The 71,277-nt window shown below is 41.7% G+C and overlaps 3 protein-coding genes and 3 long non-coding RNA genes across 9 annotated transcripts in view; 3 read left to right on the top strand and 3 right to left on the bottom strand.

Annotated features, from left to right (window-relative positions):
• LOC115548172 (uncharacterized) overlaps positions 1 to 384 on the top strand; it is a 1,527-nt gene extending 1,143 nt beyond the window's left edge. The window contains exons 2-3 of the long non-coding RNA XR_003977533.1: positions 1 to 21; positions 142 to 384. The exon at positions 1 to 21 is cut by the window's left edge and continues 350 nt beyond it. This is a non-coding gene — a long non-coding RNA (uncharacterized LOC115548172). The remainder of the gene's footprint in view (positions 22 to 141) is intronic.
• Positions 385 to 24,715: 24,331 nt separating this feature from the next.
• LOC115549029 (uncharacterized) lies at positions 24,716 to 25,229 on the bottom strand. The gene is made up of 2 exons (XR_003977687.1): positions 25,106 to 25,229; positions 24,716 to 24,748 (listed from the first exon to the last, which is right to left on the bottom strand). It is a non-coding gene; the product is annotated as an uncharacterized LOC115549029 (long non-coding RNA).
• A 5,685-nt stretch (positions 25,230 to 30,914) lies between these two features.
• Positions 30,915 to 55,511, top strand: LOC115549001 (uncharacterized). Its single transcript, XM_030363971.1, has 8 exons — positions 30,915 to 31,283; positions 51,770 to 51,976; positions 52,194 to 52,432; positions 52,529 to 52,629; positions 52,756 to 52,916; positions 54,530 to 54,724; positions 55,033 to 55,119; positions 55,221 to 55,511. The coding sequence occupies exons 1-8, from the start codon at positions 31,151 to 31,153 to the stop codon at positions 55,487 to 55,489; spliced, it is 1,392 nt and encodes a 463-aa protein (XP_030219831.1). The 5' UTR covers positions 30,915 to 31,150; the 3' UTR covers positions 55,490 to 55,511.
• LOC115548999 (uncharacterized) lies at positions 35,086 to 42,213 on the bottom strand. 3 transcript variants are annotated; one of them, XR_003977679.1, is made up of 10 exons: positions 40,071 to 42,213; positions 39,728 to 39,862; positions 38,932 to 39,066; positions 37,802 to 37,870; positions 37,332 to 37,426; positions 37,020 to 37,143; positions 36,809 to 36,929; positions 36,493 to 36,610; positions 36,154 to 36,227; positions 35,086 to 35,284 (listed from the first exon to the last, which is right to left on the bottom strand). XR_003977679.1 is itself a non-coding variant. In XM_030363966.1 (9 exons), the coding sequence occupies exons 1-9, from the start codon at positions 41,754 to 41,756 to the stop codon at positions 35,174 to 35,176; spliced, it is 2,547 nt and encodes an 848-aa protein (XP_030219826.1). In that variant the 5' UTR covers positions 41,757 to 42,213; the 3' UTR covers positions 35,086 to 35,173. The 3 variants fall into 3 exon arrangements, 2 of the variants coding, with proteins under 2 accessions (XP_030219826.1, XP_030219827.1); XM_030363966.1 differs by lacking the exon at positions 36,809 to 36,929; XM_030363967.1 differs by lacking the exon at positions 36,809 to 36,929 and having other exon boundaries at positions 39,728 to 42,213.
• A 49-nt stretch (positions 55,512 to 55,560) lies between the features above and the next one.
• On the top strand, positions 55,561 to 56,819 carry LOC115549002 (uncharacterized). Its single transcript, XR_003977680.1, has 3 exons — positions 55,561 to 55,680; positions 56,458 to 56,598; positions 56,765 to 56,819. It is a non-coding gene; the product is annotated as an uncharacterized LOC115549002 (long non-coding RNA).
• Positions 56,820 to 58,922: 2,103 nt separating this feature from the next.
• On the bottom strand, positions 58,923 to 67,574 carry LOC115549000 (uncharacterized). Of its 2 annotated transcripts, XM_030363968.1 has the most exons (6): positions 67,176 to 67,574; positions 66,923 to 67,056; positions 66,187 to 66,334; positions 65,835 to 66,083; positions 65,452 to 65,722; positions 58,923 to 59,249 (listed from the first exon to the last, which is right to left on the bottom strand). In XM_030363968.1, exons 1-6 carry the CDS (start codon positions 67,568 to 67,570, stop codon positions 59,049 to 59,051), a joined length of 1,398 nt encoding a protein of 465 aa, XP_030219828.1. In that variant the 5' UTR covers positions 67,571 to 67,574; the 3' UTR covers positions 58,923 to 59,048. The 2 variants fall into 2 exon arrangements, with proteins under 2 accessions (XP_030219828.1, XP_030219830.1); XM_030363970.1 differs by lacking the exon at positions 65,835 to 66,083.
• Positions 67,575 to 71,277: the final 3,703 nt, after the last annotated feature.

The following is a 71,277-nucleotide window of genomic DNA, read 5'->3' as shown; positions in this document are numbered from 1 at the left end:
GACCCCATGGTTATCCTCATGGTGAGGGTGATGTGGTTTCATGAATTTCACTAACTGCCATTCAAACATGTTTCATGAGATATTAGCTGAACATTTCTAAAGAAAATGACTTCTAACAACTGACTTGCATTGTTTCTTTAGGAGATGGTTGAGCCCTACACCCAAGCACCCACGACAGCAGCCAGCACCCCAGTACACCCTACCACATCAATCATACGAAGGAGGTCCAAAACAGTGGCAGAACTCCTGGCTGAGGAGGCCCTTCAGGAGCAGAGGCGCCATGAAGAGAGTGAGGCCAAGACGGATCGCTTTCTGGATCTCTTTGAGAGGATGGTCAACAAATTATAATTATTGATTTTTGTTGTTCCTATGTTTTTTATTCTTGCTATTTATTAATTTATGCTATTTATTATTCCTATTTATTATTGTTATATATATTTCTATTTATTAATTTATGCTATTTATTATTCCTATTTATTATTGTTATATATATTTATATTTATTGCTATTTATTAATTTGTTATTTATTATTGCTATTTATTATTGTTATATATATTTCTATTTATTAATTTATTATTCCTATTTATTATTGTTACATATATTTCTATTTATTGCTATTTATTAATTTATGCTATTTATTATTCCTATTTATTATTGTTATATATATTTCTAATTTTAAAGTTACTTGTTGAAGAATTAAATATTCTTGTTTACAAAAGTTTTTTCTATGTGTGATAAATGCTACAAGAAGCTGATAGTTTTAAAACATTTATCAATCAGTTTTAAAACAACTATCAATCAACAAATAAATAACACAGTATGAACATAATCATCAGGATAAACTTGTAAGGGAACATAAACCAACAGGTAACTGTAGAAAAACTATTTACAAGTGATAATTAAGTGTATAAAAACCAACTGTTATGTGAGGCAACGCAACGTATGCTGGATCTGAAACATGCCTACTCGTGGCCTCTGTTGATATAGCAGTCAGCTGTCCGCAGTCAGCGACGATGAAGCCACGTAACGGAGGGGCGTCCCATTTCTTAGGGGAACGTTTTACCCCTCTGTATTTAGGGGCAAGGGGAAGGGGTAGGGGCTAGAAATGGGATTGGGCCTAAATCTAAATAGAAAATGATTCCAAGATATTATGTACACATTTGAAACATTTCTTATAGCTTGTACTAAATCTAAATAGAAAATGATTCCAAGATATTATGTACACATTTGAAACATTTCTTATAGCTTGTACTAAATCTAAATAGAAAATGATTCCAAGATATTATGTACACATTTAAATAATTCTTATAGCTCATACTAAATCTAAATAAAAAATGATTCCAAGATATTATGTACACATTTAAAAAAATCTTAAAGTTTATAAATATCTCTGCATCTGGCTTCACCTAACAAAAACCTTAAGAACACTAGTATGTTAGGGTATGTTTTTAGCATATGTTTTAGGCTAGCTTTTGTTATAGGCCTACCTCTCATTGGGGAGACATACTGGGCGCTAGCAGGGTCAAGATCTCCGGTGCTATCTCCTGGCTATAATCTCCCTGCTCCATATTGCTAGATGTCACCCTCTCCTTCACATGGCGCCCCAGGAAGCCCATGATGGCCATATACTTCCACCTCTTGAAAGAGGTGGCACCGGCCCCACTTTTCTTTCTGTCCCTCTCTGCCTTCCTCTCCCTCAAATATTTATCACGCAAGTATTTCCACTATTGGGGGGCACTTCAGCTGTTGATACAAGATTATGTCTCTACAATTAGCAATTCACACAACCTACAAGGTTAATATCAATCCTACCTATCAGTAACGTTAATACTAACTGCCAAGTTAACGTTAATACTAACTGCCAAGTAAACGTTAATACTAACTGCCAAGTACGGGTGGCAGTTTGTACCTAACAGCTAATAGTTAAATGCGATAATATCATTAATAAACATGATAATAATATAAAAAATTAATCAATAATTCTCACCTGTAACGCCCAGCATTGCTGAAATGTCTCGCCAGGCTTGGTTGCGCTTTGTTTGGTCGTGATACGCCTTTAACGTGAGGTCGTACAGGACCGGACACTCACTCACAGCTGTTATCAAGCTTTCGTCCGACATGTTTCAGTTTGTGTTCCGTTGATACTTTTAGCCTTGCCTCCTCCTCGATTTTGATTGGTCGTTCAAAAAAAGCGCCGATGACGTGGAGCGCTTTTCTTCAAAAGTTAAAATGTTTTCAACTGGGGCGCGCGTCTAAAAGCGCGAGGCGCGTGGAGCGTTTAACCGCCCCGGGCGGCTTTTTAAAAGGTGCGCTGCTTGGGCGTCCTGCCATAGAGAATGCAATGCAGACAGGCGCTCCGCCTTTTAAAAACGCTTTTGGTGGACACGGGCCCTTACGCGCGTTAGAGACGTTGAAAATCTGCATTTTTGCATAGGGAACCATTGGTTTAGGCGCGTAAATGCGTTTTACGCACCCAACGGAACAACGCGCGGAGTTCAATTTTTTTTACTTTTGACGCGCCTGCGCGTGACGCTTAGCCGCGATAGCCAATCCGCATTGAGCGTGACCCGATGTCACTAGCAGAGAGACGGAGGACGCACAGAAGCAGAAAGAACATGGACGACCAAGTCATCGTTTCAGTGTGTGCTGAAATGATGAGGAGGTGGTGAAACTCACCCAGCTGTGAGCGCCCACGGAGGATGTCATGCACTAGAGTTTAGATTCTCTGCCCGAGCCCGAGCCGACCCACGGGCCGGGTCGGGCCGATATTTCCCACCACTATCCTCGGGCCGGGCCTTTGATCGAGAGTTTGTGTTATTGTTTTTTTAATCATTGCTTTATAGGCCTAATCTGAAGAGAAATCTATGCCATAAACAGAAATATTATAGGCCTTTATTACTCGGGTCTTCTCAATGGCGTGGAACGCTCCGTTCACTTGCATGGGTAGTAGTCCGGTGACTTGTCAACCCCAGCGTCTTCGGTTGCTAAGCGACGTCAACGTCTTTGGCGGACTATTTCAATGCGGACTATTACACTACGAATGCTGGTAACGAATAAATTGTAAAAAGACACCATGTGAAGTTTTATTTATATCCTAGTTGCTACCACTATTTCCCCATTAATGGTATAATATAGCAGGTCTAGAATAGGATTCAGAGGGCTTCAGTGCAATATTTGAACCGTGTGATGCTGTTGCGTTAAGTTGAACTGTTTTGTGTCTCTTGACTGGCGCTGGCCAGTCAAGAGAGTTTGCTGAGGCACCATCGACTAAGGCACAAAAGAGGAGCTCATTTGCCCTGTGTATACAGTAACTGTGCATGTACCTTCAAAACATCAAGTGCCTTAAAGTCACACCTAACTAGATCCCATCCCCAAACGGCCGAAAGACAAGAGAAATTGACATTTTTTTGCGACTTGTGTGAATTTAGAGAAATCGGAGTCTGCATATTTCACTCATCTTGGACATCATTTAAAAAATCAAGAGACTGTATGTTGCCCCTTTTTGGGGTGTGGGTTTAAAACGAACAAATTTAAAACCTTTAGTTCACACAGAAGTAGAAAAAACAAGCTACAATTACATGTGTCTAAAAGTTCTAAACAGAAAATAGTTGAAGAACTCAATGATATTCTGCATTTTTCTTCATCTCATTCTCTTCGAAGAATCAAAGATGTGCTTACTGAACATGGTATTGAAGTAGATGACCGCGTTGTACAAGAGATTAATGATGCAGCATTCAAAACAAATCCATTAATTTTAAGTACAGAAGGAAAAGGTGTATTGTCCACTGATCATAGGAGAAATCTTTATTTTAAGGAGCACTTTTCTTTAATTGAGCCAACCAAATATACGTAAAGAAGAACCCATAAAAACTCATTTGTTTATGTTTCGATCATTAGTGTTCTTGAGAAGTTGTTGAGACAGGCAGATGTTTTAGATAAGTTGGTATTGTATCAAGAAGAAACCCCAGGTCAATTCAGGTCATTTCTAGACGGCCAGTACTTCAAAGAAAATCATCTTCTGGGGGAGCAAGAAGCAAGCATTTCTATAGGACTCTACATAGATGACTTAGATATATGTAATCCTTTGGGGACATCTAGAAAAATCCATAAGATCACTGCTGTCTATTGGGTTTTGCTCAATTTACCAGGCAAGTTTCGTTCTACGCTCCCCTTATTCAAGGCAAGGCAAGGCAAGGCAACTTTATTTATATAGCACTTTTCATACACAAGGCAGACTCAAAGTGCTTCACATATAAACATTGTCATACAATAAAATAAAATAATAGATAAGTAAAAGAAAAACATATGCAAAGAAATGGTTAATATAGAAAAAGGCATTTTAGTATTAAAATAGAAAATAAAGGCAAAGTTAAAAAAAGCTTTTTAGAAAGTGCAATGTATTTAAGATTTTAGCAGAAAGCTATAGCAAACATAAAAGTCTTCAGTCTTGTTTTAAAGGTGCTCAGAGTTGGGGCAAGTCTTAAATCCTCTGGGAGTTTATTCCAGCTATTTGTTGCATAGTAACTAAATCCTGCTTTCCCATGTTTTGTGTTTACTCTGGGGATAATTAACAGATTGGTCTCAGAGGATCTTAGTGGTCTAGAAGGCTGATGTAGTGGAAGCATATCAGTTAAATATTTTGGGCCTAAACCATGTAGGGATTTATAGGTTAGCAACATGATTTTAAAATCAATTCTCTGACCTACAGGAAGCCAATGTAACGATTTCAGAATTGGTGTAATATGATCAAATCTTTTGGTCTTTGTTAGAACTCTAGCAGCAGCATTCTGAACAAGCTGAAGCTTCCTCAGAGTTTGCTTTGGAAGACCTGTGAGGAGACCATTGCAGTAATCAAGCTTACTAGTGATAAAGGCATGTACAAGTTTTTGTAAGTCTTCGGTGGACATGAGCCCTCTAAGTCTTGCTACATTTTTAAGGTGATAATATGCCGATTTTGTAACTGATTTGATGTGACTGTCAAAATGTAAATCTGAATCCATGATAACCCCTAGATTTCTGGCTTTGATTGAGGTTTTCAGGGACAGAGAGTGAAGGTGTTGGGTTACTTTAAGCCTTTCCGTTTTAGGACCAAATACAATTATCTCTGTTTTGTCCTCATTTAGTTGAAGGAAATTTCGGCACATCCATTCCTTCACTTGCTCAATGCACTGGCACAGCAGATCTATGGGCCGATAGTCATTTGGTGATAGCGATACATAGATTTGCGTGTCATCAGCATAGCAATGATGGTCAATATTGTTATTTGCATGATTTGCCCTAGTGGGAGCATGTAGATGTTGAATAAAGAGGGTCCTAAGATCGAACCTTGTGGGACTCCACATGTCACGTTGGTTGATTCTGATACAAAGTCGCCAATGGAAACAAAGTAGTTCCTATTTTGTAGGTAGGACCTGAACCAATTTAAGACAGTGCCTGAAAGCCCCACCCAGTTTTCTAACCTTTCCAGAAGTAATGTATGGTCTACAGTGTCGAATGCAGCACTGAGGTCAAGTAGCATTAGTATTGAGGTTTTGCCAGAGTCTGTGTTAAGACGGATGTCGTTTACAACTTTAATAAGGGCGGTCTCAGTGCTGTGCAGGGGTCGAAATCCTGATTGGAAGGTGTCATAGCAACCAGTTGATGCCAGGAAGTGATTTAGTTGCTGGAGGACAACTTTCTCAATGATTTTACTTATGAAGGGTAGATTTGATATTGGTCTGTAGTTGTTAATAATAGAGGCATCTAGGCTCCGCTTTTTTAAAAGGGGTTTAATAACTGCAGTTTTCAAAGCTTTTGGGAACTTGCCTGACTGGAGAGAGTTGTTAACTATCTGCAATATGTCTACTGCTAGGCAGTCGAAAACATTCTTAAAGAGGTTGGTAGGTATAGTATCAAGGCAACAGGTGGATGGCTTTAGTTGTGTCACAGTTTCCACAAGATTTTGAGAGTCTATAACATTAAAGCATGCCATCCTTGCCACGTAATTTTTGCCTGAACAGGGTGGTAGTCCAACATTTTTGTTTGACGTGGAGATATTGATGGCGCGTCTGATACCTTCAATTTTATCAATATAAAAAGCTGCAAACTCATTGCATTTCTGCGTGGAATGGAGATCAGGTGGAATTTCTGTGGGGGGTTGGTCAGTCTGTCAACAGTTGCAAATAGGGTTTTTGCATTATTAGTGTTGGTTTTAATGATATTGGAGAAAAATGTTTCTCTAGCATTTTTTAAGTCTAAATTGTAGGCACGGAGGCTCTCTTTATAGATATCATGGTGAATATGAAGTTTTGTTTTACGCCAGATGCGTTCAACCTTCCTGCATTCCTTTTTCTGTGCTGTTACAGAAGCAGCTTTTCTCCAGGGTGCCTTTTGCTTTCCAGAAATCGTTTTAACCTTATAAGGTGCAATGACATCTATGACTTTCAAAATTTTCAAATTAAAGTTTTCTACAAGATCATCAGCAGTACATGGGTTTAGAGGTGGTAGCAAGGAGATGGCCTTTTTAAAAAGTACATTAGAATCTTCATTGATATACCGTTTTTTGACGGTGTTTGATTTTGTCTGTATGTCGGGAATAAAAGATATGTTAAAGAAAACACAAAAGTGGTCAGACAAGGAAGGATCAGTCACAGAGAGATCAGAAACATTGAGGCCCTTTGTGATAACCAGGTCTAGAGTGTGCCCCTTGCAATGAGTAGCCTCTTTCACATGTTGAGACAGTTCAAATGTGTCCAAAATGGTAAAAAGTTTTTTTGCACACTTGTCATTCAAATCATCAGTATGAAAATTGAAGTCACCAGTTATAACTAGACAGTCAAATTCTGTGGAGATGCTAGACAATAATTCTGTGAATTCATCGAAAAAATTTGCAGAATATGTGGGTGGCCTGTAAATAATTAATAGGAGAACTCTGGGGGAGCATTTCAATACAGCACTAAGGTATTCGAACGATGGAAAATCCCCAAATAACATCTGTTTCCCCTGAAATACATTTTTAAATATAGCAGCAACCCCTCCACCTCTTTTTCCAGATCTACATGCATCAAAAAAGTTATAGTCGGGAGGAGCTGTCTCTATCAGAACGGTTGCACTGTTATTTTGTTCCAGCCATGTTTCAGTTAAAAACATAAAATCCAGTTTGGAAGTGTTAATAAAATCATTAACTAAAAATGATTTGTTATTAAGAGACCTCACATTAAGTAGAGCCATCCTGATGGTGCTGTTGATAGGCTTTAAGGTTGTTTTGGTTTGGAGGCAATAGATATGAGATTTGTGAGGTTAGCAGTGTGTCTAAGTTTCCCTTTGTTTACTCTCTTAGTGGTGACAGCATGAATGCGAAAGTTGCCCTGCTTTGACGTAGGCAACCTTGGGTTCAGCAGATTATGAGAAACTTCCTTTATACTGTGTCTACGGCTGAACCCTTTTTTGTCTCAGTAATACTCAGGACTACTATCGGGGCGGGGGCGGGGCGCCGTCCTCCTGGGTGTTAGCAGTGTTAGCAGCCTGCGGCCATGACGTGGCGATGCTATCATTGACACAGATGCAAGTTTGATGCCAGCATGTTCCAGTTTCTTAAATTCGGCTGGAAAATCGCAAAGGGAGACATCGGAGCTGGAGTTGTTGTTGTGGCTATGGGAGAGATGAGGCTGGAGGTCATCATCGATGGGGGAATGCAGAGGAGGGGGGTGGCCGTTCCTCGCCAAGCCAGCATCAGCGATGGGGGAGGGCACAGTGTTGATGGCGTCGGGCGGGCTGTTGTCTCTCTTCAAGGTCTGTGGGCTGTCTGCTATCTGTGTGTCCGATAGTGGCAGAGTAGTTGTGTGGGGGAGGCTGTAGTCTCGCTTCTTCTCAACCTGTGCTCTGATTGTGGCCTGTGCGTCAGACCATGGCAAGATTGTGGCCTGTGCGTAAAGCGAGAAGAGTAGATTGTCACTCAACAGTTTTGAGCCTAACCTGTTTGGGTGTAGGCCATCTGCTCTGAAAAGATATTTGCGCCCCCAGAATAAGTTGAAATTGTCAATAAAGTCCCTTCCTCTTTCATTGCAGACTCTGGAAAGCCATGTATTCAGTGCAAGTAGACGACTGAATCTGTTTATTCCCCTGTCAACAGTTGGTATGGGTCCACTGATGGAAGACTTGATGTGTATTTTGTCCAGTGTATCCAATAGATCAGTGTAATCCCTCTTCAGAAGTTCTGACTGTTCTCTTTGAATATCATTAAATCCTGCATGCACAACAATCTGTGAGATTTTGGGGTTTTCCAATATGATTTTGGCTAGTTTATGGTTGATATTACTAACCATTCCATATGGGAAGATGCATGTTTTGATCTTCTTACCGGTTATATCCTTGATAGTTGAGTCTCCTATAATCAGAGTGTCTGGTTCATCTGCTTTCTCTGAGATGGGCCCTTGTTGGACGGTGGCAGACACATGCGCAGCCCGCCTCCGTGGCGACTGGTTGTTCCGTTTCTGTCCGCACTGTCCGTCCGGACGCATCTCGGGGCTCAGGGGTGCATCGGTGGCAGGCGCGTTCGTGGACTCTTGAAGTGGCAGGAACCGGTTCTTCAGTGGCAGGGTTGATTTGAGTAACGGGCTAATCCGGCTGATAACTTTAGCTTTGGGTAGCTTAGCATTTGGTGTTGAGTGAACTTGTTGATTTACTTTGGTATGTTGCTTTGGCTTAGCGCCGACTCTGTTCCAGTGAGACGCAGCTGGAACTGTCTCTCTCATGTCCAGCTTCGGGAAGGATACAGTGTAGCTTTGATCATCTTGCTGTATCTGAGTGAGCTCAGCGAACTCACCCATCGGCACTGTATCCTGTGATAGTCCTTTGCATTTTTCTACTGCTGCTAGTCTCGTTTCAATTAAAGCCAATGTCTGTTTCAGTTTGGAGATATCCGAATACAGAGGCATGTTGGCGATAGGAAAGTCCAAGGCTTTTTCTGCGGTCTGATCCGGGAGTAAAAAGTGCCAAAATGTATTGTTGAATCGAGCGATTGAGGACGACGGAAACAAACTATATACTGTTAGGTAAATAAAATAAGATAAAGTAGAATTAAGTAGTTCTTTCCAATGCCCAGCGGAGCTTCGGGAAACATGACCTCTCTCTCCAAAAGATTAGCAGGAAGACCTATTCAGCTGGCTTGTCTTGGAAAGAGTAATGATGTTCAGTGTTTCCCGCAGGATTTTTTTCAGCAGCGGTGGTGTGGTCCCCGAAAGCCTCTAGGGGGGTCTAGGGGCATGCCCCCCCGGCCGAATTTTTTTTGTACCCTTTACATCGGAATGCATGAATCTGGTGCACTTTGAGAGGAGAATATGCACTTAAATCCTATTCAAACAGTCCTGTGTATTACTGTAGATGGGATTATTGGTGTTGTAACTTTGCCTTTTGTGTCTTCATTTACAGATTTTTATATAGTAATATTTAAACAAAAATTGTGCAAATATAATTTGCACATTTATTTACAGATTTTTGCCTAATGCTTAAACACTAAACATGGTTGCTAGGCCCAAAGCATTAACTGTTTTTTTACATAAGACACTTTGTTCAAAAATGTCCTTAGGTTTTTTCCCTGCATTTATGCTATTTTATTTTATTGTATGACAATGTTTATATGTGAAGCACTTTGAGTCTGCCTTGTGTATGAAAAGTGCTATATAAATAAAGTTGCCTTGCCTAATGACCACATGCTTACAGGCGATTAGCATAAATCCCTAACTAAAATACGCGATGAAAACGGATATTATATGGCAATAAAGAACAACATCGGATCTAACAGTATGGATTCATTTTTCAAAGTTCCCGAAAATACCTAGGCTATAAATTCCTGACTGGATATAAGCTCCTGTAAAGGCTATGAGTGATCCCAAAAAGAGCGACAACACGCACACACACACATAGGCCTACACACACACACACACACACACAATACTAGAGGAAAAACGGCACGGAGGTTGCGGTTCTCTTTCAAGCAATCGTGAGGTATCTCACATATGGGTACGCCTCTCCGCGTATCCCTCAGAAGCACTTTATCACTACGCCAGCCGTGATTGGCTGGCCACGTCTGACGCACCCCGGGTCAGCCCCCTATATAAGTATCTGACCGTGCGTACAGCGTCATTCAATTACCTCTTCTCGCTCAGAAGTAATTGTTGACGATACTGCTAAGTGCCGAGGTTCTATGCTACTGTCCACAGAGTGAGCTTACCACTCGCTCGCCGGGCGCTAGTGCCTACTAAGCGGTTGTCGACGGATAGGCTTGTCTCCAAACATCTATCTTTAACCAGCCTGTCTCCAAACAGTGGTTACTCGCTTCTACAGTGACTAGCTTGTATCCAAACATTTGTCACCGGGAACGTCTAGCTGCAAAGCTAACTCCGTCTAGCTGGAAAACTAAACCGAATCAGCTGCAAAGCTGCAATAATAAATACAACTGGCCAGTCTCCAAACTGCAGTTAAGCCATGGCTTCTCCCCCTCCTGACACGGTGGATGGGAAGCCTGGACGGGTGTGCGTTTGTGGGAACCATATCTCGGAGAGAGATACACACCTCACCTGCAATGAGTGCCTCGGGCTGAGACATGCCCGAGAAGCACTGGCTCCCATGGGTACCTGCGAACACTGCGCACGGCTCCCTATGAAAAGTCTCCGATGTCGGCTAGCTCGCCATGTTAGCCTGACAGACGATGACCCGTTGCTGTCGGGGGCCCCCCTTGCTAGCGACCATATCCAAGTAGCCACAGCGGGCGCGAGCACCGACTGGGGTGAAAGGATGTAGCAAGAAGACCTAAGGGTGATGACCGAGTCCGAATGCCTGGGGGGCTGCGAGGCCCACGATGAACTGGACTCGGTCGATGGCTCGGACGAAGCGATCCTATTTGAAGAGGACGGCGCCGACCCGTTCGAACCGGTCGAAGAGGCTGGATTGCGAGGAACCCTGCTTGACCTGCACCCAGTGGGTGCGAGAGGCGATGACAGCGGTTCCCCGACTATCGGCACGAGCCTACATGATGTGTGCAGGCGCGCTGCCGCCAAGCTGGAAATTCCATGGCCCAACGCTCCGCCCGAAAAGACCGGTTCCCGGTACGAAGGCAAGCGTTTACCTCGGGTGAAAAGCGCGGAGAGGCAACTTCTCCCCTTGTTCCCCGAGTGTGTGGAAGAGGCTACCCGCACCTGGTCGCAGCCTTTCTCATCGAAGAGCCCGATCCAGGGGGGAGCCGCGCTGGAATGCGTGGACATGGAGGAAAGAGGTCTGTTCAAGTTACCACTTGTGGAACCGCTGGTCGCTCAACATCTCCACCCGGGTCAGAAGGCCCTGTCCACATCGTCCGCACCGAGCTTCCCGTCGAAGACGGACGGTTTCCAGTCTTCTATGACCGACAAGGCATACAAGTCTGTTGCTCTTGGTGTGCGGGCCCTCAATGCGTCGTCCATGCTGATGGCGTATCAGGCGGAGCTACAAGACGAGATGTCAGGATCGGGTGTCATGGACCGCAAACTCTGGGACGAGATGTGCGTCGTGACCGACCTATGCCTCCGTCTTCACCGGTGCACCGTGCAGGCTTCTGGAAGGGCTATGGGCACCATGGTGGCGCAGGAGAGAGCACGCTGGCTCAATTTATCCAGCCTCTCTCACCGCGAGAAAGTACAGCTCCTCGATGTCGCGGTGGATCCAAAGGGCTTGTTCGGCCCCGCTATGACCACCATGCAACGCCGCTGTGAGGAAAAGAAACGGGAGGGGGAGGCTCTGCAGACCTGCATGCCCAGGAAGACGCAGCCTCCTCCCGCTCCGACTTCTCGGCCATCCTTTGCACAGGCGGCGGCAAGGCCACCGCCGACCTACAGGATTGCGAGACGCCCTGGTTCAAACCCCAGACCTCCACCTCAACCCAAGACTGAGGCTGGGGCTGCGTTGGCCAACAAACCAGCTGCACCAGTGGATCAGCATGGAGGCAAGCCAGCGCCACTTCGCCCACGCCCGGGCAAGAGGCCTAAGCAGTCCGCCTAGCTCGCTGCCGGGAGAGGGAAAACGTGTCTGCCAGACGCACGCTCCTCTCCCACAGCAAAGGGGTATGTCCGAAGGGTCTGCCGTTGCGACTCAGGACAGTTTACAGTTTCAGAACCCCTCCACTGTCGAAAACACACACATGTTTTCAGCAATAAAATTGTACCCCCTAGTGCATCCAGGCCGAGGGCCGAGGGCACTGCTTTTGAAAAAAAGACAAAAAATAAGCCATATGAGCAGGCTATAAACAGGGGGACGCAACGCTCCCTGCCACAAGCGGGCGGCGTTGCTCCACCTGTGGCGCCGGTGCCGGCAGTGGGCTCACTCGCCCAGCGAATGCAGCACTGGCGGCCAATTGTGAAATCAGAATGGATTCTGAAAACCATAGAAAAAGGGTACAGAATCCAGTTTATGCATTCCCCTCCGAGTTTCTCGAGAATAATACACTCGCAGGCAGTAGGGGAAGCGGCTCACTTTCTTGCAGCAGAGATAAAGTCTCTACTGGAGAAACCATTCAAGTGGTTCCACCAGCTCAAGCAATGAGCGGGTTCTACTCAAGATATTTCATAATAAAGAAAAAGGGAGGGAGCATGAGACCTATATTGGATCTGAGGGCGTTGAATACGCATCTCAGACGATACAGATTTCGGATGTTGACACATTCAGCACTGCTGAGGTTCGTACGTCCAGGCGATTGGTTCACCACCCTGGACCTGGCCGACGCATATTACCATATCCGAATCTACCCCCCGCACAGAAAGTTTCTCAGATTTGCCTTTCAAGGGGTGATTTACGAGTTTTCGGTTCTTCCTTTCGGACTGTCACTAAGCCCGCGAGTCTTTGTGAAATGCACAGAGGCAGCGTTAGGTCCACTCAGTACGAAAGGGATTCGTCTGGCAACCTTTATAGACGACTTCCTCCTGGCTGCGAGTTCAGCACAGGAGGCAATTGCTCATACGGAACACACGATGGCACACTTGTCATCGCTGGGGTTCAGGTTCAACTTGAAGAAAAGTGTACTGACCCCTTCCCAGTCAATAACTTTCATCGGGCTGTCTCTGGACTCAGTCACAATGAGTGCTCAACTAACTCCGGACAGAGTGAAGGCGATACATGCATGTCTCGCTTTGTTTCGCAGGGGAAATTATGTCACACTGAGGGATTGCCACAGATTATTGGGTCTGATGGCGTCAGCTCTGATGGCGGTTCCCCTTGGCAGGCTGTATATGAGGGGTTTTCAACGCTGGGTGTCGAGTCTCGGTCTGGACCCACGAGTTCATGCACACCGACGCATATGTGTTCCAGTAGACTGCACGCTGGCGCTTCGTCAGTGGAAACATCCGTATTTCCTTACACAAGGCGTGCAACTTGGCACGATATGTGTGAGGAAGGTGGTTACCACCGACGCGTCTCTATGGGGGTGGGGTGCCACTCACGAAGGGCGATCGGTGAACGGCCGATGGAGATCGGAACTGCGCTCTGTTCACATCAATGTTCTCGAACTTATGGCAGTGTTCCTGGCGCTGAGACATTTTCTGCCGTATGTAACAAGCGCTCATGTTCTGGTAAGGACAGACAATACGACGGTAGTGGCCTACATCAACAAGCAGGGAGGCTTGCGCTCCCCTCAACTACACAGACTGGCACACAAACTGATCCTCTGGAGCAGCGCCAATCTACTCTCACTCAGGGCAACGCATGTGCCTGGAGTGATGAACCACGGCGCGGATTTACTCTCACGAGGGCACCCTCGTTATGGAGAGTGGAGACTTCACCGGGAGGTGATGGAACTGATTCGGAACCGCTACGGGTGCCCGTCAGTAGACCTGTTTGCCTCCAGGGAGAACACACAATGTCCCCTGTTCTTCTCTCTGAACGATCCAGAGGCTCCGCTCGGGGTGGACGCATTGGCGCATGCGTGGCCGCGCACACTCCTTTACGCATTTCCCCCGTTGGCTCTGATAACCCCGACATTAGACAGAGTAAGGACCGAGGGTCTAATTGCTATTCTGGTAGCGCCGAATTGGCCTCAGAAACAGTGGTTGGCGGAGATAACGCAAATGCTTTATTCACAACCGCTGCAACTCCCGCTGCGCAGGGATCTGTTGTCCCAGGCTCGGGGGGAAATTTTTCATCCCCACCCAGAACGTCTGGCTCTCTGGGCTTGGCCCGTGAAAGGATGAATCTTACGTCATGTGGCCTGCCACAGAATGTTATAATGACCATCCAAAGTGCGAGGGCGCCTTCGACGCGTACTGTGTATGAGGCTAAATGGCGTGTCTTTGAGGATTGGTGTACTTCGACTGATGAAGTCCCCTTCCAGTGTTCTGTTGATACTGTATTGATATTTCTACAGTCTCTCTTTGACAAGGGGAGGGCGTTTTCTACGCTGAAGGTGTATCTCGCTGCCATATCAGCATGTCACGTGGGTATTAACGGCAAGACGGTGGGACAGCATCCCTTGGTCTGTCGTTTCCGCCCTGTGTCAAAGCCTCTATCACCTGGGTGGGATTTACCACTGGTGTTGGGGGCTTTATCGGGGCCTCCTTTTGAACCATTGTCGGAAGTGGACGCGAAAACGCTTTCCCTTAAGACGGCGTTGCTCATGGCGTTAGTTTCAGCAAAACGAGTTGGTGATCTACACGCTTTGTCGGTGCATTCGTCGTGTATGCAGTTTGGCTCTGGGGACTCTAAGGTGTCGCTGCGGCCGAATCCGGCGTATGTTCCTAAAGTCATGGACACGTCTTACTCGTGCCTTTCCATGGAGTTTAGTGCTTTTTACCCTCCACCGTTCACCTCTGAGGAGCAACGGCGGATGCACACGTTGTGTCCTGTACGCACTCTGAGAGCTTATGTGTCAAGGACTCTATCGTTTAGGAAGGCGGATCAATTGTTCGTTTCATGGTCTGGCCCTCACAAGGGTAAACCTATCACAAAACAGCGTTTATCACGCTGGGTTGTTGAGGCTATAGCTTTGGCTTATTCAGCAAAAGGGCTGGAGGCGCCTGTTGGTTTGCATGCGCATTCAACAAGGGGCGTTGCCACGTCGTGGGCCTTGTTTAAAGGGGTTTCGTTGCAGGAGGTGTGCGAATCCGCTTCTTGGGCTTCACCCACTACGTTCATGAGGTTTTACCGACTTGACGTTACTGCGCCTCGCTTGGCTCACGCTGTTTTGAGTGTGACCTCAGGGGGAGCGCAGGGCGCTATGTCATGATTGGAATGGTCACGTATCGTTGAGGTTGGCTTGTCCGGCAATACGGGAGTAAACATATCCCATATGTGAGATACCTCACGATTGCTTGAAAGAGAACTTAAGGTTACGACCGTAACCCCGGTTCTCTGATAGCATGAGTGAGGTATCTCACCGGATTGCCCTTCTTGCGGTGAGCGAGAAGAGGTTGCTACCTTGAATGACGCTGTACGCACGGTCAGATACTTATATAGGGGGCTGACCCGGGGTGCGTCAGACGTGGCCAGCCAATCACGGCTGGCGTAGTGATAAAGTGCTTCTGAGGGATACGCGGAGAGGCGTACCCATATGTGAGATACCTCACTCATGCTATCAGAGAACCGGGGTTACGGTCGTAACCTTAAGTTTATAGATACAATAAAATGATTGGGGCTCAGAGGGTTTTTAACACTGGTGGTCATGTAGCGACACATTTTAGCAACTTACTTTGTCTGTCTGTCTCTCTCTTTCCTTCTTTCTTCGATCTTCCGCTTCACTCGCTACTGCTAGAATCAATGTAACTTTGCAACCGTGTAGGGTAGCCTACTGCCAACAACTGCCACACTCGCTGTGTATTTTTCTTCTTTGATGTTGGTTAAGTGACGATGTGCCGCGTGCTGCGCAATTGATGTTACGCGCTGTACATTTTCTAAAAGGAGCTACGTAAAAAAAAAAAAAAATTAGGAGAAGGATTTTTATTGCTGTGTGAACGTGGGGGAAACACTGATGTTAAACAGTTTGGGTATGAATCATTTCTTTATCCATTGATAAAGGACGTTGAAACTCTTGAAAAAGATGGGGTTTTTGTAGAGGTTTTAGATAAGTTTGTAAGGGGAACAATATTCAGTGTATGTGCTGATAATCTTGGTGCTCATAGCTTAGCAGGTTTTCATGAATCTTTCAATGTAGAAAAATTCTGCAGATTTTGTTGTATTAGCCGAAATCAAATTGCGAATGTTGAGCCAAGGGATTTTCCATTAAGAACTGTGAGGCAGCATGACACATTTGTTGAAGAGCTCAAGTCTAGTGACAAACAAAGTGTAAATGGTGTTAAATCAGCCTGTGTATTGAGTAACTTGTCATACTTCCATCCAGTCACTGGGTTCCCCCCAGATATTTTGCACGACTTTTTTGAAGGTGTTATCCCTGTAGAGTTATGTTTATGTTTGAAAGAATTGATCAGAAAAGGATTCCTTACATTTGATGGACTGAATAGCCGTATAAGGCTGTTCCCATACAAATTTTCTGATAAGGTCAACAAGCCACAGCAAATTACAAAGGCTAGCTTTGGAACTGGGAGACTCAGTGGTAATGGACACGAAAGTTGGGCACTTTTACGTTTGCTACCTCTTATGATTGGGCACAAAATACCAGAACGGGAACCATCATGGGAAATTCTGATGGACCTCAAAGAGATTGCCGAAATTGTTGTCTACCACGTTATCAGAGGAAATATTGCGTTACCTGGAGAGTAAAATATCTGACCATCGGCAGTTGCTCATTGACACCTTTCCTGACTTTAAGTTAACTGACTTTTAGCCCAAAACATCACTTTATCGAGCATTATGTACATCTCACACGCTGCTTTGGCCCTTTAGTGGACTTGTGGACACTTAGATTTGAATCTAAGCACAGTTTTTTCAAAAAGGTGGTGCGTGATGTTCACTGTTTCAAGAATGTGCTACTGACTCTCTCTTCTAAACATCAACAAATGATGGCATATTTCCTCGATGGCCATGGACTGTTCAAACCAAAACTGCACATTGGTAGCATGGACAATGTCAAAATATCATCTTTAGATGAAAAGATCAGGACGGTCATTCAAAAGAAGTATCCAAGTCAAGATAGTGTGTCATTTGCCAAAGATGTGCATTTGTTCGGAACACAATATGTAAAAGGCATTGATCCTGTCTGCTGGTCAATGCAGTGGCCTACCAGAGTTCTTCAAGATACTGAACATTTTGGTGGACTTAGAGAAAGTGTATTTTGTCGCTGCAAAGCTATCGTCTTGGTTCCTGGAACATTACAGGTCATACCAACTCATTGATAGTTGTTTCATGGATATAGAAATTCTGGACCCAGAAGCTTTGAATGATTACCACCCATTGGCTGCATACCAGGTTGCTGGACAGTTGATGGTGACCCCAAAGGTGTGTCTGCTGCATTGAGTATAATGGTATGTATTTTGACTTTACACTGCAATGTTTTTAATGTGTGGTTTATTCATTGCACATACTCAACATCCATTCCTAATAATTATGAATGGTTGTACAGAATTCGCAATGCTGTTACTGTTAGTCCACATAAACCCCAAGCAAATACAGAAGATTCGGCTGACCAGGGCTCCTGAATCTTTAGAGGAACTTCATGACGGACTACGGGAGAAACTTGCACTTGAGGGTGAATTCTGCATACAGTATGAAGACCCAGAGTTTGGCGATGCACTTTGCAACTTAGTAGACATCACAGAGTTGCCTTCGGAAAAGGCAGTCTTACATATGGTTTGGAGCAATGACGAGACCCCATCGACTGCAAAATCACAAAGTCTTGTCTTGCCTCAGTCTTGTGCATCCTCCATCTCTTCCCTTGATACAGCCAGCACCGGCTCACCAGATTCATGCCACAGTACGTCTTCAGTTGTTCGTGCCTATAGGAGAAGCATTTCACTGTGGCCCACACAGTTCCCAATACCCACATTCTCGTACGATGTCGAGCTGAAACTCCGCAAGGGGAATGACCAGTTTGAAAAAACTGGAAATGGATTACATGTAACCAGAGATGTGAAAATGGAGATTCTGGACAAATTGGCACCAGCTATATTTGCTTTCAAAGCCTACCCCGATAAGTATGAATTTGATTCTGTTGCCTCTGAGCTTGTCAAACAACATCCATGCCTCAAGGAACCTGGTGCCGGCACTGGATATGCTGGCTGGACAACCAGCATGAAGTTCAAGCTTGGAACCTATAGATCTAAATTACGTCAGGCTGGATGTAATGAGGTTAGTGTCAACAAGAAAAGAGGAAGGGAGGAGGATGGTGATGCGGAGGGAAGGTACCCTTTGAAAAAACCAAAGCGAGGTGAGGTCAACCATGTGCCAGATCATCCCGAAAGCTACGACGATGATGCCCTGGAAGACATTAGATGTATCCTGGTAGATGCCATGAAAAAGAAAAACATGGACATGGATTTCTTCAGAGAGAAGATGGACCTCACATTCTCCCTTAGGAGGAAGGAGATCGTGGAGATGGAGCCCATGGTTGCAGAAGTTCTGGAGAGATGGCCAGATCTATTTCTTAAAGAACAGGCAAGAAATTTCTTTCTTTATGAAATGTAGTTGCGGGCTCATTTTAAACAGGAATGATGTCATGCAAATAGATTGATAGACATCAATGGACTGGTATCTATCAGGAAGTGATTTGCCTATGTGTCATATAATAGCAATGTTCAAACGATTGAAAGCACAAATATTACACGTTTTCAGGCTTCTGTTTTTTTGTTTTGTATTTGTGTTATTCAGATTTGTCATGAGTTCCTACGTGTCACAACAAAGCACCTGTTGGGCGCCTTCGGTCAAGAGCTGGAAGACCTCTTGGGAAAGCTTGATAAACAGGTAGACTTGTTGTTGCAGTGAATATTTACTTTCTTGACATGAAAGGATTGAAAGAGATATCTACTGAATCTGCATAATTGTTTTGTTTCCGAATAGGCACGATAACTAACCACTGACTGCAGACTAACCTAAAACATGCTGAAAGTATCTTTTGATCACTTGATTTCTGTTTGATTTTTTCCTTTTTGTATTCTAGACATCTGATATGACACTTCATCAAAGACAAGCGGCTCTGGAAGGTCTTCCAATATTTCTTCGTGAAAATTCAAAGGAGCTTTTCCAGACATGCAAGGTTGGTAATGCAACTGTCAGTAGAGTCTTCTATGGCAATGGTCTCTGTTTGCTTTAAGATTTAGCCTGGTTGTCAGCAACAGGGCTGTGGTGGAGGCCAAAGGCAGTTTCCCCACCTCTCATATCTCTGGAATAGGGTTTACCTACCTCCAAAAAGAGCAACTCTGTCTTTTTTACTATCGTTACCAGGTCAACATGCAGGCCAAAGTGTTATAACACTGCATTAACAAATTGTGAACTCAGTACTATAGGAACCATTTAATAACCCTTATATTAAATTATATATATTTAACATATAATATAAACATTGAGCCATAATCTCCAACAGCATCATGTTCTGAATGTCCTTTTCAAACATTCAATACTGTATAGTCATTGTCCACCTTATACTGTGATCACAGAGTTTATAGTCCATCAATCAATACACCCCTATCAACAATATGCCTGTTAAAAGTTTTTGTGTATATATATATATATATTAAATGGGCTAGCAAAGAATATTGTGCACAAATTGTCTTCAGACTGTATTTTATTAGCCTGTTTGCTACATAGCAGTATTTCATTTTTATTATTCTTTCCAGGAAACCAATTCAGAAGACAAGCAGACCAAAGGAATCCAGATGGGTGTCCTTGCTGTGCTTGAGGATGATGACGCGCCTAACGCACACACAGCAAATGCCAAAGTGTTAAAATCCCAGAGTATTCATGACCAGAGTAGATTTTATACACTTTGGTGTTGAATAGGCACCAAGTACATTTTTTGGGGTGTACCAGAAACACTCTTGGGTGTTGTCTCTAAGTATAATGCTGGTGTAGAGTAATTTAAGTGTTTATTTTAGAATGATGGACTCCCTGAGTGTCCAACGGTTGATTGAAACTTTCCCGGCCGCACATCGGTTTAGGTTTCGATTCGTCGTTGGGTCGCTGCGCCTTCTCATTGGTTGAATCTAGAGACATGTGACCGTCTGTCCTCTTCCACACTACGCGGCAAACTGTTTCGGCAGAGACGGTTGACTAGAGAGGATCGAATCAATATCGCCAAGGAATTGCTCCGAGTGAGCAAAGACATTTTTGAACTTCACGGGAATGTAAACAGGTAAGAAAAGTACCAAGTGAATAATGCACAGGGTTTCTATGTTTCATAGTTAGTTGTGCGTGTGTACTTCATATAGGTCAGAAATTGTATTCATAATGGGTCTTAAGAAGGTATTAAAGTCTTAAATTTAACTTGTTCAAACCTGCATAAACCCTGAATGCAGAATATTCCGCATTTCTTCGTCTTTTAGATCTGATAACCAACTTATAAATGCTAACGATTTTAGCTAACGCCAAACTTAATGGCCAATGCTAATGAGGCACATGTCTTCAATTTAGCTAACGCCTCGTTACCATTTTTAGCTAATGCTAACGAGGCACATGGCTTCAATTTAGTGGGAGCGTGTCTATGTTCCCCGGGTCCTATGTTCCCCTCTTTGTATGAGACTGGGGAACATAGGACCCTTTTTTTTTTTTAAAAAGCGTCCTATGATAATAACCTGTTTGTATTTGGCCACCTTTTTAGATGCTGACTATTTATTGAAAAGAACTTTTTGAACCTTTTATGTTGTGTCATGTGCTTTCATCAGGTGTATTTCATGCTCAAAGTATGTGCTCCCCTTTTCAGGTTGGGATAGTGACATGGCCTCACTTCCCCTGCTGGTCTACCTCCTGCCACCACCTCCAAGTGGAAAGAAGGGAGTTGTCAAAATCAGTATCCGGGAAGCTGTGGATCGTGTAGTGAAGTTTCACAAGGTAATTGTACCCTGATCATTTTTTTAATTTTTTTTAAAGGTCCCATGGCATGCCGCCAGAGCTTGTGTGTTGCTGATGGATGTCACAATCTCTGTGTTTGTCAATCTACTCATCGAGTCTTAAACAAAATGGCGTTGACGGGTGATCTACTGATGGTATTGTGTGTATAAAATGTACTTTTTAATAAACAATCTGTACACTTACAAAGTTCTCAATGCCTCGTTTTATATGTTAATACCCTTATGTACTACCAAAGAAGTGTCGGGCTACTTCTAGCCTTTTAAATGGTTTAAAATAGCGATTTAGTTTTTACCATAACCACTGCCCCCATTGTTCCAAGTTTATAGCGTTTTGATAGAATCGGCTAAAAACAGCCAACTGAAGAAAGCGTCTATATGCGTTTTTTGTGCTCCAAAACGAACGTTTCAACTCGTTATCATACAAAACATATCCCAAATCCATTTTACACCGGAATTCCCCTTTAATTGGTTGACAGGGACACATTTATTTATTTATTTTCAAGTTGTTGGTTACATCATATAAATGTAAAACTAAATATGGTTCTTGATGTAAAATAATTCAAGTTCAACTATAATGTTAACTATATTATATATGTATGCACTGTAACAACAACGGCAGCATCAATAAAAATATAATGTTTTCAAGAATCTAATGTGTAGACTCATTCATGAAGTGTTGATAATTCACCTCAAAGGTGTTGGTTGTACACCAGTCAGAGTACATTCTCACTCTAGAAATATTAAATAATCAGCTCTGCAAAGTGCTACAAAGCACTGACTTGGAGTACATCTTTTTTCTCTCTGGGGTTCTAGGTTTACACTGCAGGTGTAAGGAAGCACTGAATGAGTGCCCAAAAGTACCACTAATAGAGTACATTTGCACTCTCAAAGTGTTCAAATGTAACTCTAAATTTGGAGTACATATTTTGCTCTTCTAACAGTGTTCAGTGAACACTGAACTCTTGGACCTATATATACCCCGAAATGGGTGTTAAATGTACACCCATAGAGTACAATATACACTGATTTTTGCTGTGCAGCCCACTGTCATCAACATTGCCGTCGTGTTGGAGGAGTCCATTGTCCTCGCAGATCTTCCAGACCTCTCAACAGCGGTTGCGTATCTTTTTGGGCTGATGTACGCATTAAACATGGAGTACCCAAAATAACTCAAATACACATTTGAAACTATTCAACACATTTTCATGGAGATGTCTGCCAATTGCTCGCAGCGTGTCAGGAGCTTAAAAACCAAGCTGTTACTTTGAGCCAAGGGTTGATCCATTTCTTGAATTTCTCTTGTTCTTGGAGCCTGACCTGACATGATCAGGAAACATTCTAGATACATTTTACGTGGCCTACATTTTTAGTTTGTTGTGTTTCCCCCTGCTCTCTCCTTTTTTGGTTGACACCAGAGAGCACACACACACACACACACACACGAATGGGAAGCTTGTTTGTGGTCAGTTATGTTAAGCCTACAGTAAAGTAATCTGTCTGCCCGCATTATTTTATTGCAAGTGCATAGACATTTTGTCAGTCAAAAGGTACTGAAATTTACTTTAAGCTTTGAAATTACTTTTTGTGGATTTTTTACTTTAAATGTGGTGGAAAGGGCTGTTTATAATGTTACGTTTAAACCAAGCTGTTACTTTGAGCCAAGGGTTGATCCATTTCTAGAATTCCTCTTATTCTTGGGGCCTGACCAGACAATATCAGGAAACGTTTTAGATTTTTTTACGTGGCCTATATTTTTAGTTTGTTGTGTTTCCCCCTGCTCTCTCCTTTTTTGGTTGACACCAGAGAGCACACACACACAAACACACGAATGGGAAGCTTGTTTGTGGTCAGTTATGTTAAGCCTACAGTAAAGTAAATGTCTGCCCGTATTATTTTATTACAAGTGCATACTGAAAAATATACTGAAATTTACTTTAAGCTTTGAACTTACTTTTTGTGAATTTTTTGCTTTGGATGTGGTGGCAAGGGGTGTTTATAATGTTACGTTTAGGCTGTTTACGATCCTCATGGTGAAAAATAAAACTTGCAAAATGTTTTTAAATGCAAAAGCTGGTTTATTGTCCTTTTGTGTAATTGTTAATTTTTTACACATGAATGATTCAACCTAATGTTGAATTAGAATTCTTAGTGTGTACAACTACATTTGTGAAGCTTTCATTGGTTTGTAAGACAAGTTATTTGGACCAAAAATTAGAGAATAATAATTGGAAGAAATGAGTTGGTACAACTGTAAGGATTAAGTTGGCACAACTGTGATATTTTCTAGAAGTTTGAGTTGACATGAAAACCCCAAAATCTAGTTTCCTCAAAAAAAAGAAATTAGTTGGTACAACTGCAAGAATTAAGTTGGCACAATTGTGATGTTTGAGTTGACATGAAAACCCAAAAATCTAGTTGCCTCAAAATAAAGGAATTAGTTGGTACAACTGTAAGAATTAAGTTGGCACAACTGTGATGTTTGAGTTGACATGAAAACCCAAAAATTCTGTGCAGACAGTTGCCTTGAAATTTCAAGTTGAATTAACTTTTTATTTTTTACAGTGTAATGTTAAAATGATTGCATCATAGGGGTACCAGATTTTCAACTATAACTCCAACTTTATTTCTTAATGCTTATATTATCCACTATTTATGTAACTTTTTAAGGCAATTTGATAATGTCTCTGGTATCCAATTTAGGTATATAAATCTAACTTGATTTGTTCAAATAAGCTATCCAAATGTATTTTATAGATCAATTTCATGATTTAGTGTGTGGAAATACAAAATACAGGAGAAAAAGTCAGTCATTTGTACTCAAATTTTCTGTATTGAGCTTTAAAACATTCAGGAAAACAGACAAATCTGTGCAGTTGCCGTAAACAGATGTAAGATTCAAACTGGATACCCTGCATCAACAGCAGCGGATTCACTGTCAAATACCACATTTACTGTTTTCGCTGTCTCAATATAAAAATGTATTTGCCTAGAACAGTCAAAGTTATCAGAAGTGGCCCTGACTGAACATAAGGCAATATACTGGGAATTTCTGGCCCATTTTTTTACCGCTCTCCCTTTGTGTTGCAACATGTCATTAGCCAACAGCTATACATTATGGTAATTCACAAACATACACTTGCTTCCGTACAAAATATGGAGTGCAGATCCATTCACATAGTAACAAGCACATTGCCTCTTCCACTAAACAGGATAACCATCAACAGCACTGGCTGAACACACAAACTGGATACCATCAACAGCACTGGCTGAACACACAAACTGTATACCATCAACAGCAGTGGCTGAACACACAAACTGGATACCATCAACAGCAGTGGCTGAACACACAAACTGGATACTATCACAGCAGTGGCTCAACACACAAAAAATAAACGTATCACTATCAATAGAAACCTAGAATACCTAGAGCAACACATGTTTATACACCAAATAAGGAACAGAAATGAATAACACAAATTAAGGCCAGTGATCATCTGAGGTTTACCGAGAGGCAGCGCTGTGTTTGACCCGTTCATTGGAAGAGACGGTTTTTCAGCGCGAGTATCTTCTGTACTACCTCAAAGGTGTACCGGAGGTCGGCGGGGTAGCTGATGTTCAGTGCGTACATCAGTCCAAAAAGCATAGCAACCGCTAATGATATATTGTCTAAATCTCTTAACAACCTGATGCCTTCGAGGACAACTCCAATGTCCTCAGATTCCTCACTTGCCTCATTCTCTTTTATAAATCCCGACTGAGGTTTTTTCAATAGCAGCATTGAAGGCGTCTCCATCCATGCCCTGTACAAAACAGACAAAGGTAGATAAATAAGACCTCAAGTTTGACTACTTATGAACAGCAAATACATTGACATCAGTTGTCAATGAAATTTTAAAATCTCTGGCTTCCTCGAGCAACAAACTGTATTAAGAATACACATGATAATCTAAGACATGAACACACTATTGCAGTCGCTATAGTGAAATATAATGTAGAATTTTGACTACTATTATCAGCACACTATCATATTAATCTTTGACGTTTGACAGAAAATGCTTTTGCTGAAGTAGTAAGATGAAAGTGAAAAAAAATGATGTAACCGAATTGTATCCGATATGGAAGATAGTGGAATAGCAAGTAAGCACTGATGTACATACCGCGTAATCGTGCACAAGGTTTTCTGGATTTTCACCCATGTAGATGCAGACTCCCTTGATAATGCACTCTCGTCCAACATCGACATCATCACACTGAAAGGAAATGTTCTTGATTAGTGTCAGAATTCAGCCCTTTTGCTATTCCTTAAATAATTTACTACTGTTACACCCTGCAGTTAGTAGTTTTGGATTTATATGGTTAATAAATTATTCTAATGACAATATGGCCTGGGTGCAGGACATTGCAAATAAGAAATACATTGCGATTATATCACCATGTACACATGTGTCATTTGAAGTAAGAATGAAATAATTTGGAAATTTAAGAATATTGCACCTGGCTTCTTCATATGATTAAGAGCCTTGCTGTGAGACAAAATAGATGTACAAATAGTGGAAGGGGAAGATGAAAAATAATGCACTTATCGTCTCCCTGGCTTTGTGTACAATTCATGTACCCTCCTTGCCAATCAATTATGTGGCAACTAAAAAATTCTATAGTGTTGCATAACATCTCAACAATTCTAAAAAAAAAAATCATAATATTTTCTGAAAACAGTCAATTCTTTTTTTATGAAGTTGGACTCCCGTATAACTTACATCTGCCATTATTGCGCTTTTGCCCTAGATGTCCTCCTCTCCTTTGGAACAGCCTCGTCAGTTTATCAGAGTGAACGTCCAGCTGAGACAGGAACCTGGATTGAAGTGGGACGGTGGTAATTCTCTTGAACTCAGCGTTGAACTAAATAGTAGCAAGCACAGAAAAAGCACAAAGGATTCAGGTTTCAAACTGAATTCAGGGCATTCCATGTCTTAAATGTGCATTGGCAGTTCATACATGTGCATGGAAAGCGAGAACTACGTCAAAAATGTGGATGCTTTATCTTGTAGTGATGCAAAAGCTTGGACCTACTTGATACAGTTTCTTTGCCGCTTTTACAACTCCACATTACTGCCACCAAACGCTGTAACATACATCAAGATTATTATTAGTAACTTCAAAGCTCCAATCATCAATTCAGAAACAAAAAGGTCTGCTGCAATACCAAAATTCAAAGCACTTGTAAATCGCTTTCAAATTACCTGATTAATCTGTTTAAATACAAGGACTAACACAAATGAAGGAAATATATATTAAAAGGTGGAGTCACCAATTCAGGAGAATGCTTGTTGGACCATACTTTGCATGAACGGTCATGACAGGCAATAACAGCTAGTGAGAAAAAGAATGGCGCTCAAACACATACAGTCCCTTCAGAAAAGCGCGATTATGCGATCTCATAATTCAACGCATAATCAGCCGAAGTCTGCATATTCATGCGGGAGTTGCATTTTCCGCACAAAATATGCGGGGCTTGCATGATTTCATAATCCCCACGTTTTCGATGCAAAAGAGTCACACATACCTTAGCTGAAAGTTTAAAAATGTTGCGTTTACTTCACACAATGTACATGTAATTACCCATGTAATGATAATGCAAAACCTCCAATATATAGGCCCTAAGTTAACCACTAGCTTTAGCCGTTAGGCTCTTACACACGCAGACCCAGGCTAATTGGCGCTCTAAAAACAAAATATAGCCTATACGTACTCATATCCTACGCACACAAACGAGTGCACTAAATATTTTAATAGTTACAGTGAACCATAGCAGTGTAGTGCAAAGGTTTCCAAATTCACAAACTTACTTTATCAGTAAATGGGCTGGTCTCCGTTGTGGCTGAAGGGGGAAATGTGGCCCATAGGCTGGATTCAAATTGCGCTGAAGAAAAAAAGAGACGAAGGAGTGCATTTGACCCCGAAAATTCTGGAAGTTGCCACCCTCTGCTCGTAATGCAAATTACACTTTGGCGCCAGAAAAGCACCAAACTCAATCACATCGACATGAGTGTTTTGATTAAATCAATTTCAATCAACGTGAGAGACATTAGTACATCTAACATTCTCCATAAACAATCAAAGTTGACATGATTATAGCACGTCCACAAGAAGAATATGAATTGATCATGTTGCATCTACGTACTTCCTTTTTGTCAATTTAAAGACCTGCTATGTTACTTTTTTTCAGTGTAGGTTATGTTGTTGGAGACGGTTGATAAATGTGTTCTGAGAGATAGTTCAAAGAAATAAAGTTTATCTGATTACAGTGCACAACAAGCAGACCTAGACCCAGACGTAGCTAACTGTTGTTTACCTATCTACATAGGGGAGGCCTGTCAGGCTAAATAGAAGTATTTGAGGGACATCTACCGGAGGCAGAGAAAAGAGCAAAAAGAAAAACAAAGTGGATCAGAGGGAGGCACCTAACGTCCGGGGAAGTATATGGGGATCCTGTCTTTCTTGGAACCCCACGTCCAGGACAGAGAAACAACTTCTATCTAATCTAAACCTCAGGAAGAAATTACAGAGACAGCAGAGAGTTTATTAAATTCCATATACGAGAGTGGAGGAGAAGGAACAGCAGGAGAGAGTGAGGTTATGATAAGTAGGTTAAATCAAGAGTCATTATGTCAAATGTAGCTGAAGCTGTAGGATATTGCAGTAGGTGATTTAAGACAGTAGCCTGCTGTGATGCTATGACACTGAAGGGTTATATCTGTTAACAAGTCTCCCCTGGTATGGTAATAGTATGAGCCGTGAAGGTTAATTTATGTAATTGTGTTTTCTGGACCCTGACAGGCTGCAATGGATGACTCTGTGCACAGCAGTGCAAGTCCTAGGCACCAACCACCACCACCACGAGGAGCTACACGAGTCCCAGGGAGGAGGAGGTCGCCGGAGAGCACCGTGACGCCATACCAGCAACGGGTGCTGGAGGCTATGAACAGGGAGCAGGACGAGCAAGAGCTATTTTTATTAAGTTTTGCCCCTGCACTGCGAAGGCTTGATTCTCGCAGACAGGCAATGGCAAGGCTGAGGATGCAAACCCTATTTTTGGAAATTGAATTCGGCGAACAATAGGATAATATAATATAATAGGATAATATTTTTTTTTTTGTTAGTTGGTGGTAGTTGATGAAAGTGTTGGTGTAGACTTTTGTCGTTAGGGGGATTCTCACACCGTGAGTGTTGATTTGGCCACACCCCTACATTTCTGGCAAAGAAGTGCCATCCAGTCCTGATCCAGAACTTTCGGTAGCCATCTTTCTAAGAGCTGCGGTAAGTTAAACTTGGTTAGGGTTAATGTTGTGCGGTTGACAAACCCTTATATAATTAGAAAAATCTCAGTTTGTTTGCTTTTGTATGGATATATGGTGTCTGTTAATTTCTAATCCCATTTTAAATAGATTTTTGTCGAACTGGCGATTGCGAGGGTATAATATCAGTAATATCTGTGACTTTTTTATTTTTTATTAAAAGTGCTCGTCTTTCTTTTTATTAGCAAACATGGAGAAGATAAGTTTCACTTTGCTGACGAGTAAACTGAGGAGAGCCGGAGAGTGTGGGCACAGTGGAGGAAGGAGCGGACATAGTTGGGTTTACGCTATCACTCAGGGTGCACAAAGAACTCCCCTGGTGTACATTTTGATCTGTGTTAAAATAACACTGCGCCCTGATTAACACCAACACTGAAAAATTAACGCCCGCAGTTTTGCTGTGCAGGTACACGTTACCTGCCCGCACACACTTGAGATTTTTTTTTTTTTTTCCAAATTGAGATGCCAAAACTATACAGCAAGGTCTGCAAGCAAGTGGAGAAACAAATCCATATAATTATACATTAGTGTTTTTCAGAGATGGAAGTCACTAACTTTTTTATGCAGTTTTTATGCCTTACCAGTATTTGACCCCTTCAGAGGCATTTATATCGAAATTAGAAGATGAAATTAACATACCGTGATATGATACCGTTACCGTCTATGCCTCAAATCATACCGTGATTGTCGCGTTTCTGAAGAAAGTAGTGCAATCCGGGTCGCTTTTAACTCACTTTATTTGTTAAAGTATTGGGCATGGTAACTATGAAGCAAAAGGGAGGGAATTGTATCTAACACGCGTGGAGAGAGATACTGAAGCTACTTCGAGCCCCGGGGCATAGGCCCAAGGCTCTCTGCGGGTCCGCCTATGTCTCTAACCTCCAATCTCACTCCCGCGTTGGTTTGTATCAAGTGGGCGTGGCCTATGTGAAGTAAGCGTGGCTTGTGTGACGTATTGGCACAGCTCCTCACCTGTCTAAAGGTGCTGCCATCTGTGGCTGGAGTAGTTATTGCAGCTTATGTGTTCGATCCTGCTTCCTAGCAACTATGTGAGGGTAATGCAGCTTGTGTGTTCGATCCTGCTTCCTAGTGGCTATGTGGGGGCAGCTTATGTGCTTAAAATACGTGACATGATATACATTTTAGTCCATACCGTACAACCCTAATTTGAAGGAACTATCTTGCGTTAAATTCGAGGTTAGTCAAGCTTTTAGGAGCAAAAACCAGAGCTATTTGTTTGCTTGATTCAACTAACGTTAACTACCGCTTTTTAGATGTGATATAATTTACAATAATATTGTATTTTTAGGACAGAGTCAACTCTGAGTACTGCACGAACGTAGACCATGCATGAAGTGATAAATTCTAACAACATAGGGCTATTTCGATAAATAATCTGGTGAGGATGTTGTCCTAGGCTAATACACCAACAGCAAATTTCTGTATAATAAAGGGCTACATTTTGCGTCCAAGTCTGTCATTTGAAATCTTTCCATTGTATTGCGTGCTCGAACCTCCATAATGAATATTCTCGCAAAAACTCGCCCATAGTAGCTCAGAATTCGAGCAGCCGTATATCTCCCCGACACTGTCACCTTTTTACTCTGAGGAGTTTGCAGATCTGATACCTTCATTCTGTACATTATTGTGGCTATGTAGGAAAGACGTATAAATTGCCTGTTTTCATTGCTTTGCTTTTCATATGGGGCATTTCTACATTGCCTTGTCACATTTTTGAAGAAAGTAGTCCAATCCGAGTCGCTTTTAACTCACTTTATTTGTTAAAGTATTTCGGTATGGTAACTATGAAGCAAAAGGGAGGGAATTGTATCTAACACGTGTGGAGGAAAAAAACCGTAGAGCTACTTCAAGCTAGACCATCCTCTCACCGGGTCCGCCTATGTTTTTCTGACCTCAATCTGACTCCCACGCTGGTTAGTATCAAGTAGGCGTGGCCTGTGTGACGTATTGCGCCCGCCCTCCTCACCTGTCCAAAGGTGCTGCCATCGGTGGCTGGAGTAGTTATTGCAGCTTGTGTGTTCGATCCTGCTTCCTAGTGGCTATGTGGGGGTAATGCAGCGTGTGTGTTCGATCCTGCTTCCTAGTGGCTATGTGTGGGGGTAGTTTGTGCTTGAAATACGTAACATTCTATATGTGATAACCTGACAATAACAACCGGCCATACTTTCTAAGGTATTAATTTAACTCTCTGCTCAAGACATGCAGCTTCAGTTGCTGCAGGAAAGCCTTGAGGATGATCCTTTAGCCTGTTCAGAAGCAAGAGAGATGTTGACTCGAACCTGGGATATGCGGCAAACACAGTCTGAAGAGAAATGGGAGAATGCCAGGCCACATCTTTTGGAGTCGATGTTATCAGCAGAGTGGACACTGGATCAGTCCTGTGACCAATGTCACACAAAACGGGCAGTGATTATGGAGGACTAAAAGTGCCACAATTAAATAAATAAATACACCATTAAATAAATAAATACACCATTAAATAATTCCTTAAATGTGTCATTAATTAATTAAAATTGGAATTAAATACATAAATGTTTTATTAAATGTGTCATTAATTCATTAATTAAATACTATTTAATTAATTTACATTTACATTTCATGATTTACATTTACATTTCATGATTTACATTTACATTTCAGGATTTACATTTACATTTCATGATCCTGTGTTGCAGTGCTTCATGAAATGTCAAACTGTCAAACTCGCCCATCAAAGTTGGTAGGCGGATCCTAACGCCTGATTGGTTACCCTGCGCATCAAGTCAAGGCAAATCAATTCCAGATAATGCATTGACGCAGAGCGAGTGAACACATTCGGTTTACAAAATGTCTAAAAGCTGCCCGGAGCTGCTGCGAGAAGCCGCTAATTTAATAGAAGAGGCTCTGAGCAGAACTCCTCCGGCTCCGACGGCTCAGTCACAGCAGACACCTGCTGCTCCATTACGTACACCCGTCCAAGGTAAGCTAAGTAATTTCATGTTAGCCGGGTGTGCTACTAATCACAGCAAGGGCTAGCTAAATTTGCTTCGTGTGTAATACGTTCGTTGTTAATGGTGGGAGCATAAAACTAGTTCGCTAATCGGCTAAATAGTGTGAGCTGATTTTTGGCGGGAGCGTGTCTATGTTCCCCGGGTCCTATGTTCCCCGCTTTGTATGAGACAGGGGAACATATGACCCTTTTTTTAAAAAAAAGGGTCCTATGTTCCCCGCTTTTCCCAAAAAGGGTCCTATGTTCCCCGATATGTATGTGACCGGGGAACATAGGACCCTTTTTCTGAAAAAGGGTTCTATGTTCCCCAGTTGCGGCGGGGAACATAGGACCCTTTTTTCTGAAAAAGGGTCCTATGTTCCCCTGTCTTCCAGACAGACCATTACTGGACCATTACTTCCACCATTACTGGAAGAGGACGTCTGGTTACGGGAAACCCATTTGATACCTGTTCCACTGTTAAATAGCGGCCCAAATTGGTGGGCGCTATCCTGGTAATTTCTCTGCACAATTTGATTAGCTAAACATTTGTTTAGCCAATTCATGTAAAACTATGAGGGTTTTGATTGACCCGACCCTATATTTCCCTATCCTCGAGCCGGGTCGGGCCGGGCCTTTGATCGAGCGTTTGTGTTTTTTTTTAATCATTGCTTTATTGGCCTAATCTGAGGAGAAATCTATGCCATAAACAGAAATATTATAGGCCTTTATTGCACGGGTCTTCTCAATGCCGTGGAACGCTCCGTTCACTTGCATGGGTAGTGGTCCGGTAACTTCAACCCCAGCGTCTTCGGTTGCTAAGCGACGTCAACGTCTTTGGCGGACTATTTCACTGCTGATCAACACTACGAATGCTGGTAACGAATAATTTGTAAAAAGACACACCATGTGAAGTTATTTTTTCGTTTTGGCAAGTAGCTGTGGATTGTGTAATAAGCGGGATAATGTATAGAACGTCGCCGGTCATTATCGAAAATAAGCCCCTTCAGGGCGAAGCAAGACACCTCCGCTGCACGTCGGTGTCCTGTTCGCCCTGTCGGGGATTATTTTCCCAATGATGACCGGCGTTCTAGATTCATTATTCCTTACATATATATTTAGCAGAGTAGGCCTACGTAACTAATGTGTACAAAGTTACACATGTATTAAAAAAATGTCGGGTTGAAATCGGGCTCGGGCTCATAATATTACATAATACAGAACGTGCTCGGGTCTATTTGGGCTATAGAACCCCCTAGCTCCGGTGTAGCATCCCAAGATAGAAGTTGAGGCTGCTTTAGCTGACCGTGGTGAAGTTGGTTTGAAGTTGGATATTCGACAGATATTCGGCCATTCATTTCCTATGGGAAATTGCTTTTTGCTCAATAGCTTCCGAGTTATAGGACCCAGAGGCCCCAGACCAATGTTGACCTGTCCTACTATGTGGTACTAACAACACACACCTCACTAAAAATAAATATTTTGCTCCTCCTATTTTATTTAAATATTTTAAGAATCCCATTCGTTTCCTATGGGAAATTGCTTTTTGCTCAATAGCTTCCGAGTTATAGGAGCCAGTGGCCCCAGACCAATGTTGACCTGTCCTACTATGTGGTACTAACAACACACACCTCACTAAAAAATAATATTTTGCTCCTCCTATTTTATTTAAATATTTTAAGAATCCCATTCATTTCCTATGGGAAATTGCTTTTTGCTCAATAGCTTCCGAGTTATAGGACCCAGAGGCCCCAGACCAATGTTTACCTGTTCTACTATGTGGTACTAACAACACACACCTCACTAAAAATTAATATTTTGCTCCTCCTATTTTATTTAAATATTTTAAGAATCCCATTAGTTTCCTATGGGAAATTGCTTTTTGCTCAATAGCTTCCGAGTTATAGGAGCCAGTGGCCCCAGACCAATGTTGACCTGTCCTACTATGTGGTACTAACAACACACACCTCACTAAAAATTAATATTTTGCTCCTCCTATTTTATTTAAATATTTTAAGAATCCCATTAGTTTCCTATGGGAAATTGCTTTTTGCTCAATAGCTTCCGAGTTATAGGAGCCAGTGGCCCCAGACCAATGTTGACCTGTCCTACTATGTGGTACTAACAACACACACCTCACTAAAAATTAATATTTTGCTCCTCCTATTTTATTTAAATATTTTAAGAATCCCATTCATTTCCTATGGAAAACGGCTTTTTGCTCAATAGCTTCCGAGTTATGGGACCCAGAGGTCCCAGACCAATGTGGACCTGTCCTACAATGTGGTAATAACAACACACACCTCACTAAAAATAAATATTTTGCACCTCCTATTTTATTGAAATATTTTAAGAATCCCATTCATTTCCTATGGAAAACGGCTTTTTGCTCAATAGCTTCCGAGTTATGGGACCCAGAGGCCCCAAACCAACGTGGACCTGTCCTACAATGTGGTAATAACAACACACACCTCACTAAAAATTAATATTTTGCTCCTCCTATTTTATTTAAATATTTTAAGAATCCCATTCATTTCCAATGGGAAATTGCTTTTTGCTCAATAGCTTCCGAGTTATGGGACCCAGAGGCCCCAGACCAATTTAGACCTGTTCTACTATGTGGTAATAACAACACACACCTCACTAAAAATTTATATTTTGCTCCTCCTATTTTGTTTAAATATTTTAAGAATCCCATTCATTTCCTATGGGAAATTGCTTTTTGCTCAATAGCTTCCGAGTTATAGGACTCAGAGGCCCCAGACCAATGTTGACCTGTCCTACTATGTGGTACTTACAACACACACCTCACTAAAAATTAATATTTTGCACCTCCAATTTTATTTGAATTTTTTAAAAATCCCATTCATTTCCTATGGAAAACGGCTTTTTGCTCAATAGCTTCCGAGTTATAGGAGCCAGTGGCCCCAGACCAATGTTGACCTGTCCTACTATGTGGTACTAACAACACACACCTCACTAAAAATTAATATTTTGCTCCTCCTATTTTATTTAAATATTTTAAGAATCCCATTCATTTCCTATGGAAAACGGCTTTTTGCTCAATAGCTTCCGAGTTATGGGACCCAGAGGCCCCAGACCAATGTGGACCTGTCCTACAATATGGTAATAACAACACACACCTCACTAAAAATTAATATTTTGCACCTCCAATTTTATTTGAATATTTTAAGAATCCCATTAGTTTCCTATGGGAAATTGCTTTTTGCTCAATAGCTTCCGAGTTATGGGACCCAGAGGCCCCAGACCAATGTGGACCTGTCCTACAATATGGTAATAACAACACACACCTCCTTAAAAATTAATATTTTGCACCTCCAATTTTCTTTAAATATTTTAAGAATTCCATTCATGATATACTAATCAAACACACCTTCATTTGTTTTCCCACTTCATTATGTGAACTTGCAAATTATATTTTAACTTCAGACGTTTCTGTAATATTTCCTTCTTGCAATCCATGGCAATGAATCAGACTATGCACAGTATTGGTGTAAAGCGTTTCTCAATCAACGCAGCTGTTGTGTTTTATACACTGACTCAACAGAATCTTTTGGTAATCAGGCATTGATCTTCAGTCCTTACGGTATAGCCTAGGGTTAAAGTAAGTGGAAGGGATCCAATATCAAAGTGTATATGGCTGTAACCAGAGAGAATAGATGAAATGGAAATGTGTGTGTGTGTGTGTGTGTGTGTGTGTGTGTGTGTGTGTGTGTGTGTGTGTGTGTGTGTGTGTGTGTCTCCCCTCCCCATTCATGCTTTCCACATCTTCTGATGTTAACACGCCTTTTACGTTTTTTTTAATCACATTTCTAAACAAAACCTGGCACTTGGACGAGGCACAATTTTCCTCAACCTTGTCATCGGCATAAAACACACAGCCATTGCCTTTTCTTGAGTTCCTTTAACTTATTTTGGTCCATGTTCAAGCAAAGGTTATGGAACCACCGGTCACAATTATCACACTGGATCTGTTGAATTGAAAAAACAATTAATGATTCATTCATGTACATGACTTTGTCACTTGGTAGGACACTTAGGCTTAAGTGGTATGTCACCAGCATTGGGGAAGTTACTTCATTACGTTACTTGTGTGGAGTAATGCCTTATGTCACTTGTTACTTTTGCGTTACCTGACCCTCCAGGTGAATTTAATTGAGCTGAAATGTCCTTACGGGGCAATTTGGTTTCAAAACAGGTAAATAATAATAATAGTGATAATAATAATTTCCATTTATATAGCTCCCTTCTCAAACCCAAGGTCACTTCACATAGTGGAAATGAAAATACAACCACAAACAAACAACAATACAAAAAAAGAGAAAAACTAAACTAAACAAAGGGAGCCTCTAGTCTAGAGGATAGAGCTATGTGTTTGGAGTGGGAGAGAAGTTAAACAGAAAGGTCTTGAGATGAGCTTTGAAGAAAGGAAGAGAAGGACAGTTATGCCGCGATCCAGTTGTATGGAACTGGCCGTACGAGTCGTAAGGTGTAGGCCTAGGCTACATCTCCCAGCTGTCTTGCGGCATTTCACGGAGGCACGCCCCCTTTTGGTCATAATATCAACATTGCCTCTCGTTGTTCTGAGGATAGACCGAGTAGAACAAACCCTGTTTTTGTTTGTTAGACTCAGGTCACCAAACCAGCAGATTATAGCAAAGGTTAAGTTTGAATCAAAGAAAGTTTTCTGTGAACATTGAACCCCTTCAACTTTCTTGGCCTTTTTACATATTGCTATCAAAATTGAATTATCTTTGTTAATTAACTTTGTTACTAGTTACTACCAACACTGTATGTCACATTACGTTACAAAATGTATGTGCTGCTCACAACAACTCACCCAGTCTGTAACGGGAGGTGCTTGTCCAGGGGGCTTGTCAGCTCCACACATCGAACAAGTCTCCTCATCAAAGACTGAAATAAAGTGTATTTGCATGACATATTTAGGGCCCAATTTTGGGGATTTTATCGGCAAATGGTATGTGCCTTTTTTTAAACCCGCAAGAGGTAATCGGTGGAGACTCTGATATGGGCAAGGCCTGTGGCTAAGGGAAATTGCATTCGCCAATCACATTCACCAATTCTGTTACCATATCATTCTCAAAATTGGGCCCTTAATCAGAATATATTTGGAATGCCTTTAAGTTATTCAAAAAAAGATGTATACTGCATTGTATACCTGATGATTCAAGGACTTGGAGAGCCATATCTCTCCTCGCCTCTTCCATGGCTCTCCTTTTTGTTGAGAAGTTCATTTTGGGGAACTCAGGGAAGGCTTCCATCACTGCTCTGGCCATCTGAATTAACAACATTAAAGTGATTGTCTTTCTCTTTTAATAGAAAACTAAACCATTTGTCAACACATGCTTGGTGGGGAGGTTTTAGAATCACTGCTGCCAGCTTCTAAATGGTTGCCTATGGGCATTCATGGTTCGTAAATGCCCATAGGCAGCCATTCTGAAGCAGGCAGGGGCGATTCTAAATGAGCCAAATACCCAGAGACAGGACCAAACGTCAACATTTCAGTGTCAACCATTCTATTTCATCCTAGCCAACCGAGAAAGGGGGCTCAAAGTACACAATAGTGAACTTATCCTTTGAAATCATCTTGTATATCTGTGGAAACACCCAAATGTAAGCTTATCTCCATCATCACAAAAATTAAAGAAACATCATGTTTCCTCTATGCTACATATATCAACTTACTTCAACAACAATGACACCACAGCTGCAACCATCCATTTGCACTGGGTGGGGCATCACTCCTCCTTTCCACTTCACATCCACCCAGTCAGTTTTCCCCTGATGTTTTCTAATCTTCAAGTATTCCCTGAAGAAATGTGATACTTTTCTTTAAGTGCTACCAAAACATTTTCCATCCACAGATACAATTTAGCAAAGTTTGTATTCAATTATAAGGTATATGGAAATATCTTCAAAACACCACAGCTGCCATTGTAGAATAAAAGTAAACATGATTGACATTTTAATGTTTAGAATCCTAGCTTGAATATTTACTGTAGTCTCTGAGCCGCATGGGTAGAGTCCTCAAGCTCAGAGGATGCTGGTGAGGGATCCATTTGGTACACAGTACCAGACTTTGCATGAATGTACTGAGAAAAAAGAGAGGGTATTCTTTAACTAGAGATGCAATTCCCAGAAATAGCAGGGAGAGTGCATGCAAAGCAAGAAAAAAGGTGATGGGTCAAAGTAAACTTAGAATCAAAGTTTCCCTATGCCAATTTCACAGTCGCCAAATGAGTTGAGTGGATGAAATAATAAGCCAAGTACAGTTTCGGAAAAATACTGTATTGAGAAGTTGATGAGTATCCATCGCTGCATGTGGCGATCGATACACATGCAAACCAAATTTACCCAAGGGTATGAATAAAGCAACCTTGACCATGACCTTGATACTCGCCGCAATACTTTATTTCACTATGTGAAAACCCACATTTGAATGAATGAATATTAATGAATCAACATACCAGCATGTTCCAGTGATTTTTGTTCACGTGGACAAATGACAGGATTCCGTCAAAGTTATCGAAGTTTACCTACAGCATGAAAAAAACAATGTTTCAGGATGATTTTATGAACATGTTAGTTAGCTGTCCACCTATGATAAGTATAGTTAAGCAATAGATCACGACAGGCTGTGGCAGGCTGTGGCTGCGCGTCGGTCCGAACAACGCCCCTTAACAGTGGTATAATGAGCACATACTACTGACTGAAGTGATCTATAAAAAAACAAACAAGAAAGTCAAAGTAGCTGTTTTATTAAAGAATACAAAAAAGTAGTCCCTCCTGGCTGCCTTCAAAATGCACGACGGTCGCTATGCAACACACTTTAGCGTCCCTCCGAGAGAAGGCTCCGCTAGAGCGGTACGCCGGCAATTTATCCTATGGAGCAGTTCACTCGCCATGTGCCTAAGCTTTCGTTAGTCTCTCCATCGCCTTGCTCACTCCCGGAGTAACAACATTTACACCCTCTCCATCATTCAACATATTTTTTACTTTGTAACTGTTTCTACTTCCAGGCGCGGAGTGATATGCAAACTTTCACAAAATGATTGGGCGTCATAGCAGTTATGTATACGCTTATTATACAACAGTTAGGAACCAATCAGATCGCTGGATTCAAGCCACCCGTTGTATAATATAGTATATATAACAGCACAATATGTGTTGCAGAAAGGAAATGAGTGTGCAATAACACTTAAAGCGCACTTATCCTTTACGACATCTAAATGACACATCAAAATGGTACCACTTTACTTGAGGTCTAAAAAATGTATTCATTATACTGTAATAGTGGTTTCATGAAAGCCAGTTCTGTGACATATCCTGTCACACAATTATCTAACCAAGTGCTAGAGTTTGTCTGTAACCTTGCTCATCTAATTGTAATAATGATTATGTCATCATGTCAAAAAGAGGTGGATTTTCTGTGTATGTTAAGTTTTCATGACGAAGTTCATGACAAGAGTCATGTCACTCTTATGTAGATACCTTCAAATAAAGTGTTACCTTCTCATCACAGTTATTTCATGCACTGTAGTAATTACCCATCACGCAACATACCGTAAAATGCACAAACATACACTGAACATATTACCTTAGGTAAAGTGTGGCGACGTGTAGTAGCTCTGTCACCAAATAAAAGTACACCTGCGGTGTAATAATCCATTAGGTAAATGGTGTCCACCACGTTGTACGTGAAGGCACTGAGATGCAGCAATCCCTGAATTATCTGATAAACACAAAATAATGTTTGATTAGCATCAGCACACAGCATCACCATATGAACACAAACTAGTTTCTTTGGCCATTGAAATTAATAACGAAGTTATGGCCTACTGTTGGCTTATCATGAGATCACCACTCACTCAGAGGGGGGTGGCTTCATCTCAGTGGTTTTCCATGTACAACAGAAAGAAAGACAGGTAATAACAAAGAGGGATAGTATGTCTGTCTATCTGCCTGCCTGTCTGTGTGTGTGTGTGTGCGTGTTGTGATATCCTTAAGTGCCAAGGTATCACCACAGTTTTAATGTACTTCAACTGATGTCTTTATTCCAACTGTGGACAAACGCAGACAACAAGCTCGTGGCTAAACTTCTTGCTCTGCCTATTGTTCTGTACTAGCTTGTTCCTTAGCTCCAGAACGTTAGCCCCCTTTATAGGATATATTAATGCTTGCATGTTAATGCTTTTTCACATTGACATTATTACGTGTGTGTGTGTGTGTGTGTGTGTGTGTGTGTGTGTGTGTGTGTGTGTGTGTGTGTGTGTGTGTGTGTGTGTGTGTGAGTTAATGGAGGTCTTCAGTCCTCCAAATACATCAGTTTGAAGGACTACAAATTGAAAGACAGATAGACTAGCAGTGAGAGGAAGAGCTTTTAATACGCCTACCTCTCCTGTCAACCACAGGTGGGGTCGTAGACACCGTAGATCAGTGTGGTGGATGAAGAGGCTCCGACCCTTCACTTGGGATGGCAGGGTTGCAACAATTATCTCTGTTCCCCTCTTTTTCCACAGCAAGTTTAACTGAAAGTCAGAATTAACATTGAAATCCATGTAGCAATTAAGGTCTATGATCTATGGTTTAAGTGTACGATGTGAAATGTGAGGTTCTATTAATAATTATATTGCATCCTCATTGTCTCTACCTAGGGCAATGAGGAGGAAAAAAAACATTTTCATTTCATGTCCTTTATCTCACACCTGTCATTTAAAAAAACGTCACATTACTTACTTGTGCATCTTCAACCCGTTGATTCTGCTCCACTTTTATGATCTTCTTGCTTTTGGTCTTGGTCTTGGGGTTTGGAATGTTTTTTGGAGGATTGAAATATTTTGACTTGCGCTTTGAACTGCCAGAAGAGGTGTCCCTCTTACACCATTGCTCTTCTGGGTCATCTTCCAGCTTAACAGAGCTTTGAAGGTTTCTCTGAAGTACATCAATTGGCAGGCTTTGTTGAATCACATGTTCAACATACCTCCCCTGCACTGAGGCAAACATTTTAGAGACAAACTCTGCAGGTCTGAGGTATTTTCTTTTGCACAGAATGCTGTGTTTCACCAACCTAAACCATAGTTCGACATGGCAGTTGGTTTCCCGTGTTTTGCACCCTGTTCCTCTTGTGATAGATCCTTTAGAGTGCCTCGATAGATCAGCGAGTAGTACACCACTCCACAAGGGAAAGATGCCCATGTATGTCTTAAGCAAGACATTTATTATACCTGGGCAGTGGTAGTTGTTGTTTTTGTCTGCTTCCTCATCAGACAGGACGTCACATGTGGCTTGCTCCCTTCTTAGGTCAAAAGCCTGCATGAAGGGGGACCTTGCGAGAATGCCATTGGAAGGGTCACTGGAATCACAGATCCTGCTCCCCTCTTGTGTTTCCTCAATATCCATGTGTTGACTCTGCAAAATGCAGCCATTCAGGTACCTTTCACTGGTATTGATTGAGTCTGTGTGCTGTTCTGCATCAAACAGCACACACATGTGGTAGAAAACCTCAAGTGCTTCTGGCAAGCTTGTACAGTTCAGCAGGTATGCAAAACTGTATGTTGCATACTCCTTTATGCCTCTGTCACTGGTTGTTCTCCCAAAGGCCTGGGAGACTGCCTTAAGTATATGTGCAGAGCACAAATGGAGCACAGTGAATTTTGGAATGACTTTGAGTTGTCCCGACACAATTTCGAATGCTCTGCAAAGGTATGCAGAGACATCCTCGTGGTTAAAAGAGATGAGCACACTGTTCATCAACGCCCAGCTGTAATCTGTCTCTATTTGTGCAATTTTTCTCCCGGTAATGTGGGACAGCCTCCTATTGAACTCCATAAGCCAGTGCGATATTGATGGAACACTATGGCTGTTAGTCACGAACTCCGCGACTGGCAAAGGCGGCTTGTCCTTGCCCATTCCAGGCAGAACCAGGGCATAATAGAGAACTCTTTTTGACTGATGGGGTACTTTCTGAACTACCCCACCTGTTGCATCGAGGTATAGGGTAGTGGGCATGGGTCCTCTCAAATGTTCAGCCAAAATTTGCAGGCCCGCATCAGTGTATAAGTGGGTTGCAAAAGGGTCAATCTGGAGGAGCTGCAGATAGCCGTTCGATGATGCATGCCGAGTTTGCCGACCACTCTCTCTGATAATCCTCTGAGTGAGCATTAGCTCCAACAATTGGTCATTGTGAAGCCTTGCAACGCTTCTGATCTCGTAAGATATGATTTTTAACACGTCTTTTGTGAGGCTTCTGGTTATGTTACCAGCCATGATCTCCTCCACAGGTGTGTTTTTCAGCAATTCGTAATAGCAGTTGCTCACACCACTTTTTACTGCTTTTGCTATTTTTCCTCTCCTGAGGTATCTTGCAGGCCTACATTTTCTCTGAGACTTAAGGTGTTTGACTTCCCCAAACCGTGTCACCATGACAGTAATCTTTTTTGCGTTGTATTTTGGTGGGCCTTTCCTGGTGAAAGTGTAAACCGCCTCACAACCTTCAAACGTGCACTTGGCTGTGGCGCGGAGGTATGGTGATTTTTTTTTCCGGCTGTCACGTGTTCTAATATTTTGGTACTTAAAGGCCAATGTGCACGATGGGTTGCTTTTTCTAAATTCATTGTAGAATATATCGGTCCATGGGGGTCTCAGTTGTCTTTTTCCCTTTTCCGGCTTTATTTTTATCCAATTTTTTCTTGCGACCTTAAATTTGAATTCTTTTGGACCGACTACGCACGTCCTGTACGTGTCCTCTTTATCATTTTTTTTTGTGTGCTCTTCTCCCTTTGTCTCCGAAATTTGTTCTTCTTCATTGTCACTTTCTGTGAGTTCTTGAACTGTTGGTGATGGTTGATTTGTAATTTTGAAATCTCCTTAATTTGTGTCATCACTTTCTTCTCCAGAGTAAACAGCTGTTTTTACTTTTCTCCTTCTTGTCATTGTCGCTGAAAGTTGTTCTTCACTGTCACTTTCGGTGAGTTCTTCAACTGTTGGTGATGGTTGAATCGTAATTTTGAAATCTCCTTCATTTGTGTCATCACTTTCTTCTCCAGAGTCAACAGCTGTTTTTACTTTTCTCCTTCTTGTCATTGTCGCTGAAAGTTGTTCTTCACTGTCACTTTCGGTGAGTTCTTCAACTGTTGGTGATGGTTGAATTGTAATTTTGAAATCTCCTTCATTTGTGTCATCACTTTCTTCTCCAGAGTCAACAGCTGTTTTTACTTTTCTCCTTCTTGTCATTGTCGCTGAAAGTTGTTCTTCACTGTCACTTTCGGTGAGTTCTTCAACTGTTGGTGATGGTTGAATTGTAATTTTGAAATCTCCTTCATTTGTGTCATCACTTTCATCTCCAGAGTAAACAGCTGTTTTTACTTTTCTCCTTCTTGTCATTGTCGCTGAAAGTTGTTCTTCACTGTCACTTTCGGTGAGTTCTTCAACTGTTGGTGGTGTTTGCGTTGTCATTTTGTCGTCCCCTTCATGTGTGTCATCATTTTCTTCACCAGACTCAACAACTGTTTTTGCCTTTCTCTGCTTTGTCTCCCTTGCCTCCGAACTTTCTTCATTTTCACTCTCATTTTCCTTGTTTCCGTCAACTGTCTCCCTCTCATTTTCCTCTCTCCCTTAATATAATAATATAATAGTAACGTTATTGATAAATATTAAAAGTTTCAATGTCAATAATCTACAAAAATACAAAAACAATATACAACAATATGTTAGTTTTCACCTACTACTGTAGGTGAAAACTAAATCCTGTTAGATACAGTAGCATCACGGTAAGCATCCCTTAACTATGAGGGGCCACCTGGGACAGAATTCATACTTGGTCTTACACACACTATTATAATCTTGCATATACACCACTATACTCATACACACACACTATTATACTCCTTTTACATGCATGTATGAGTGTATAGTCGTGTATGTGAGAGAGTATAGTAGTGTATTTGAGAGAGTATAGTAGTGTATGTGAGAGAGTATATTTGGGTATGTGAGAGAGAATAGTAATGTATGTGAGAGAGAATAGTAGTGTATGTTGTGTGTTTGAATGTGTATGTTTGAATGAAACGGACAGAGGTGGGACAAAGTCACTGTTTTGCAAGACCCAAGTAAGTCCCAAGTCTTAGTAGTCAAGTCCGAGTCGAGTCCCAAGTCAAGACAGGGAAAGGCAAGTCCAGTCCAAGTCAAAGTCACACCAAAGCAAGTCCAAGTCTAAGTCCCAAACTTTTCAAGTCTTGAACAAGTCTTGAAAAAACAACCATGTATTTTTCTTAATAATGTCATTATTAGACTATTGATCATAATTTCAACATATCACTTTGATGTACAGTGTCACAATGCTCTCGATTTTGTCGGCGGGGGGCGTATATTAACATGTGACTGCATACAAATGTGTCCATAGACATGGTGACTACTGTATGATAATAAGCATTATTGGCCCTTAACTCTAATATTCAGAAACAACACTTCCTCAAAAGGCTATTGGCTCAAGCAAGACCAGTAGAGGCATATACTTTTAAACGTTGCAAAAGTTGAAACATGCAAAAACATAATTATATATTCACGTGGCATTCAGTCCAATTTCTAAAATATATCTGTGGCATTCACTGACCAAGTGTTTCTTTCTGTTGTGTTCAATAGATTGAATTTTATCAATCCCCTGTAGGAGAATCTGAAGGGTCTACTTAACCACTCCCCCTACTCACTTCAACCAAAGCAAAGCGGACAGCACTGAGTATGGGAGGTGTAGCCTAACTGCTTTGTGAACAACCCAGAGAAACGCAATGCAAATTCAATGTGAACATGTATGAGGATTTAATAAAATCCCGGACGATTTTGATATTCCGCCACACATAAAGCGTCTCAAAGAGGGCATGTCCGGGCAAAAGAGGACGGCTGGTTACCCTATGTACGTGAAACCCATTTGATACCTACCTGTCCCAGTGTTAGGTAGCGGCGCAAATTGGTGGGCGCTATCCTGGTAATTTCTCTGCGTGAGAAATACGACGCCATGGGTTGAATTGCGTGTATCTCACGCCGAATGCGTGAGACTTGAGAGCCCATTTCTTATCAATAGTTATAATATGTTCATTGTTTCTGTCTTCAAATGGGATCCTTCTCTGTGCATTCATTATTAATGAGACTGTTCTGACCCCTTAGTTATGCTGCGTTCGCACCAAAAAATTATTTGTTCGTTTCCTCGCGTGGTCGAGTTTGAGAGAGGCTTCCTCTTGTGACCGCCAATTCATTCTAAACCCGTCTCTACGTGTTGTGGAAGTACCAGAGACGTCAGAAAAACCGAAGCAGTCGTTTAGGATTCATAATATCATCCGTTCTATAAAATATTCGAATCTAGAACACTCCGAGAGCTCTGGCAGGAGTCCAGGTCCTCTATATCTAAATAATATAAGATGATATAATATAATATATTAATATCTTTATAATATAATATTGTAGCGTCACAGGCTTTGGGAGATGGGGGCGGGCCTTAGCGCGCGGGGGGGGGGGGGGGGGGGGGGTTACCGGCGTTGTCGTGGTTACAAGACTTTGGGGAGAAAAAAGATCGTCCTGGCGGCCTTAAACTGACTCAACACCGCCGCCTGCTGTTGTGTAGTGTGAATCACAGGACATTTATTTGTCACGTGACTTTTGGCACTCATTTTCCGCCTTGCTGATCGCAAATGCAATCCGATTGTACTTTGTGTAAAACATACTGTATTTGTTTATGAAGCAAAATGCATTAGTTTGTGAATGATGTTTTGTATTTGCAAACCACACACTGGAAAAAGCCTTCTGTTGAACCAAGTAAAAAAAACATGGGTAATGGTTCACATCTATATTACATAACTTGAGCCAATGACAAATATATAGCTTGCCTCAAACAATATTTCCTATGTTCATAAAAACAAAACAATACAACTTGGCACCAAGTATAATTCTATTCTTTGAATGAAGTTAATACATTTAAATCGTATGTTAAATCCTAAACAAAAAAATATTGATTCACTCCAACAATTGGTTCTCATTTAAGAAATATCTATCAGAAATAATTTGGTTTATCCAATCAAAAAGATTACAATTTTATCAAACAATTGTTTCTCATTATTGTATACATCATCATCATCATTTATTCCCGCTCGGCTCTCGCCGCTTCATGGCCTTGAGGCGGTTCTGTCTGGATTCGACATCACATCGCGACATCAGTCAGGGTTAGGTGCTTTGCCAAAGACACCTCGATACACTGCTTGGTGAAGCCGGGGATTGAACCAACAACCTTCAGATTACCAGCCAACCCGCTCTACCACCTGAGCTACTGCCGCCAATGAGTCATCGTCACTCTGGTCAAGGGTAGTGGTTTCACCTCAAAAAGTCGCCAAAAGTCACCAATAGCAGCTGAAAAAGAAGCTAGATTTGTCGCTTGTCGCTGTTTTGAAAAAAAGTCGCCAAAGGGGTCTGAAAAGTAGCTAAATATAGCGACAAAATCGCTAAGTTGGCAACACTGCGGTTTGGTCCAGTAGTCGTAAGCGTCTTTGTATTTAATGCGCATGCGCAGGCTTGTACGTAACCTTGACATTTTACATTTGTCAAAATAGATATTTCTTAATTGAACTCCTAACTAAAAATATCTATATTTCACAGTATTTTGAAATAAAAAAAAGTTATTTTAAAAATAAAACAAAAAATGTTTATTTGAATTGAATTACAAAATAATAATCAGATGAAGTGCGGCATAAAACCCTTTTTCCAGTGCACTGAGCGTGTGTGTGATTCATTTTGTGTGAGTAAAACACGTTTTGTGTGCGTGTGAATCGTTATGCGTGAGCAAAACACGTTTTGCGTGTGTGCGGGGTTTTGGCATGAATCTAACTCCATACTATGCGACTTTCCTTGATAGGCGCCATGCCTATAGATCAGGTTGAATCTGGAATAATGTTCTCGTTCTTTTACTAGTTTGCGCGCGAGAGGCTGTTTTGCGCGCGCAGAGGTAATTTGCGCGCGCGCAGAGATCATTTGCGCGCTCGCAGTTAATATCTACGCGTATGGAATAATATAATACGCCCGAATGCATCTGTTATCACATTAGTGAATTATGACACTAATGTGTCGCCATACAAAACCCCCTGAAACAACTTCAGTCTCACATTCTTATGCCACCATACAACAGTGCAAGCAGGCCAATGGCAACCAAGCGCGCGGTCCTTCCTCCCTCACTGCAAAAACGACCAGCCTCAACTGGTATAGCCTACACGTGTGTGTGTGCGTGTGTGTGTGTGTGTGTGTGTGTGTGTGTGTGTGTGTGTGTGTGTGTGTGTGTGTGTGTGTGTGTGTGTGTGTGTGTGTGTGTGTATACTGGTGTTTATGCGAAATTATAGTCCTTTTTCCATCAAAAAGATAATGCGCTTTAAAATGATGCTCATCAAAAGTTAGTGCGACATATGTGATGGAAAAAGGGTTATATCGCTCTAACGCCGATTTTGTCGCACTAAGTTAATTCGCTCTGCAGAGGTGGTTTTGGGAAAGTTCTAGCGACATAAAAGTAATGGAAAACGGCTGAAGCGATATATAAAATGTCGCGCATACGCATTGACAACGGAAAATCATCTAGCGGGTCAGAAAAATGCGCTTCAACACGAGGCATTGTGACACCATTTTAATTCGCTATAATCATTCTGTCGATGGAAAACCGTTTAGCCGCTTCTTATGTCGCTACAAATTAATTCGCTTTAAGAGTTAATTCGCTTGAAAATCTGATGGAAAAAGGACTTGTGTGTGTAAGACCAAGTATGTGTGTATAACGACAGTGTGTAAGACCAAGTATGAATTCTGTCCCAGGCGGCCCCTCATGCTTAACAGCCTTTCTTATGGTCTTGGACAGTTAAAATTCTACCTACAACATAAACTGTATTAGGGAGCGTACCTTTTTGCAGCACTTCAGTGCGGACTCCTTGTCTGTCCTGCTGCCAAATAACCTTCAACCACTTCTGGAGGTTTTCCTTGTCTTTTTTAAATAAAGCAAGTGTGACAGAGGACCACTGATCTGTATTGACATTAACTTTGTGAGAAATTAAAGATTTTACAATATTTTCTCTTCCTCCTGCTTCTTTCCAGAGGTCTTTATTTTTGCTAGTCTTTCCACTCTTGAAGCGCCCCATCATTGATATCGTCTTCCATGTCCTCTTCAATGTGCTCTAACGATTTCTTCGTGTAGCCTGAATTTGGTCCCGAGCTCAAGGATGCCACCTACTGGATCTAAGGATTTCAGTCAACCAAATCTGGCTCCTCCCGCGCAATAAACATCCCGCTTTGAACGGTGAACTATTTAAGCCTAGCAGCTATAAAAAGCTATAAAAAAAATAAAAACTACAAAATGACTCTATTAATGCAGGCTATGTGGAAAATGCGCCGACTTTGGCTCAGCCTGGCTCCGCCTCTTCCGCTACGTAGCGAAGATTGCTGCCGTTGAGTACGGGGAGTGTACTTCGATCCACACTTCACGATTAGCCCGTTTTGAGTACGGCATCCGGGTCCTTGAAGTATACTTATTTTCGCCGGATCAGAATTGGAACGTACTCAAATTTTGGCTAGTAAGTACGGACAGTACGGGTATTGAAACACGTTTTTTTCTTTGGATTTTTGGCTTATTCCCAGAGAGTCACAATTTTCACAGAGTAACCCCAAGATGAACCCTGGTTTAAAGTCTAAAAGACAAGTTTGTATCACTTGTCAACTGATTTAGACACATTTCTAGCAACGGCTTGTTGCCAATGCGTTTCAATGGTGCATTTGATGATGCTGTGTAAGCCTTTCCTGTTATAATAATAATAATGATACATTTTATTTAGAGGCACCTTTCAAGACACCCAAGGTCACCGGTTACAGAGCATATAGTCATCATAAATCGTTTAAAAAAACAAGACATTGTGGAAAAAATAAATCAAAACAAAAACAAGACAAAACAAAACAAACAAAGAATCAAAACAGTGATCAGTTAGACGTTGTGTGCGAGTTTGAACAGGTGAGTTTTGAGTTGTGAGTTGAAGGTTGTAATGGTGTCTGACCGTTTTATGTGTGGGGGGAGGGAGTTCCAGAGCCTGGGTGCTGAACAGCTGAATGACCGGGCACCCATTGTAGTGAGTTGTGATGTGGGGATACATAGTAGTCCAGCAGAGGTTGAGCAGAGGGAGAGTGAGGGAGTGTATTCTTGGAGGAGGTCGCAGAGGTAACTGGGGGCTAGGTTGTGGAGAGCTTTGTAGGTGAGGAGTAGGGTTTTGTATTGGATGCGGTAGTGTACTGGGAGCCAGTGAAGTTGGATGAGGACAGGGGTGATGTGGTCATATGATTTGGTGCTGGTGATGATCAGGGCGGCTGAGTTCTGAATGGTCTGCAGTCTGTTGATGAGTTTGGTGGGGAGTCCGGTGAGGAGGGCGTTGCAGTAGTCTATGCGTGATGTGACAAATGAGTGAATTAGGATTTCAGTGCTGGATTGGGTCAGTGATGGGCGGAGTCTCGCGATGTTGCGGAGGTGGAAGAATGCAGTCCGGGTGATGTTGTGAATATGGGGTGCGAATGAGAGGGTGTTGTCCAGGATGACGCCGAGGCTCTTGACTTTGGAGGAGAAGGGTACTGGGAATCCATCGATGATCATGAGTGGAGCTGGGGTGTGTTGTGATTTAGTGAGGGTGGATTTGGATCCGATGAGCAGGGCCTCGGTCTTGTTTCCATTGAGTTTCAGGAAGTTTCTGCTCAACCAGCTCCGGATCTCTTCCAGGCACGTGATGAGGGAGGTGGGCTTGCGTGTCCTATAGCTTACTTGTTAATGTCCTCGACTCAGTCACCTATTGCATCACTTCCTTTAGGGCTTAGGCCTCCTAATTGATCATTGTAGTATATTTGAATGCCCTCTTTCATATATATGACACCACCACCACTGGGACGTGGCAACAATTCCCCATATCCATATGGGGAGGGGGGTGGGTGCTTGTGGACAGTATGGGTGTACACTAGACCTAAATAGGAAGCACACTCAAGAGGAAGAATGGCCTCTCACACATATTCAATTAATTGTTTCAAATAACCCTGCCTCGATATATAAATGTTTTGCTTTAAAAAATAGGTTACAGGCTGTCACTATAAAATGTATCCATGCGTGTCTCTGAGTGACGTAACAAGCCACCAGACAGCGATTAAAAATACCCGAGTTAAGTTCATTAAAAAAAGTCACTTATTAATTATGTCTAAACTGCGGAGAATAGATACATATTCCAAGGTGCCTTTCGAAGGAAACCTTGGAATATCTGTCTATTTCCTAACCAGCGGACCCTATGACAAAAACAACATAATTGACGGCAGCTCCGTTGCCGCCCACGTGGTAGACCATAGCTTTTATTCAATTGTCGTTATAACAAGATCTGTATCCGACCATTGACCATCGACTCGTAAATTCTATGAATTTAATTCATATTGACGTATGGCGATGGACCGTATGGCACTGTATCCCTTAAATCCCATTTTGAATTTAATAGACCATTCTCGTTGCTTCGAGGAAGTCTGGTGGTCTCCGTATATAATAAATAAATATATAAACATATTTATTTATTTATTCCAGCTCTTCTCAATGCTGCGGAACGCTCACTAAAATGTTTACGTAAACAATTTTAATGGTGTAACGATACATAAATATCTTACCCACCCAGAATAAAAAGTATTTCCGCCATTTTCACAGAAAAATATCCAAAAAAACATCCAATAGGAAAGATGCTCACAGCGTCTATTGGAGACGTAGTCGGGTTAATACAGGAGTGAATCGGCTGCTGGAGCACCCCATTTCCGTCTGCAGACTACGCCGAAGGGTACCTTTCCCGTCAGCCACCGACGTTCAAGTGCCTTGGCCAACAGTCGGTATTTGATGTTCTCGGAGTCAGACTGTGTTGGTCTGCATTGGTCTGGGGTTTCTGGGTCCCATAACTCGGAAGCTATTGAGCAAAAAGCCGTTTTCCTTAGGAAATGAATGGGATTCTTAAAATATTTAAATAAAATAGGAGGAGCAAAATATTAATTTTTAGTGAGGTGTGTGTTGTTAGTACCACATAGTAGAACATGTCTAAATTGGTCTGGGGCCTCTGGGTCCCATAACTCGGAAGCTATTGAGCAAAAAGCAATTTCCCATTGGAAATGAATGGGATTCTTAAAATATTTAAATAAAATAGGAGGAGCAAAATATTAATTTTTAGTGAGGTGTGTGTTGTTAGTACCACTTAGTAGGACAGGTCAACATTGGTCTGGGGCCTCTGGGTCCTATAACTCGGAAGCTATTGAGCAAAAAGCAATTTCCCATAGGAAATGAATGGGATTCTTAAAAAATTTAAATAAAATAGGAGGAGCAAAATATTAATTTTTAGTGAGGTGTGTGTTGTTATTACCACTTAGTAGGACAGGTCAACATTGGTCTGGGGCCTCTGGGTCCTATAACTCGGAAGCTATTGAGCAAAAAGCCGTTTTCCATAGGAAATGAATGGGATTCTTAAAATATTCAAATAAAATTGGAGGTGCAAAATATTAAGTTTTAGTGAGGTGTGTGTTGTTATTACCATATTGTAGGACAGGTCCACATTGGTCTGGGGCCTCTGGGTCCCATAACTCGGAAGCTATTGAGCAAAAAGCCGTTTTCCATAGGAAATGAATGGGATTCTTAAAATATTTAAATAAAATAGGAGGAGCAAAATATTAATTTTTAGTGAGGTGTGTGTTGTTAGTACCACATAGTAGGACAGGTCTAAATTGGTCTGGGGCCTCTGGGTCCCATAACTCGGAAGCTATTGAGCAAAAAGCAATTTCCCATTGGAAATGAATGGGATTCTTAAAATATTTAAATAAAATAGGAGGAGCAAAATATTATTTTTTAGTGAGGTGTGTGTTGTTAGTACCACTTAGTAGGACAGGTCAACATTGGTCTGGGGCCTCTGGGTCCTATAACTCGGAAGCTATTGAGCAAAAAGCAATTTCCCATAGGAAATGAATGGGATTCTTAAAAAATTTAAATAAAATAGGAGGAGCAAAATATTATTTTTTAGTGAGGTGTGTGTTGTTAGTACCACTTAGTAGGACAGGTCAACATTGGTCTGGGGCCTCTGGGTCCTATAACTCGGAAGCTATTGAGCAAAAAGCAATTTCCCATAGGAAATGAATGGGATTCTTAAAAAATTTAAATAAAATAGGAGGAGCAAAATATTATTTTTTAGTGAGGTGTGTGTTGTTAGTACCACTTAGTAGGACTGGTCAACATTGGTCTGGGGCCTCTGGGTCCTATAACTCGGAAGCTATTGAGCAAAAAGTAATTTCCCATAGGAAATGAATGGCCGAATATCCGTCGAATATCCAACTTCAAACTAACTTCACCACGGTCTTTAGCTGTCTGGTGACCATTTTTATCTATGTTGCAGCTGAGGTAGCAAGGCTCTTTGCGCCGTATAACGGCGGAGCCAGAAGAAATATCACGAGACGACCAGCTCAAGTCCAAGTGAGTCGAAGAAGCTATACACACACTGTGTGTTGTTTGGCTGACCACAAGGCGGATAAAGTCCCAAGCGTACAGCTTAAAGCGGACCTTCATATTTCAGGACTTGGAGAGCACAAAGTGACATTTTCAGGTCAGTGCGAAACTAGGCATTTACCAAAACCAAAATAAGTTTGTACTGTCCGGCTCGTTGAAATGATTTGCAGTTCTACTCAGCATTTCTTTTTATAGTTATAAATATTTCCTGTTCATATTTGACTCAAACTTAATTGATTTTCATAGTGTGAATAATAGTTATCACAGGCTTATTTGAGTCAATATGAGTTATGATTTTTTTTTATTTTCTCCAGGGAATGACAGCGATCCCATGGTCATAACAAACAAGTTGATGGAAGTATTTCCGAAGCTCCAAGAAGGGGGAGGCTTCGAATTTTTAAAAATTGCAGGATCTACACGGAGTCGAAATCTGGCATTGCTTCAGTGTCCCAGCACTGGATACACGCTTGCCTATCTAAAGGATCCAGCTTCGATGATTGGACAGGCTACAATCTTCATTCGTCCGCTTCAACAGGATCTACCCTTCGATTGTGTACATACATTTACAGAGACCTAGTTCAATACATAATCAAAACAAAGCTTACTGGTGACTTTCAATCATTAATTAAACGCTATTTGTTGTTGTTAGGAGAGCTCAAGTTCTGCCTCTGGTCCAGTCATCCCCTGCATCACCTGTCAGAAGGAGGTTCCCTTTTCAGAGATGAAGCTGCACAGATTGAGCTGCAATGGGTATGTACTTCCTAAAGCAATGCAAGGGTCGCATATTAATTTTTCTTTGGGAAAATGTCTCTCTTAAGAGTCTTGTGCACACAAATAAGGGAGTATGACCATAATTTAAATTTTGTTAACTTCAAGGACACCCATGCAGGAATCAGAGAAAGAACAAGAGGGAGGCCAAAGTGATAGTGAGACCGTCAGTGACAGTGTTCCAGTGAGGCCTGGAACATCAGCTGAAAGTGCAGAAGTGCCAGCAGTGATGGTCAACGAGGAGCTGGATAGTAAAGAAGCAGACAGCGGTTTGTGTCATCACGATAGGGTTGCTATAACTGAGCAACTGAAACAAAGTCAATAGAAAAATAACACGATATAATTAGATAAGATAATACAGTTACAGACAATTAACCTCTTAAACCCGAGCGCCCCCGGGGGCGGGGGCAGCTGCACCAACGTGTGCTGTAAACAGCTGTAAACAGCACCACCATGCTCCAACATGTCCATGTTGCATACCCACGTAACGGGAAGAAGCTCGGCTAAAAGCCCATGATAACCATTTTTACCTAAACAAAACACAATTCTAACAACAAGCAACTAAATGAGCCCGTAGCAAAACACGCAAAACGTGCATGCGCGCATACTGGCCGTCGCCGATTTCGCTACTCCATGCCACCCACACAAAATAGGTCATATGAAAGCTGAGGCTCCACAAATTCCAATGATATCACTCCCATCACTCTACGACGAAAACTCACCGAACTAGCAACCAAAGAAGAGCAAAATAAACAAAACAAATCAAAAACGTTATACAGTGTGATACTTTTGAATGGCGAATGGTGTTTTTTTTACATGGATTCGGGTCCCTCGATTTGACGTTCCCTCGACTCTATTGGCTCTTACGGTTCGATAGAGGTGTCAATCATCCAAATTGACCAATGCATACCCACGATATCTTGGGTATATCCAGCAGTGGCATGACAGCCCTTAGTGTTTATAGTTAGTTAGTTATAGTTGTTCAAAGTTGCTGCCAGCGTGTTTATATATATATATATATATATATATATATATATATATATATATATCTTTATCCCTAGTGATGTAGTTTTTAGCTGTGTTTTTACCTTTGATTTTACAGTTTGGTTTTATTATATGTATTTCCCAAATATATCTGCTCCAGTTGGAGTCAAACTTCATTTCGATTGTATGGTTTACTTTGACTGGAAAAATTTATAGAGCCCTGGGTGAATTTTCAAAACAAGTCAAAAATGTTGAATTTGGATGGAATGAATACCTATAGTGATATGTCAGTGAAATAAAATTAGATTTACAGTCTGGTACCTTAGAAAGGTCAAATGGTGCCCAAAAGTGCCCAAATGGCACCATTTAGTCCGCCTGGACCTACCTGTACTAAAACCTCTCTAAAATCACTTTATTCACTTTATTAGCATTTATCCTGGAACAGGGTACTTATTAGATGTTGTTATATGTTTCCCTAAAGGTTCTGGGCTACTATCCCATAGTTTCAAGGTGGTATTCACTCTAAGTAATGTGTTTTCTCTAGGCGAAAATTTAAAATTGACATTTCTTACTATGTTCTAGCAGAATTTACTCTGACACAGTAACATCTATATTGATTCTGACACTTCTGCAGTCCCCTCACAGGTGTTACCTTCTTTTTGAAACCAACTTTATTCATATAGCCCTTGTAGTTGTGGAGGCATACTCTATTCATTTTGGGCATGTCATTTCGGGCAGGAGGCCTGTGAAATAGGCCTAGGGCTTAACAGGTTAATAACATGCAACTGGGTTATATTTTCTAACTGTTCCTATATTTAAATTTTGTTCAGAATGCTGTTTTGCTGTTGTCTTGGATGTCTCTCTGGAATAGATAACATTATTGTTGTTGTTTGTTTAGAATGGAAGCTTATTGAAGAACCGTCTCAAGCTGCCAAAGTTTTCAAAGAGAATCTGCTGAAGGAACATGCATCTGGGACACCACTTCGAATGAAGATGGATGTAAGGGACTCTGAAGAGGACAGGGAACGGGAACTTCTCTTGTTCTATAAACAGCAGCAAGAATGGGCATGTCCACTTCATTGTACTCTTGTTGGTAAGTAATATAAAGTTTGTAAAATAAATGTATAAGTAAAGTTTATACCACTCAAGTATCTTATATGGAATTGTTAAATGGGAGAATGGAATCCAAACAACTATATAATTGATGACCACTAATGAAAATATACCATGCAATATTCTCCTGTAATCTGAAAGAATCAATATTAAGGATGCTATTCTAGAATTACAGCCAATAGAATATTGACTATTTTTTCCCTTGCTTGTTAAATGTTAACTTATCCAGTTACCTGTATTAGTCAGCCACTGTTTTTCCACTGTGTTATTCTCAGTATTTTATTTCAGGTGATGCTGCTGTCGGAGAGGGAGTGATGAGGTACTTTCTGACAACGGTGATATCCAAACTCCAATTTGGATTCAGTCTAGATCTTGGTAAGTCTCTTACTATTTGAAGGTTAATATGTACTTTTAAAAATGTATTTAAGTGGTTTAATTGTTGTGACTTTATCCCCTGCTCTCTTGATATTTTACAGGAGGAATGGGCCGAACACTGCTGTTTGAGGGTGAACCTGACCATCTTGTTCCAGCAGCATCAGAGGCACTCATTGAAAGCAATCTCTTCCGGGTTGCAGGAAGGATGTTGGCCCACAGCTTTCTGCATGACGGTCCCCATGTCACAGGATTAAGTCCTGCTGTGATTCATGTACTGTTCAATGGGGATCCTGAAATGGCAACTGTTGTTACAGAAGACTGTCCTGATCTGCACATCAGGAGTATCATAAAACTGGTATGTAACATATAAGAAACTTTGTCTTGCAAAAAATATTGTTTGGGCAAATATAATAACTTGTACGGTCTTGATTCTAGATTGAACAAGAATAACTCACACCAGAACAGAAGGACACAGTTTCAGATCTTTCCATGTCTTGGGATCTTCCAGCAGTCACCAAAACAAATCGGAGATGGCTACATAACAAACTTCTACTCCATGCAGTGAGTTCCTGCTGGTTAAGTCACATAATTCATTGCTGTAGTTGTTGAAATTATAGTTATAATTATAAGTGTTGTAAACTCTGGCTTGTTATGTTATCACTGGCAGAGATGGAAAAGGCCAAATTTCAGTGGTGAAATTCATGCTATGAATACTTAATGATATTTAGTCTTTGCCTATTGTCATGTTAGTCCTTCAAAACCACCATTTAATGTATATACAGTTTTAAAAAATCACACTACAGTAAATTGAGAGCAGCTTAACAACACATGTCTGGTTATGTGAATTTGCTTTTTGATAATCTACTTTAAAAAGGTGATACAGTCAAGAGTTCACCACTGTTAACTTCTTTCATTTACAGTTTTTAAACATTCGCAATAGACACAAGTTGCTGAAATTTAGAAAGTGGAATTCCCCCATTTATCCATTAGTTATGTCTTAAGCAGAACATTTTTGTCAAGTGTGCATGAAGCACCGCATATTCTCAATCACAGGCAAACTGGGACTGTAGACAGGACAACTAGCACTCTTTAACTTGTCATCCAGGTAGAATGTGATTTGTTGCAAAATGAAGGGAAAATACACATGTAAATAGTGGCATACATTATTTTAAAATGTGTAAATGTCTTGTAAAGGGTTGCTATATTCTGTACTAGAGTTTGAATGGATTTTATAAAGCACTTTATTGTGCTTTTATGAACATTTTCCCTACTATGCCAACTTTTGTAAAATTTGGGTTGAGGATTTGGACTGTAATATGGGTCGGTTCTGTCTCTTAGGTCATTGGGAGGACCATGCGCCAGATCAAACAGTTGAGAAAGGGACTGAAAGATGTGATGGTATGGCCCCTGCTGACATCTAGGCCAGATGTTGTCCCACTTATTTTCCCCAAAATGGCTGAAATGCAGTTCACACCCCAGGTAAGTCAGTAATTTAGTTATATTTGTCACTTTACTTGATGAATTTACATGTATTTTCAATGACAGAGCTGGTTATTTTTCCTTTTACCAAGAATGTGATCTGCATATTCCTTCACCAAAATAAATTCTCCCTTTTAAAATAATTACAATTTGTGTATTCTTTAAGATGCTCCTACAAAAAATCACATGGCCAGTTGAGGACAGTGATGATGAAGACTTTGGGCCCTATTTTAACGGTCTGAAACGCAAGTGGGAAAGCGCAAAGCGCAAGTAGCTTTGTGGGCGGTTCTACGGCGCTATCGCTATTTTACAGGCGGACAAATGACGCTTGCGCCGCGGCGCAAGCGTCAAAAGGGTTGGTCTGAAGCAGCCTAATTACCCGTAGGTGTGGTTTGGGCGTAACGTGCAACAAACCAATGAGAGTGCCAGCTCCCATCCCCTTTAAGAGCCATGAGCGCATTTGAATCGGACGAGTTGATATTTTGACAGCGCGTCTGCAGTCTCCGATGAGACAGATGCACATGAATTTGCAAATGGCTTAGTTTATTGCCAAATAATGTGGCCTAATTCACACATGGAATAAGGGGTTTTCTTCAACAACTTCAGAAATACTGAGTCCTCAAATAAATTTCGGCAAAGAAAACGTATGATAGGCTATAACATATGATATGCGGTAACTGTGGTTCTATTTAATGATATACGCAATACATTATAAACATTGTTTCTTATCAGTATTGTATGCATGTGTCCCCGCGGTAATAGACATTGCCATTGATTGTATTATGCGTTACGTGTTTAGTTTGCCCAAGTGAAGGAATTCAAGTACCTCGGGGTCTTGTTCGCGAGTGAGGGTACTATGGAGCGTGAGATTGGCCGGAGAATCGGAGCAGCGGGGGCGGTATTGCGTTCGCTTTACCGCACCGTTGTTACGAAAAAAGAGCGGAGCCGCAAGGCAAAGCTCTCGATCTACCGGTCTATCTTCGTTCCTATCCTCACCTATGGTCATGAGGGTTGGGTGGTGACCGAAAGGACGAGATCGCGGGTACAAGCGGCCGAGATGAGTTTTCTCAGAAGGGTGGCTGGCGTCTCCCTTAGGGATAGGGTGAGAAGCTCAGCCATCCGTGAGGAACTCGGATTAGAGCCGCTGCTCCTTTACTTAGAAAGGAGTCAGCTGAGGTGGTTCGGGCATCTGGTAACGATGCCCACTGGGCGCCTTCCTTGGGAGGTGTTTCAGGCACGTCCAGTTGGGAGGAGACCTCGGGGAAGACCCAGGACTAGGTGGAGAGATTATATCTCAACAATGGCTTGGGAACGCCTCGGGATCCCCCCGTCAGAGCTGGTCAATGTGGCCCGGGAAAGGGAAGTCTGGGGCCCCCTGCTTGAGCTGCTCCCCCCGCGACCCGACCCCCGATAAGCCGACGAAGATGAGATGATGATGAGAGTGTTTAGTTTGCGTGTGTTAAAACAGAGCACACACGCGCGCCCGCATTCATTAATTCTTTTTAACACTCACTCGCAGTAAAGCAATGTTTTTCACGATCAAATAGGCCTACTCATCAATCCTAAAAGTTATGGGCATGTAGGCCTACACGATGTCTCAAGAAAATGTGTTTGCTGTACGGTGTTTGCAGATGCATTGATTAAAAAGTAGCCTACAACTTATTACCGCTGCATCAGCTGTTCTTTCCCAAATAATTTACCAAGAATGTGCGGCTAGGTAGATGAGAGAAGCAAAGTGTATTCGCGAGGTGCACAAGCAATCCGTATGCATCGCATGCGCATGTATGCTTGCGCCCTTAAAATAGCATCTGAACAACGCGCCACTGACTTTAAACCAGGTATTTCCTGGTCAGTAGCGCAATGGTATTCAGAGACGGCAAAATACCGTTTGCGCCAGAACACGCCTCCTCCTTCCGCCGAACCAGAACTTGCGCCGGATGCAAGATAGGGCCCTTTGACTTAGAGTCCACGTGCCGCGTCACTGGCTTTCTAAGGTTGTTCATTGAAACAGGTATAAACACCTTATTTGGCTAATGCATTGCTCTCTTTACAAATGCTTCTATGTCTCATGGATAGATGTGATCAATTAGAACTAAATGTCTTGAATCCATTTTATGACTTTTAGCTTCATCAGGTAACCTGGCCCAGCTGTTGACATTCTGGGTTGGCTGGGAGATGCTTCCTCCCAAACTGAGAGTGGAGATTTCTGGGGGAACCCTTCCTACGTCCTCCACATGCTTCGAAACACTAAAGCTGCCAGCTCATTTCAAAACCTACATGGATTTTGAGGAAGCACTTGTCTCTGCCATAAATAGTGCACAGACTGGATTTGGACTTGTTTAATTTTTTCAGACAGATGTCATTGAATGCACTGTTAAGTAGGTCAGGTCAATTGACACAAGTTCAGTGTCTTTGAAAACTAATAAACAAATAAAACACTGGGTTGGACATCAGTCTGCTATGATTCTTGATAAAACTTGCACAGTCTCTACGTATAATCTAAGTGCATCAGTTAAAGAAACTCCTGGAGCTGGCAAAATGGCAACCTCTTCATCTGAGAGCTCACGGGCCAGCTGAACCTCAGGGACTGACACAGTGCCTCCATGAAGACTGTGAGGTCCGTTCCAGTCGATCCCATACTCTTCAGGAACCTGAATGGAGGACAAGCATGATCAATCTTGTACTTAAAACTAGTTTGACGGGGCTTCCGGTTTGGCGATGATGCGATAGGCAGCAGTAAAGTAGAGCTCCCGGTCAAAATTAGTAAAAAACTGTGTAAAACTCCTCAAATTATCTGAATAGGACATGGATAAGAATACAAGGGGTCAAGAGAAAGACAAAAGGCTTAATATGCTAAAACCCGAATCACAAAGTAAGAAAAAGATGACGACGATGTCAAAGGAAACCAACGAGGGCCTCGTGCTAACAGCCAGCGCTGACAATGACGAGCAACCTAGCTGGGTGGCTGCGTTTCAAACAAGCATGCAGACCACCCTGGCTTGTATGCAAGTTAAAATTGACGCTGGCAGGCAAAATATGGAAACCGAACTGGACAAGATAAGTAAGCAAATGGATGATGCTCTGAAAGGAGTTCGAGACGAGATGGCAAGATTGAGAGAAGAAATGGGTCAAATCAGAACGGACACGACGCGGAGCCTGGAGAGCTGCAGGGAGGAAACGAGCGGCAGAATCGCACGTGTTGAGGTGGATATTCGTGATCAACGGAAAGACATGGGATTGGTAGAGGAACGTGTGGGAGAGACAGAAGAATGGAACACCGAGGCTCAGGACGTTATCACGACTCTGATTGAACAACAGTCCAAACTTCAGGAAAAACTGACTGACCTCGAAGGACGATCCAGAAGAAACAACATCCGTGTTTGGGGTGTGAAAGAAGGGCTTGAGGGGGCCTCGACCAAAAAATACATTGACGAGCTAATTCACAAGGAGCTAGATGTACCTGTTGGTGAGGAGCTTCAGATCCAAAGAGCACACAGGGCTCCAGCCCCCAGACCAGCTGAAAACAAACCAGCCAGAGCAATCATTGTGAACTTTCTGAGCTTTGATGACAAAGAGAGCATCCTCAAGACGGCGTGGAAGAAGAACGTGCAGGTGTCCGGGCAACGAGTCACATTCGATCATGATTATTCTGCGGAGATTGCAGCCAAGCGTCGGGACTACGCTGGTCTTAAAAGGATTCTCAAGGAAAAAGGTCTCCGGTTCCAATCACCCATGGCCACGCTGAGGATCCACTGGGGCGACGGAACCAAGATCTACAACAACCCACAGGAGGCTGCCAGGGCGATGCGACAGAAAGGATTGGAGGTACCAGTTCGGAGAGAGGAAAGACCTACGCTGCTGCAGAGAGCCGAGGCAATACGCAAGTGGACCAGGGTCGGGAGACGAGAGCGCGGAGATCCCCCCAGTACGCGAACAACGAGGGACCCGAACTGAGGATAATCAATGAGTGACGGGATGGGAGCGAGTCCTATTGCTTACCATCCCCGACTTGAGGCTTCTATGGGTGAGCAGGAAATTGACTATAAATCGCAAGTGCACATTCTATTTTGTAGGATAACATATATAAAGGACACCAAGCGATTAACACAAAGGTAAATTGACCTACGACCGAGTGCAAGGGATATCTTCTTATAGATGACCTCAATGTTATTTGATCTGGCTTTGTTGGCCATAATGTTCAGACTATTTGATAAATTTGACTCCGAAACAAGTTTTGACCGGGAGTTACGGAGTTTAATAATGTTGGACAATCTTAGTGAGCTTGGGAGACCCATAGCATTGGACGTCTTCGCCACTAGGGGGGGCCCATCCACTAGGGATGGATTTACCCCCTGCCCTCCAACAGGGAGAAGAGGAATAGTTTGCCAATCCTCGTTTAACTTGGGAGACCGAACCATGTTCTTTTGCTTTTGGTTTGGTTTTTGTTTGTTGAGTTTAGCGGTTGCTGCTGATTTATTATTTGTGACTCTTGACATGTGGGGAGCTGATGAAGGACACTCTGAGAAACTGTACAATGGATAGGGGTTTGCAAATGGTGTCTTTGAATGTTAATGGAATGAACAACCCAGTCAAAAGAGCCAAGGTGTTAGCAAAATTTAGGAAGGAGGGGACCGTGGTCATATTTCTGCAAGAAACTCACTTGTCGTCCCAAGAGCATGACAAATTAAAACGGTTTGGATATGATAATACATTCTACGGCTCATTCAAACAGACCAATAGGAGAGGAGTGGCCACCCTAATCAAGAATTCTGTGAAATTTGACTTAACTAAGGAGATAAGTGATAAGGAGGGGAGGTATGTGATGGTTAAAGGGAAGATGGAAGGGCAAATGGTCACGTTACTCAATATCTATGCACCACCGGATAGTGATAGAAAATTCTTTAAGACTATATTTGATATCATAGCGGAGGAATCAGAAGGTACTCTTATCTGCGCAGGGGACTTCAATGTGACACTCGATCACAAATTAGACACCACTAGTACCAACAGGAGCAGGGCACGTATCAGTAGGTACGTAAACCTACAACTGTCAGAACTAGGAATTGTGGATGTGTGGAGAGATATGCATTTACTAGACAGGGATTACACTCATTACTCGCACAGATATTCGACCTACTCCAGGATTGATTACTTTTTTATGACGACAGGGGACCGACACAGGGTGGAGGACTGCAGAATAGGGGTAACGGACCTATCCGATCATAGTGCTATATACCTGACGGTGGACTTGAACAGCAGGAGGAGAAAGACTGAGTGGAGAATGAATGTAGGACTATTAAACAATAAGGATTTGGTAGAAGGGATAAGGCGAGATATAACTAGATACAGAGAGGAGAATGATAATGGGGAAGTGGACCCGACTATTTTGTGGGATGCACTAAAGTCAGTAATAAGAGGGAAGTTAATAGCACAAACATCTCTCCTCAAACGAACCAGACTGGAGCTCTATCAAAACTTAATCGGACAACTTAAAAAACTGGAAAAACATCACCAAGAACTGAAAACCATCGAGACGCTAAAGAGGGTTAAGGAAGTCAGAGGAAAGATCGATCAGATACTATTGACAGAAGTAGAGAAGAAGGCCAGATTTGTGAAGCAGTCTTATTATGAGGGAGGGCCGAAGGCAAGTAAATTATTAGCCAGAAGAATAAAGATGCAACAAAAGTTAAACACTGTACACAAAATTAGGGATCCCACGACTGATGAGCTAGTAAGAGAACCAGAGGACATAGAGAGGGTGTTTGTCGATTACTATAAAGCGTTATACACACAACCCACAGCAGCAGAGCCAGATAGGATGAAAGATTTTTTAGAAGGACTGGAACTGCCATCAATAGGAAGAATACGGAATGACCTCCTGACCTCAGCTATAACAGAAGAGGAATTAGAGGAAGCAATAGGTAGAATGAAAAATGGCAAGACAGCAGGTAGCGATGGATTTCCATCAGAGTTCTATAAGTTATTCAAACAGGAGCTGAACCCAATATTGATGGCATCATTAAGGTATACGATGAAGGAGGGCAAAATTCCCCCCTCTTGGAAAGAAGCTAACATTACCACGATCCTAAAAGAAGGGAAGGACAAAGACCTATGCAGTAGTTTCAGACCAATATCCATACTTAATGTAGATTATAAAATATACACCTCAATACTGTCAAAGAGGTTTGGGACATTCATGCCCGATGTGGTCGATGAGGGTCAGACTGGATTTATAAGAGGAAGGCAAGCACAGGACAACATAAGGAAGGCTATTCACATTGTGGATGAGACGCAGAGGAGCGGAGAGAGTGCGGTCCTGGTGAGTTTAGATGCTGAAAAGGCCTTTGACTGTGTAAACTGGACATACCTTTTCATCGTGTTAGAAAAGTTAGGATTCAATGATAGTTCAGTTAAATGCATCAAAGCATTGTACCAGGAACCGACCGCAAGAGTGAGGGTAAATGGGAGTCTATCGGATAGGTTTATATTAGGTCGATCGACTCGACAGGGCTGCTGCTTATCACCCACTCTCTTCGCTATCTTCATGGAGCCCTTGGCCCAAGCAATTAGACAACACCAAGACATCAGGGGAGTAGAGATAAGAGGGACAGAGCATAAATTGGGTCTATTTGCGGACGACCTGCTGGTATACATAACGCAACCAGACGTAAGTTTTCCGGCTTTGATGGGCTTACTACAGGAATATGGATACTATTCAGGGTATAAAATTAATGTGACGAAGACACAGATCTTGACGTTAAATTACTCACCTCCGAAAAGGCTCAAAGAAAGTTTCAAAATCAGATGGGACTCAGACGAAATGAAATACCTGGGGGTATACATCACAAAAGGAATAGACAAATTATACAACGCAAATTATTTACGCACCAACCAAGAAATAAACAAGGATCTGAGGAGGTGGTCACTTATCAACCTAGATTTTAGCTCAAGGATAGAAGTGGTCAAAATGAACATGCTGCCAAGACTGCTGTATCTATTCCAGTCTCTACCTATACAGATACCACAAAATCAATTCAGGGAGTGGGATAAATTGATATCTCGTTTTATTTGGGGAGGGAAAAGACCAAGGGTTAGATTTACAACTATGCAGTTGCCCAAAGAGAGGGGGGGATTGGCAGTGCCCAATCTCGAGGACTATTATTATGCAGCGCAGCTCAGGGCGGTGATATGTTGGTGCGATTCACATTATGAAGCCAGTTGGAGGTTCATAGAAACGGGAGGGCTAACAGGGAGGGAGGGCCTTCAGATCCAGACAATGTTAGGGGATAGGGAACGTTTTAGGACACAGGGGAAATTATTGGATACAATCACTAGATTCACTTTAGACATCTGGAACACTGTAATTAAGAGGTATAAACTGGAAAAGGAAACCAAGGTTCTTAGATGGCTGGCTCATGACAGTAGGTTTCAACCAGGGAAAGATGATTGGAATTTTAAGAGATGGGAGGTTAGGGGTATCACGGCAATATGTACTATAATGGATAAAGGGGTGATACAAACTTTCCAGTGTCTTAAGGACAAGTTTGATTTGGGGGGCAGAGACTATTATAGATACATACAGGTGAAAGATTATTATGATAAGGAAATAAAAATAGACAAATCTGTAGGACGGAACTCGCTGATTCAATTGGTGATTAATGCATACGAAGGGAGGAAAGTGAGGGCCATTTCAGCTTTATACCAAGCACTGCATGAAAACAGGGGAAACTCAACAAATTATATCAAGGATAAGTGGGATAGAGAATTGGAGATAGAGATGACCGAGGAGGAATGGGAAAATGTATGTAGGATTCAGCACTCGGCTACGGCTTCGAGGTTGTGGAGGGAGTTTGGTTGGAAGAAAGTCATCCGGTTCTTCATAACACCAAAAGTGAAGGGGATGTATACACCAGAACATAATGACTGCTGGAGACAGTGTGGCCAGGTTGGGGCTGACCATACGCACATATTTTGGAAATGCCCCAAGTTGAAGGTGTACTGGGAAGAAATATGGGGGATATTGAAGAAGATCCTGGGTTATGGAGTGCCTATGACTGGATTGGTGCTGTATTTGGGGAATCTGACGGAGATGAACGTACAAGCTGGAGATCTTTATTTGGTCAAAATCTTGCTTGTCGCTAGTCGGAAAGCTATAACTAGAGCATGGTACAAGGTTGAGCCACCTACAAAAGAACAGTGGTTGAGTGTAGTAGAGGAAATATATGATATGGAAAGGTTCACGTTTATACTGAGGGTGCAAGGGGGGAAACTTGACTCGAGATGGGTGAAATGGATTGAGTTTAAGAGAGAGGAACAAATGTAACGTTTATAGGACACCGCACGACCATGAAGCCTGCAAGAGATGTTATGTAAATAAGGAGTAGCTCACATGTCACACTGTCATTTTTTCATTTTTTTTTTATTTTCTATTATTATTTTATTTTTTATTTATATTATTATTTCTGTTTAGTTATTCCGTTTTCTGTTTTATTCAATGGAACTGTGATTATCTGTAATTTGCAAAAATGCCAATAAAAATTTAAGTAAAAAAAAAAAAAAAAAAAACTAGTTTGACATGTCATTACACAAGGTAGTTAAGATTGTTATTTTTGGTCACCAAGTCGGTGAGAAATTAAATGTTGCCTATTCAATTGTTGTTTTGTAAAATAATACAGTTGTGCATAGTATGCACCATAAAAATTACAGCTCAGAGGTTGATCTTTGAAAGCTCAGGAGACTGAAGAAACTATAACCTATGTTTCATTTAAAGTAGCACGTTTAGCACAATATCTTGTCCCATTATTCCTTTGGGGAAACAGACAGTGAAGTGTTCAAAGTTGATTGTTCTTTAACCTCAGTAGGATCCTCCATAGGGCCTTGCTCTCTGTATCTTCTCCAGAGTTGCTGTGGCGACTGATTCCTTTCAGTTCTAAGACCATGAAAGTTCCAAGCATCTCGGAAAGAGTCGAGGCTTTGCTGAATTAGTGGAAGGAAGATCCGGTGCAGTGCGAAAAGATGGACTTCATTGTCTGGATTCAGTGTTCCCTGATCTTGCAATGAAGTGAAAATCTGATAGAAGAGGTCCAGGGCATGTTCATAAACATCTCTCCACATCCTCTCTATTCTGTGTTTAGGATAAAATTGACAAATTGTTAATTTACGTGACATATGCTAAAGAAGTACATTAAACTGGTACGTTTGTTTTGTGAGCCTAGTTGTCAAACATATTTATTTACCGCTGATTGTGGACACTTCTGCCTGTGATGTGTGAATTCCTGTCGGTACCTCTGCTTCTGATCATGAATTCTGCTACATCTGCATTCTCCCCCCCTTTATCAGACCGTACCCTTGATGGCAGCTCATACTGCTCGGCAGCGGCAATAAAGCTCTGTAAGACCGTCTGAGCACGATTATTGCCAGCCACAGTCAGGTAGACCACTAAACGACTGAATCCATCCACCCCACCATGGACAACAAATCTCCACCTGTCAGCCAATTGTGAACACATGAAAAATAACAACTTTATTGTAAAGCAATTCTAATGAAACATCTAGAAAGATGCATTGTTTATCTACTTATATCACTGACCTGATGAGCTTATGGTGGCCATCTATATGCCACAAAGAGTTTGGGCCAGGAACAGAATACTGTCGTCGTCTTAATACACGCAGCCTTAGACGTCTCATGTAGACTCCCTCTGCATCGACTCTGCGTAAAGACTCTTGCAGTCTTGAGACTGAGGGGAGGAAAATAAAACGAATAACCACACACTCACTGGCTACTTATTTTGAGGAAATAGTGGTGTCATAATGAAAGACATGACGTGTGTATTTTCTATTTTGGATTTTTGAATGATTTTTTGTTTAAGAAGACTCATTCCCCCTGGGTTGTATGCAGTAAGCGAGGTGTGTTTATTTACGTTGCATGTCATGTTAATTAGGTTTGTTGTCCCGTTGTCATGGCGACCACTGCGGTCCAAAGGAAGTCCGGTTTTCGCTACGGCTAGGATACTTGTTACAACTGTATTTGTGTTATCGCTCCTCCAGTGATAAGCCAGGTCTTGATTTTAAATACAGGGCTTTAATGATCGTCAACCCGTGAGAACCAGGTCAAAGAAAGAAGATATAAATGAACAAAAAATAATGCTGTATGAATGTCTAATAAAGCTTGCGTCATAACATAAATACAACTAATCATCTGACACTGGAGGTCTGCAGCCAGACCCCTCGCAACGTCTTTCCATAAGCGGACTTCCTTCACCTTTCAAAGGGCAGAGCTCTGTATTAAAAATAAATGTAAATAATGCTCATATTAATATACTCACTTGGAACACGCACACCTCTTGCATTCAGATGACCGCGCATTAGCTTGTAGCCGGTGTTTGGATGTCTTCTGTGAATTTCACTTACAATACGGTCTAACTCATCATCACTCACAGCTGAATAGAGGTCTGTCTTTCTGCACAAACAAAATATCAACATCAAGTAATGTTACCTTAAACATAATATCCTTTCTGAGTGGATGAGACCAGCAATCCCTAAACTGAATTAAAAAAAAGAAAAAAAAAGTGTAAATACCTTAAACCGTTTTGTTTCATGCGCCTCCTGATGGTCCTCTTTGACACTCCGAACATCGCTGCAATTTGACCCGCGGGTAAGCCACTAAGAACTTGATGCTCCAGAACTGCACTCGGTATGTCAAACGCCAAACGCCCCGGTCCCTGTGTGTGTTGGGCCTGATGCTCCCTGGTACCAGAGAAGCGGTGGACTACTTCTTCTAAATTTGCAGTCACTCTATAATCAATATCTTGGTCAGAAAGTGCGGAAATAACTCCAAGAACTTCAATAAATTCCTCTGCTTTACTCGCTACATGCTCTGGGTCAGCAGGTCCTGCTTCCACATCCTCTGCTAAATCTAAAACGTCTCTCACCAACTCCCTAGAAAGTTCATGAAGATCCTCCATCATCATCATCTTCTTCTTCACACTCTAGATAAAGTTTAAGTTCAAATCAGTTTGACAGTTTAACAATTCCTCTTCTTCTGCATTACCGCCACCTACTGGTATGGAGTGCTCCATTTTCTTTATCCAAGCACTCTACTTCAGACCAAAGCAATGGATCAGACTCGATTAGCGTTAGCCCCACCCACCGATTTTGATGGGCGAGTTTGACAGTTTTACATTTCATGAAGCACTGAAACACAGGATCATGAAATGTAAATGTAAATCATGAAATGTAAATGTAAATCATGAAATGTAAATGTCAATTAATTAAATAGTATTTAATTCCAATTTTAATGAATTAATGACACATTTAATAAAACATTTATGTATTTAATTCCAATTTTAATTAATTAATGACACATTTAAGGAATTATTTAATGGTGTATTTATTTATTTAATGGTGTATTTATTTATTTAATTTTGGCACTTTTAGTCCTCCATAAGTGATTAGATGTCATGACTGCCTGCCCAAACACCTTTTCTGCAATGACTGTGATTTGTCTGTGCATCAAAACTATGTTTTGCACAATAGGGACTCTGTTGTAGAAGGTTTTTACAAGGCACTTCCACCTACATGTTATATTGTGCAAGACGGCAGTGTAGCACATCAATTATGTGAGCAAGGTATGTCTTTGATGAATTTTTATGCTTTGTCATATTATCTATTTCATTTCAATTTAAATACTTTATTCTATTGAATATTTTCACTCCATTGTTTTTTTAGCATGTCTTCTACCCATAGCTTTGCCACTCAATCTTTGCAATTGTGACAAACAAGACATTGCAGTAAACGCTGGATGAGCCATCATTCTTGTGACCATAAGTGGTGAGTTTGCAATACCATGGAAACTTGTATGACTATGGTGGTTTTCTGGACTTTTATTTGAATTACTCGTTTAATGACATATTGTAATGAAAATTTTGTTTCAACAGGTCGATATGATCTTTCGCTTCCCTTGGTGACATGCAAGTCCTGCTTCAAATCATGGACACCTGGATTAAAAGACCTTCGGTCCAATGGTTACTGGCCCGGCAATGTGGATTTTCAGACCGTTTATTCCACTGATGTGTTTCACACATTTGAGGAATTCAAAGTCAGTGCACCGGGGTTATCTCGACAAGCATTTGTGAAAATGCTTCATAATCGCACCATCAACTCAGGGCAGGGTAAATGGTGTTACACCTTCTACTTCTGCTGTGCCCATTTTGGATTGTTGCATTAATAACATAATAAAACATCTCTTCATTCTGTTAAAATGTAACTGGAAGGAAGAAAATCTGGTGATAGTTTCCAGCGTAGTTTCCTGGATTGGACCTACTGCAGTCATGAAAAGGAAAAGCTGTTGGCTGTTGACCATTTATCTTGTCCAGCCTGCATGGAAGACATTGCAGCAATTTATGTTTATGGAAACTGCAAGATGTACCGCTTCAGTCGGATTAAAGGGTAATGGCTACTGCATTTAATCCCGGTAACGTCCCAGTAAAAGAAGCACAAAAATTTGGTCTGAAGCTGCAAGGTTGTCCAACATACACAACGTGAAATATACAGTCGTATCAAATATGCTGCTCAATTGACCAGCTGGGGCTTTTTACTTGTGGTGGGTTTGTCACTGAAGATGATTGTAAAACTGTTACACTAACATAAACTACTGGAGGATTAAAGCTCTGGTGTACCCTGTAGTAATTTCAAGGTTTAAATTCCTCTAGGACTGATGATTCTGGTTACTTTGATGGTGCTTATTTTTCAAAAGACAAGGAGGTTGCAGAATTTGTGGAGGGTATCCGGAATCGAATCAAACCTGTGAGTGATGCTATTCCATGATTATATTTTAATGTAACAGAATCATACAAGGTTAGAAATTATAATCTCTTTGGTTGTTTGAGCACAAAACCAAACTAGAAAACTTAATACACAAACTTAAACAATAATTACAATCTGCTATTCTCTACCAATTAAAGTGATACGTTTTTCTTACCATGTTAATGATTTTAGGCTTCAGACACATTTGAAACAATATTAATGTGGCATTACTGTTAGCTTTTTGGAGCAAAAACCACAGCTATTTGTTTGCTTGATTCAACTAACGTTAGCTACCGCTTTTTAGATATTTTTAGGACAGAGTCTACTGCACGAACGTAGACCATGCATAAAGTGAATAAATTCTAACAAAGGGCTATTTAGATAAATAATCTGGTAAGGATGTTGTCCTAGGCTAATACACCAACAGCAAATTTCTGTATAATAAAGGGCTACATTTTGCGTCCAAGTCTGTCATTTGAAATCTTTCCATTGTATTGTGTACTCGAACCTCCATAATAAATATTCATGCTAAATCCCGCCCATGGTAGCTCAGAATTCGAGTAGCCGTATATCTCCCCGACACTGTCACCTTTTTACTCTGAGAAGTTTGCAGGTCTGATATCTTCATTCTATACATTATTGTGGCTATGTAGGAAAGACGTATAAATTGCCTGTTTTCATTGCTTTTCTTTTCATATGGGGCATTTCTACATTGCCTTGTCGCGTTTTTGAAGAAAGTAGTCCAATCCGGGTCACTTTTAACTCACTTTATTTGTTAAAGTATTTCGGTAAGGTAACTATAAAGCAAAAGGGAGGGAATTGTATCTAACACGTGTGGCGGAAAAAAAACGTAGAGCTACTTCAAGCTAGACAATGCTCTCGACGGGTCCGCCTATGTTTTTCTGACCTCAATCTGACTCCCACGCTGGTTAGTATCAAGTAGGCGTGGCCTGTGTGACGTATTGCCCCGCCCTCCTCACCTGTCCAAAGGTGCTGCCATCTGTGGCTGGAGTAGTTATTGCAGCTTATGGCCGTTTCTCAATTCCTAGCACGCGTACTACGGACTCGATGACTTGCAAGCACGTACTTGGCAAATCTGTACTTCAAGCACATACTTGCGAGCACCCGAGTACGTACCTGCAATTGGAACAGCAGCGGACTCGATGACGCTACGGCCTCATTTAGCCATATACTACTGAACAATGTAAACAAATTATATAAAACAAAATCCCAGCCTCTTTCATTTTCAAATAGTATGTAAATATTCTGAATGAATAAAAATTGAAAAGATATGCGTGTCCTGTCATGTGTATAAGCTATACACACACGACTTTATGTATATATATATTTAGATATTATCTTGTATTATTATTATTATTTAAATATATATAAGTTAAGAGTAACTTCAGCTACAAATATATGACTTGATGAAATCACACCCCAATACCACACCTGGTGCACATTGGGCCATTAACATAAAAGAGGGGTAATGAATGATCAAAATGTCAAGACTGTCACACATCGTCCCAGGTAAATTACTGAGATAACATTGCTAGATTAACACTAATCACACATGCATATGTTCAGGAATTCTGTCTTGCGTTTGCTCACACATGGCATAGCAATGCTAGCTCGGGAGCCAGGTGAGTCTCGCATGTTTCATTTGCTAAGAGTAACAGCTTAAGTTAAGAGTAGGCTATTGCTATTGTTTTAAATTATAGGATGGATCTGAGAGGGATTGCCGTTGCGATGGGTTTCCTCTATCTTCAAGCAGAAGAGGAGGCTGCCCAACTGAGGAGGATCATCGTTGATCGGAGAGCTAGAATGCGGCGGGGGATGCTAAGGAGACGAGCCATCCTCAGTTGTCTGTCTCACG

Source organism: Gadus morhua, chromosome 8, assembly GCF_902167405.1.
Source record: "Gadus morhua chromosome 8, gadMor3.0, whole genome shotgun sequence".
In the NCBI taxonomy this organism is placed as follows: Eukaryota; Metazoa; Chordata; class Actinopteri; order Gadiformes; family Gadidae; genus Gadus; species Gadus morhua.
The sequence above is the reverse complement of the archived record's forward strand: the minus strand, read 5'-3'. Positions and strand labels throughout refer to the sequence as shown.

Excerpts from the sequence above, each read along its gene's own strand:
- LOC115549001 (XM_030363971.1), top strand. The coding sequence starts at position 31,151 with ATGTCTAAAAGCTGCCCGGAGCTGCTGCGAGAAGCCGCTAATTTAATA. Across the intron at positions 52,433-52,528 it reads AGGATCTACCCTTCGATTGT|GAGAGCTCAAGTTCTGCCTC; the intron begins GTACATACATTT and ends TGTTGTTGTTAG. Across the intron at positions 55,120-55,220 it reads TGGATTCAGTCTAGATCTTG|GAGGAATGGGCCGAACACTG; the intron begins GTAAGTCTCTTA and ends GATATTTTACAG.
- LOC115548999 (XM_030363966.1), bottom strand. The coding sequence starts at position 41,756 with ATGGTGACACGGTTTGGGGAAGTCAAACACCTTAAGTCTCAGAGAAAA. Across the intron at positions 37,427-37,801 it reads AAAATCACTGGAACATGCTG|TACATTCATGCAAAGTCTGG; the intron begins GTATGTTGATTC and ends CTTTTTTCTCAG. Across the intron at positions 36,228-36,492 it reads CCAAGTCCTTGAATCATCAG|TCTTTGATGAGGAGACTTGT; the intron begins GTATACAATGCA and ends ACTTTATTTCAG.
- LOC115549000 (XM_030363968.1), bottom strand. The coding sequence starts at position 67,570 with ATGATGATGATGGAGGATCTTCATGAACTTTCTAGGGAGTTGGTGAGA. Across the intron at positions 65,723-65,834 it reads AGAAGTGTCCACAATCAGCG|AATAGAGAGGATGTGGAGAG; the intron begins GTAAATAAATAT and ends TCCTAAACACAG. Across the intron at positions 59,250-65,451 it reads CTATGGAGGATCCTACTGAG|GTTCCTGAAGAGTATGGGAT; the intron begins GTTAAAGAACAA and ends TCCTCCATTCAG.